This window comes from Magnolia sinica, chromosome 14, assembly GCF_029962835.1.
Source record: "Magnolia sinica isolate HGM2019 chromosome 14, MsV1, whole genome shotgun sequence".
Classification (NCBI taxonomy): Eukaryota; Viridiplantae; Streptophyta; class Magnoliopsida; order Magnoliales; family Magnoliaceae; genus Magnolia; species Magnolia sinica.
In genome coordinates this window covers 6672863-6744951 of record NC_080586.1, presented here as the reverse complement: position 1 = coordinate 6744951, position 72089 = coordinate 6672863, and the positions used below count along the sequence as shown (strand labels likewise).

The 72089-nt window shown below is 40.7% G+C and overlaps 4 protein-coding genes and 1 non-coding gene across 5 annotated transcripts; 3 read left to right on the top strand and 2 right to left on the bottom strand.

The window, feature by feature from the left end:
* The first annotated feature begins 1121 nt into the window (after nucleotides 1–1121).
* Nucleotides 1122–1228, top strand: LOC131226446 (small nucleolar RNA R71). The gene has a single exon (XR_009161831.1). It is a non-coding gene; the product is annotated as a small nucleolar RNA R71 (small nucleolar RNA).
* A 12160-nt stretch (nucleotides 1229–13388) lies between these two features.
* Nucleotides 13389–14831, top strand: LOC131225467 (UPF0481 protein At3g47200-like). The gene has a single exon (XM_058220995.1). It carries the CDS (start codon nucleotides 13391–13393, stop codon nucleotides 14747–14749), a length of 1359 nt encoding a protein of 452 aa, XP_058076978.1. The 5' UTR covers nucleotides 13389–13390; the 3' UTR covers nucleotides 14750–14831.
* A 9115-nt stretch (nucleotides 14832–23946) lies between these two features.
* LOC131226005 (UPF0481 protein At3g47200-like) lies at nucleotides 23947–25353 on the top strand. The gene has a single exon (XM_058221637.1). The coding sequence runs from the start codon at nucleotides 23947–23949 to the stop codon at nucleotides 25351–25353; it is 1407 nt and encodes a 468-aa protein (XP_058077620.1).
* An 11037-nt stretch (nucleotides 25354–36390) lies between these two features.
* Nucleotides 36391–41014, bottom strand: LOC131225428 (UPF0481 protein At3g47200-like). Its single transcript, XM_058220961.1, has 2 exons — nucleotides 40964–41014; nucleotides 36391–37876 (listed from the first exon to the last, which is right to left on the bottom strand). The coding sequence occupies exon 2, from the start codon at nucleotides 37852–37854 to the stop codon at nucleotides 36538–36540; it is 1317 nt and encodes a 438-aa protein (XP_058076944.1). The 5' UTR covers nucleotides 37855–37876; nucleotides 40964–41014; the 3' UTR covers nucleotides 36391–36537.
* A 7189-nt stretch (nucleotides 41015–48203) lies between these two features.
* On the bottom strand, nucleotides 48204–49499 carry LOC131226003 (UPF0481 protein At3g47200-like). Its single transcript, XM_058221636.1, has one exon. It carries the CDS (start codon nucleotides 49497–49499, stop codon nucleotides 48204–48206), a length of 1296 nt encoding a protein of 431 aa, XP_058077619.1.
* Nucleotides 49500–72089: the final 22590 nt, after the last annotated feature.

Sequence of the window (72089 nt, the reverse complement as noted above, 5' to 3'; positions counted from 1 at the left end):
TCTTGCTTCAGGATGGCACTCACTTTCTCGGTCAAGAAGATTTTCTTTTGAATAATTTTCCGTCGCTTGGTCGTGCATAAGTCTTTTAGGAATTTGGCATATGAAGGTATCTGTTTAACGACATCAAGCAGAGGAATGTTGACTTTCACCTGTTTCAACACCTCTAAGATATCCTGAGAGTTAGAGAGAGGTTTTGGTGAAACCAACCGTTGGGGGAATGGAGCAACTGGCTTCTCTAGAAGTTCCGGTTCCACTTTTTGTGGGGCATCACTGGATCCATCATTGTTGTCCTCTTTTGGTTCTTGAGGCTTCTCGGGCCTAACCGGAAGAGTTTTATCAATGATCTTCCCACTCCTAAGAGTGGTGATGGATTTAGCATGTCCCATCTGATTTGAAGAGCTGGGATCATTATTCTCGTATTGCGGTTTAGGATTAGGGAGAGGTTGTGCAGGAAGCATCCCCTTTTCTATAACCGTCATACGAGAATCTATCTTTTGCATAAAATCTGTGATTCCCCGCATTGCCTGAGCCAGCTCTTGTATGGGATTTTGAACCGGTTCCTCTTGAGGTTTCACTTGATTTGGATTTTGATTGAAGAAACCTGGAGGAGTCGCCGTTTGTCCATTCCTCCAACTAAAGTTTGGATGATTTTTCCAGCCAGGATTGTATGTGTTGGAGTTAGATCCAGTAAAAGGTCTTTGATAGTTATTTACGGCATTGGCTTGTTCATTCAACACTCCTCGAAAGGCAGGTATTGTAGGACAATTTTCAGTTGTGTGAATGTTGCAATCACAGATGCCGTAAACAGTTTCATTGACCTTATCCTTCTTTCCTTCCATGGCCTCAACTTTCCTTATGAGCGTAGTCACTTTACACTTGAGATCATCCTCTTCTTTCAAGAGATATAATCCACCTTTCTCCTTTAATTGAGTCGGCCTAGACGTGGTGTTCGACTTTGGGTAATAGTCCCAAGATTGTGTTTTTCAGCCAAACTATCGAGGTAGTCCCATACCTCGTCGATATCTTTATTTATGTACTCTCCATTACACATTGTCTCGACCATTTGGCGCATTGAAGATGTCAGTCCATCATAGAAAAAATTTGTAATGCGCCACGTTTCAAATCCGTGTTGTGGGCATGAACTGACCAAATCTTTGAACCTTTCCCAACATTGAAAGAATGTTTCATCTTCCTTTTGGGCAAAGTTCATGATCGCTTTTCTGAGGGTAATCGTTTTATGATGTGGGAAGAATTTTTTATGAATTCCCTCTGCATGTCGTTCCATGTGCCAATGGATCTAGGACGTAGTGAATGTAACCACATCTTAGCTTTCTCTTTTAAGGAAAAAGGAAAGAGTTTCAGCCTAATTGTATCCTCAGATACATTAGGAAAACATAATGTAGCTATAATTTCATCGAACTCTTTCAAATGCAGATATGGACTCTCGATTCAAGTCCATGGAATTTGGGAAGGAGTTGGATAACTCTGGCTTGATGTCCATTTGTCCTGTATTTTCGGAAAAATCATGCATGAGGGCGTACTCACTCCCGCGGTTGTAGAAAATCTCGTAAAGTACGAGGCGGGGTGCTGTTGCACCTCATTTTCATCTTGGGTATCCTCACCCGGGTGGAAGTAGAGGAGGTTGGTCTTCACCATAACCTCAGTTAACTCCGGGGATTTCGAGCGGTGTCTAATCCTGCGATGGATAGTCAACCCCTCAACCAATCCTCCTTCAGTTAAGAGACGTCGAGTGTTGTCACGGGCCCACTTGGGCATGAAAACACTCGCAACCCTCAATTAAAAACCTAATCCTAAGAAAGGAAAAGAAAATCTAGAAGGAAAGAGAGAGTTGGAAAGAAATTACCAAATTGAAGTCCTAAGTTAAAAACCTGCAAAATAAAATAAAAATAAGTTAGATTCTAAAAAGAAAAATAGCAGTAAATTAATTTCTAAAAGAATGAATTCTTAAAAGAAAGTGGAGATTTCTAAACTAAATTAGGAAGGATCTACCTAGAAAGTAGATTATTAAAAGAAAACTGAAAGATAGGAAGTAGGGAAAGAGCTTACCAAATTAGAGATTTCTATCTTAAAGGCCTACAAAATAAGAAGGTTAGTTTCTAAACAAAAATCCTAAAAATAAATGAGGAAACAAATTAGATTTTAAAAAGAGTTAAAAATAGAAAGTGAAAAACAAAAGAGAAAAGTTTCGAAAATTAGAGGATTTTTCTAGAAAGGGAAATAACTACCCTAGTTTCTAAAAATAAACTGCTTCCTAAAAATAGAAAAAAGAAGACTGGAATTAAAAATTTCAAAATTTAAACCCTAATTCTAAAAGGTAGAAAAAGTAGAGAGATTAGTAAGGAATTACCAATTTAGAACTTATGTAAGGATCCTACAAAATCAGGAAAATAGGTTAGGTTCTAAAAATAAAATAATAGTTCCTAAAAATAAAATGAAATAAAAACCTTTAACCTAAAGTTAGTAAAATCCTAATCCTAACCCAATTCTAAAACTAATTAATTTCAGAAAAACGTAACCGTCAGTTCCCCGGCAACGGCGCCAAAAACTTGTTCACACCCCAAGTGCAGGGTTGTGATGTAGTAATAAACTCGGTAAGATCGAGGTCGAATCCACAGGGACTGATACCTGTACGTTATCTGAAACCAAGTAGAACTAGAACTAGACTAAGATGTAATTTAAACCAAATATAATTTAAGGAATAATTGTGGAAGAATTATCTAAGACTTTCAGGAATTCAGAGAAAGGGAACTAGGGATTCAGAGGATCCACTTGTAGAGATCAGGGAGATCGTATGCCAGGATCACAAATTATGAGAATTTACTGTACTGCCATTGATATAGGTTTCAAAAGATGAAGAATGGATGAATTAGAATGGATTCCATCACCAAACCATGCCCATGAGACAAAGCAAACAACAGAATTAATCTAATTACCAATCAATCAACATGATTATGAAGGTAAGGAAGGGTATTGTCATCCTACCATGCCCATGGGACAATGATGAACAACAGGGGTTCCTGACTTCATAAACATAAAAAGGAAAGGAATATTCAAAGCCATTGCAAGCCCATTGTAATTTCAGTCACAACATGCCATTAAAGAAAACAAAAAAATATTCCCATAAAATCAACCCAATACCAAATCTATTCAGTTTAAAATAGAATTAAAGGCAAAAAAAATCTTCCCCTCACGCTACAAGCTTCTCCCCTTAGCCCTAGCTAAGGGGTTTAGCCGAGCATGATATGGATTAAATTCTAACTAAAAAGGAGAAGAAGAAAAAAATCATTAAAGGAAGGAAATAAAGGAAAAACAAAAAGGAAAACCTCTCTCTCCAGTCGTCCGTCCCGCAGGAAGCACAGCCGTTGCTGCTTCCGTTTTTCCCTCAAACCGAACACCTCTCTCTCATTCCCTCACGTCTTCTCTTTCTTCCTTTTTCCTGCTCCACGTTCGGCAGCCACCTCTCCCACTCCTCCAAACTCAAAAAAAACCTGCCCTTTCTCCTTTCTTCCTTCGTTTTTATATAGTACTCTCGTCCGAGCCCGCTTTCCATCCTCCATGCGGAAGCCTTCCGCACCAGAAGCCGTGTTGGAGTCGGAAATAAACACGTTTCGCAGTGACAGGCGGAGGACCCGCGTTTTGCTTGAGATTTTGGAGGACTGATTGTCCAAAACCAAAATCGGCCTTCTTGGTGGTGGTCACGGCTTCCTGTTGATGCGAATGAACGGTCTGGATTGCTGATTCAATCGCTGTCTTGATCAAGGAACGGCCCGGAAGTCCCGGCTGCGCGAACAGAGCTCGCGCTGGGATGTTGGTGGAGGCCCTGAATGATGCTGGGGAGGAAATCCACTCCGTCGGTTGGATTCGTCTCGGAATTCTGGTTGGAGATGGACGGTTTTGGTTGTCCGTTGATGCGGTCCACTGTATTTTTGAATTTCACCGCCCGTTCTGCGTTAAGCGGCTAGGAACGCGCGATAGGTTGCATGGTGGAGAAAAAACACCTAGGTGAGGGTCTTAGCCATCCTACGGATCCAATGGACGGTTTGGATCATCAAACTGGGGGTTGAGTGGGGCCCACAACGATCCGTAAAACGGACGTCGTCCGTTCGTACGTGGTGCGAAACGGCTGCTGCCATGTTTGGGAAGGAAACGCGGGTCAGCGCTGCTGACCCGCGTCTGTTGGCTCGGTGCGGCTCGGGTCTGTATGTTCTGTGCACACACACATCGCATACGGGCCCCACCTTGATGTGTCAGCAAAATCCAATCCATCCATCCGCTTTGCCATCTCATTTAGACCGTCTAGACCAACTTTGAAGCATATACAGATATCAGGCGGGTCCCACATAACAATTAAAGGGGCTGATCTGTGCATTGGACCACTTCCAGAGAGATCCAATGGATGAAATTTCACGTGTACGGTTCATTTATGGTCCTCAGGCCACGTATGGAGTTTCGAACCCATCAGATGACAGGAACCCCGTGATCTTGCGTTCTGGACACTTTTCAGGCCACTTGAGCTTCGATTCCTCGATTTCTGCGGACCCCTGGTGTATAATTTCGTCGCTCTTGGTCTTCTAGAGTCCGTCCCATGCTTTAGTGTCATCAGATCGGTAAATCCATGCTTTTTAGTGTCCTTTCTCAGTCCAAGCTCATGAAGACGCCCTGCATCACAAATTCAATTAAATTAGGCTATTAAACGGTGTCATGCTTGTAAATCTATGCAATAAATGGGTCTGATATGCAATATTTGACCCTCAACAAAGAGCATGAAGGGTGAGACACATGGACAGAGATACAGAGCAGATGGAGCAGCCACCTGTGAGGAGAATCTCACAGCATAATCGCAGGATATCAGAAAGGTACATGGACGACTCCAATATCGCATATGCTCTCATTACAGAGGGATCCGTCTACTATTTAAGTGACTCTTGGTAAGCCTAGTGCTGAGAAGTGGAAGGTGATTATGAACGATGTGATTGACTCATTGTACCAGATCGTCTCATAAGAGCTGGTGGAGCTTATAGTGGGCCGGAAAGCGGTTGAATGCAGGTAGATCTTCAAACTGATACAACATGGATATGAAGCGAGGTTGGTAGCGAAGGGATATGCTTAGAGGGAAGGGATCGACGTCTCAGAGATATTCAGGCCGACGGTATAGTAGGTGACTATTAGATCCGTATTGGCACTGGTTGCCCATTGTGATCTTGAGCTGAAAGGATGGCTGAGGAGACTACATTTTTGCATGAGAAGTTGGAAGAGCAGTTCTTCATGAAGCAACCAGAGCCGTTCAAAATTAAAGGGGTTGAAAAAAGAGTTTGCAGAAGGTCGTGGTACTACCTATCGCCTATGCAGTAGTATAAATTTTGATTCCTTCATAGTGAGTTAGGAATTGTATGTTGATGATATGTAGATCGCCAATCATGACTTGTCTGAAATCAATGTATTAAAGACTCGGTTAAATGGGACATTCAGGATGAAAGATCAGGGGGCAGCAAAGGAGGTTCTCGGCATTGATATTCATAGAGATTGAAAGAGGAGTAGGCTTTGGTTATCTCAGGCAGAATACCTTAGGTAAATATTGATCAAGTATGTGATGGACCAGGCAAAGCCGGTGAGCGTTCCCTACATGTCTCTCCTTAAGTTTTCCTCAGGACATGTCCCAAAACAGATAAGGAAAAGCAGGATATGTCTTATAAGCCTTATTCGAATGCAATTAGCAGTGTATGCCATAGTCTATGTTAGACTGGTGATTTCACAAGCAATCGGTGTTGTGAGCAAATACTCTGGCTAACAATATTGGGTAACGATGAGATGGTTACTTCGATATATTCGAGGTACGAAAGACTATGTCTTTACTTTTGAGAAGATAGAGACAAAGTTGGTACGGTATATGGATTCAGATTACGCAGGTAGTGTGGATTTCAGAAAGTCAACTTCAGGTTACTCGTTTGTACTAACGGGTGAAGTAATTAGTTGGATGTTCATGTTATCTGACAGGTGCTTGAGGAAGGAGGTGTAACACTGAAGAAGATTCATACCAGTGTGAATCCGAAAGACATGATCACCATGGTCGTTCCTGCAGAGAAGTTTAATTTCTGTGCAACTTCTCTGGACTTAGCGATGGCATAAAAGAAAGACGGAATGCGTATAAGATGTATTGATGAAGCTATGGTGAAAGACAAGGATAAGAGAATGGATCAAAAAGCTACATGTTTGAAGATTAAAGACGTAGTAGAGATTGTTGTTAAAAAGGATGTCTTAAATCTGAAAAGTTATAGAAAAATTTCAACTAGTCGAAGCAAGTTCAACTCGAAGTTCAGCAACAATATTTCTAAATTTTTCGAGGTCTTCGACCAGTCAAAGGGGTCCTTTGACCAGTCGAAGCCCAAGTTTGACCAGTCAAAGGTTACACAAATGGTGCGCGGATACTGCGTGGACTGCGTAAATTTGAGGCGGTTTCAGAGAGGTGCGTAAGTGGAGTTTCTGAAACTATAAATAAGAGTCCCTAAGGCCATTCTAAGGTATGATAAGGCTTTCTAAAGGTATTCTAAGGATTTCTAGAAGGGTTTCTAGGGTTTCAAAGGATGTAGTAAGGGTGAGATTTAAAGTTGTTCGAATCGGGTAAGCCATTTCTCTTTGTAATTTTTTTTTAAAAAGGAAAGTGGACGCATGCCACTAGACTTTCATTAATCAGAAAAATATACAGGCATTTGGGAGGGTCCCAACAAAAAGACTTCAGACCTCTTTGTAATTTATGTTTTCATAGTGAAGATCTGTCGCTTTATGCCGTGGTTTTTTCCCGAAAGGGTTTTCCACGTTAAATCTTTGCGTTCTTTTGTGTTTGCTTGGTGCTCTTGGATTGCTATCCTAGATCTATATGTGTGATTCTGCAGCACAAATCCCAACAAAGGATTAATCAGGGTTCCGGGAGAGGAGTGCATGTAGATGGTGGCATTTGTAGTCTTCCATGGCTTGCAGTCTATGCTTCATCTGGTGGTATGGGCCAATCAAGACAATATACGGCTAGTAGGTATTGGCATCGCCATGGTGAATGCTTCATGGGACGTAGTAGATGGTGCATGGATCGGTCTGTGATGGATGGCTTCCAATGCTTTGGACCCTCTTCATCATGGAGTTAAGACATACATCATGGTCTTCTTCGTCTTCTATCTTCTCCCGTTAGCCATCTGATAGTGAAAAGTTCTACGGCAGAAAGTGTACGCAAGATGGTGAGAGAGAAGCCAAGGATTTTGACCGTTCAGTGCAACCGGTTAGTGATTGCATATGCACACCTTCCTTCAGTTGTTAGAACAGAGGTTTCATCATCTATCCCTTGGGATCGTGTACTCACTAACTTAATTAGTATGCTAAGCGTATTGAGTAGACTCTGATGTCTACCGGGGTTTATATATTTTATTTATGCTGTAACCGTTGTTAATGACTCATTACACCCATAAACGTTGTAACAACCTTATGATAGGGATAGATACAAGTTTTTTCTTTTGTGTTTTTTTCCTTTAATATAAAAAGATATCCTAATGACTGTTATGGAGGCTTAACTCGTATCTTAATTATAACAGTGATAGCTGTTACAGCAACTGTTACCATTATGAAATACCTTATTTTTATTATTTTTATTCACTCCGTCTATCCATTTTACTTAATTATTTTAGGTCTTGACCCCAAAAATAAAGCATATCCAAATCTCAAGTAAACCATACTACATGAAACAGTGTGAGTTAAACGTCTACTGTTGAAAATTCTTGAGGGCCACTAAAGTTTTTGATCAACTTGTTACTCGTGTTTTTCCCTTTATCTATGTATGTGTGACATTAGAAACAGGTTGGATGACAAATGAACATTACTATGGCCCTAACAAGGTTTCAACAGTGGAAATCATTATTCCCAATGTTTCCTGTTTCCTGTGATGTGTCCAACTTGGGACGCATATTGCGTCCTACCCCACCGGTCTCTAGCTTCGACCGGGTAGTTCTATTGGTGGGCCCACTGTAATGTATCTGTTTATCCATGCCGTCCATCCTTTATATCATATCATTTTAAGACACGTGCACAAAAATGAAATGGATCCAACACTCAAGTGGACCACACTAAATAATAAACTTGGGTTGCATTAAATGCAAGATTCATCTGTGGTGTGGTCCTCTTAATCGTTGAATCTGCCTCATTTTTATACTCATACCTTAAAATGATACGAGAGAAGCGATGAACGGCATGGATAAGCAAATCATACATCACCTGCCCGTTCCTGGCCAGAGACGGGCGGGGTAGGACGCAATCCGCGTCCATCCAACTTGAGCTCTGGATATGCTTCAATTTAGGCTCAAGCCCTTATATGAGCTTGAAAAACTATGGACAACATGGATGGTTCACCCAAAGGTTTTTACCCAGTATTATAAAAGCATAGTATATAACTCACTACGCAATCTGTTTTCCTGCGCGAGATCCAGGAATGTTGTATGGGAAAGTCCCACTGGGCACGCAGGTTGGCTGCATTGGAATTGGAGTGTTGTATGGAAAGTCTGGTTGGTTGCATGGGAATTCCCACGCAACCTGTCTTCCACCGTACTTGGCGGATGCCGGGAGCAGATTGGGACCACCCCGGATTCACCCAAGACAGTGCAGCCGTTACTGTGGTGCCTACTCCATTTGTTTTCCCATATCATTTTAGAGCATTATCCCAAAAATGAAGCAAATAAAATGATTAGGTGAACCATATCATAGGAAATAGCGGTGATTGAATGACCTACCATTAAAAACTTCTTAGGGCAAGCCTTAATGTTTTGGTAGTGTTTGTTTGATATATAATCTGTTGACAAGGTCACATCAGCTTGGATGAAGGGAAAAAACAAATATCAGCTTGATTCATAACTTCTGTGGCCCTTAATGGTCAATCAACTATGCTTCCTATGGTATATATGGTCCACCTTATAATTGGATCAGCTTCATTTTTTGAATAATAACCTAAAATGATTTGGAAAACGGATGAACGGCGTGGATACAGACTACATATGTTTAAGGTAGGGCTCATGGTAATGGCCGCACAGTCTTGGGTGAATCCGGGGTCTCACCTAATCTGTGTCAGAGGATTCCGTATCAGGAGGATTAGGTCTTACTAGAGTTGTACATGAACCGAGCTAGCTCGGTCAACTCGCTCGACTCAGCTCAAAAAAGCTCAATTCAACTCGGTTCGAAACTGACTTCGAGCCGAGTTGAGCTTTTTTTTTAGCTCGAAATTTTTTTTAACAGAGTTCGAGCTAGCCCGAGCTCGACTCGACTCGATTCGATATATAACTCGAACTCGGCTCAACTCGGTCAGGTGGTATAAAAAAAAAAAAAAAATTAACCCTAAGGTTTACCTCTCTTTCAAGTTCCAACCCAGCTGCTCTCTCTCTCTCTCTCTCTCTCTCTCTCTCTCTCAGCCAACCAGTCCAATCACTGGTGCTTGCCCATAGTCGCTAACCTGTCTGGTTGTCCGTCCCTCACTGGTTCGGTGGTCCCTGCCCTGCTCGGACTGGCCGTCTCTAGCTCTCTGTTGTTCACCTATTCGCCTTGGCCCTGATTGCTGCTCGCCCTACCCTTACTATCCGGTGGTCCCTACCCTGCCCAGTAACCCAACCCCTATCGCACTCGCCAGTCTAGCCATCGCCCTGTCCTGCCTTGCCCACCGGTAAGCACGAACTCGAACTCAACTCGAAAGTTTGAGCTCGAACCCAGCTCGAACTCTTTCGAGCTACTGACCGAGCTGAGTCGAGCTGGACAAAGTGGCTTGGTGACCGAGCCAAGCTGAACGTGAGCCAGGGGTAGCTGCTGACCAAGCCGAGCCGAGCTGAGGCTAGTTCGACTCGGTTCAACTCAGTGTACACCTCTGTCTCACCGAGAGTTCTCCTACGTGGATGTAGTTACATACGTGTTGGATATAAAGGCTGCATTGCTGGTCAACGATACAATACCCAATGGACCAATTTAAAACATTTCCCCTTCCTGTGTGTTCTAGGATCTCGCCTAATCAGCTCCCCTGCACGATACAGCAAGCAAAGAATTTCCTGAGGTGTGAAATTTGCGTGGCCATAGGATGATGTATTTCTTAGATCCACACCGTTCATTCATTCTTTCAGATCATTTTAGGATACAAAGTAAGAAAACAATGCATATCCAAAGCTAAAGTGGACCACACCACCGTAAATGGTAGGAATTGATGCTACTGTCCAAAATTTTTTGAGACCTTTTAGGTTCTGATCAAGTTGATATGTGTTATCTTATGAATAGTCCAAATGGAAAATAAGCCTCATGGTTGGCTTTAGGAAAGTTTCAATGGTAGTTTGTTTAATCCATATTGCTTTCTGTGGTGTGATCTACTTAAGCTATGGATGTAAAGCATTTTTGGGCTGATGCTTTAGAATTATTTGCAAAAATTGATAGACAGTGTAGATCTAACATAAAAATCATGGTGGGGCTCAAAAAAGTTCCATACCTTAAAAGTTATGTAGTGTAGTTAGCAATCTATTTGGGAGAGAGAAATCCGGCGTATCTTGTTCGCAGGAGTCATCAGAAATGATGTGGACCAAATCAAAGCAACGGCACTGGAATTTCCTGGGATGCGGATTTCTTACGAAAGCCTTTCGGAGGAAGTTCTTGCGCCGGGATTAGACGTGGGTATCGAGTCGAGTCAGGCCGAGTTGGGGCTGATCTGACTCGATTCGGTTTTGAAATAGGACTGACCCAAACTCGACTCGGCTTGGTACCAAGTCCAACATGCCCGACCCGATCTGAGTCCGGGTCTGGCCTGGACTGATCCGGACCGAGTCCAACCTAGTCACAAGTACTGAGTTGATTGGAGTCGGCACCGAGTCAGGTCAGGTGCAGCAGGTATTCACAGGCTGAAATAACAACTCAAAACCAATATTCACTTATCAGAATTGCAACCTTTCCATCATCTACATGGCATCTCATATTTAAAATGTCATATTGAGTTTTTTTGTTTTAATATATATGTACGAGTCGAGTTTCACATCGAGTTGAATCAACACCGAGTTGGATTTCAGGAAGAGCCGAGTCGAGTTACTAGGTGACTCGAATTCGAATCGGTTTGAGCTCGGACTGGACAAAGTCAACTCGATTAAGATTGAGTCGGATCTAAACGAGTGGACAAGTGGAGTTTGTCGGGTCGAGTCGTCCCGTGCAGCTGGGATGCTCATAAATGCAGATCCGCAGTACACAACTCTCTCGCAGAAAGCCTTTGATAAAATGAGCTGGAAATATTCTGTTTTTATGCCAGGGCCTAATAAATATGCCTGATTGATAGGGATCTATGAGATGGAGATTGGTGGCTTTCCGAATAAGTTGTTAGTCCGTTCCGGCTGATTGGTAGGGATTGGCTGGTAGCATGGGCTATTTGCAGGGGATGTTTGAAAGGATTGGCTGATGGGGAAAAGTAACTCAACAGTAGATGGCTTGGCTGGAATAGAGAGTAATGGTGGCGGAGATAAGATTTATAGGATAGGATGGGATCTTCCAAGAGAAGTAAGAGGGAAGATGGCTATGGGCAATGCTAGAATTAGGTTCATTGGTTGGTGCTAATCGGTTTCTTTGAGTAGTCATGGGATTTGATGTGTTTCGTTGTTTCGTTTGATTTTGGTTATCTGAGGTTGGTTGCTGTAGGATAAATAATAATAATAAATAAATAAACCTTGACAATGTTGGGATCAGGACCATTAGGAGACGCCGATTGTAGGGCTTCCTTCTTGTAAAATTTGGACTGGGTATTGTATTTGAGTGCAAATGATAGGTAGGGCCTTGCCTTTTGTGAGGCCCTGCCGGAATGTCTGCAACTTCCTCCTTTTTAAATATAATTCTTCCTTCAAGTTCAAACAAAAGAAAAAAAAAAAAAAAGAAGAAGAGCTGGAAAAACTGATGGATCTTTTTTTCAACCTTCTAAGAAGCTCAGATGTCACACGCGTGCTTCATATTTGCAAACATGCGCGTTTCATTTTTGCACGTGCGCTGTATGGATGTAATCAGCTCTAGACGTGAACGTCTACGGCTCGACAGTCAACACGCCTGTTAAATTATCAAACCTCAACAAAGGGAAGAAGTTATACACGTCATTCAGTTGTGATTCAGCTGTCGCACGTGCCCAAATCACACAAATGTGAGAATTCTAAGCCATACCATCACGTATGGGGTGCACAATGAACATGTATATGCACTGGCTGAAATTCGGGCCGGTCACTCATCAGGTGGGCCTCACGAGATTGAGAAAAATAAAATAAAATTGGACGGTTGTCGAAGAAATGCAAACATGCCAACAAAGGCACGTCATTGTAATTAAGTTCTGTGAGCCCCACCATGATGTCCCTGTAGTTTGGATCAACAACTTTCGTGGTGGGGCTCACCATCTACTGTTGAACTTTCCAAAAAGAAAATTTCTATTTTTAAATACAGCTCAACCATATTTACATGTTAGTGACAGAAGGCCGTGGATTTACTTTTCCTTCAATGACTTGCGTGGAATTAGCAAACGTAGTGTATTCTTACGTCTTTCATGGTGGGTCCCGAAGAGCTATAGATCAGCTGCCAAAACATAGGTTTTTTTCTTTTTATACTTATTTTTTCATGCACTGGTGCTATCTTTCTTCACGAAAGTGCGACAAAAGTGCGCCGAAATTGTTATAATAACTAAGGCTGGCAATGAGCTGGGCTCAGGTCTCCTTCTAGGAAAATGAAAATTAGGAAAGGTTGGCCTGAACGGTTCAAAATTGAGCTGAAGAGACCTGGCGCGTTGACATCACTGCTTATAACAGCTGTTTTATGTAATTGGGCCCACCATCTGTATACGTAAATTCTACACCATCCATCAAGTGAGCTCCTCGATTCTAGGCCTTGAGGTCAAAATTCAGCCAGATCCACTACTTAGGTGCGTCAAAATTCATCCATATCCACTAGCTTGGGTGGACCACACTTGTATTTTATTATTTATCAATGGTTATACATTGTTTTCTATGGTGTGGCCCACCGATGAGTTGATGGGATTTTTGGACAAGGACATCATACATCCTGGTCGGGCCAACTTATTGAGAGGGTTGGATGTTGCATGCACTTAATTTTTTAGACCCCACCTGAATGGACGGACAAGCTTTTACTGTCATCAACAGAGTCATGGGTGGTGTGCTCCGACCTTTCGGGAAATAAAATAAAAATAAAAATAAAAATGAAAAGTCGTCCGTGGACTTTAACATGTAGTCCAAGGATTGAACTTTCTACCGGGTTATTTTCTAGTTTTTATTTTATAAAAGGATACTTGAGTTCTCATTCAATAACCAACATAAACAAATCCCATCTGGATGTGCCTCAAATGGAGAACGATAGAAAAGCCATTGAGAAGGCAGAAAACCTCAGCAAACATGTAGCAGTAGATATCAATAGTGCATGGCTCAATTCCATGAATGCGAAGCTGGCAGCCTCTAATCCAAATCCATCTACTAAAGATCCAACCACCATCTTTAGAGTCCCCCCAATCATCCGGCAGGCCGATGCAAGCAACGCTTATGATCCCCAGATCATCTCCATCGGCCCATTTCACATGTCCAACAAGCAGCTACAATCCATGGAAGAACACAAATGGCGGTACCTAAACAACCTCCTCTCTCGAAGCCCGTATAGTAAGCTGAAAGTCTGCCTCATGGAGATAAAGGCCATGGAAGCCCAAGCACGGAGCTGTTATTCTGAGAGTATCAATGTTGGTAGCGATGAGTTCGTGCAGATGATGGTAATCGACGGTTGCTTCATCATCGAGCTCTTCCTCAAGCAGGAGGAAGCCATTGGGGTGGACCCCATTCATCGGACGGCTTGGATGCTGCCGATTATAGCCCGAGACATGCTTCTCTTAGAAAACCAACTTCCTTTATTCATACTACAGCGATTGTTCGAACTTACAGTTGAATCCAGCCAATCATCTCTCATTGATCTCGCGTTTGATTTTTATAGACATTTGTTTCAGATTTACGATGGAATGCAACAATCAATGGGATCCATCCATCATCTGCTCCATTTATTTCACTTACATCTCCTCCCATCACCTCCACCAGATGACTTACACCCCAACGGTTACTCTCGCCTCTATAGCATGCCTTCAGCGGGCCCACCGCCACCGAGATTGATACCTTCAGCAACAGACCTCCAGCGAGCTGGAGTTAGATTCAAGAGGAACTCGAAAGTGTCCAGCTTCTTGGATGTAAAATTCAGTAAGGGAGTGATGGAAATCCCACTTCTATCCATCTACGAATACACAGACCATCTCTTCCGAAACTTCATGGCCTTCGAGCAATGTCATCCCATCGCCGGAGACCACTTCACCACCTACACAATCCTCATGAATTGCCTCATCAACACGTCCGCTGACGTGGACTTACTGAACCAAAACAAGATTATAGAGCATCGGTTGGGAAGTAACGACGAGGTGGCTCGTCTCATCAATGAGATGACCAATGGCGTGGCTTTCGATCATGAAAACGGTTACCTTCCGGGTCTCTTCAAGGAGGTTAGGGGCTATAGTGAGGAGGCTTGGCATGCATGGCGGGCTAGCATGGTTCGTAACTATTTCAGTAGTCCATGGGCGTTTATTTCACTCATAGCCGGCCTCTTCGCTTTCATTCTCACCACTACGATGTCCATATTCGGTATCTATTCACATTTCCACCCGCATCAGTTGTAATTCTGGTTTGATTGATCGTTTTGTAAATGGCTACTCCATGTAATTTGATTGTGATTTCTGTTTTAATTAAGATGGTTTAATAGGAAAGTATGGCAAAATTCTTTATTAATGGATGTGTACGTCAATTTCTTCATTTTCATTTTTCATTTCAAGCATGGCTCATGAGCCGGACATGGATCCAAGAACAACTGTTGTAGGGTTACCGTGCAACAAAAAAGTTATGTGATACAATCAATTCATGGTTTGTGCCAAATTATATTAGAAGGTGAAAGCAAAAATCAGGCCAGTCCAATAATCAAGGGGGCCAGCCATTGAAACCTTCTGGGGGCCGCTGTGATGTTTACATCCATCCAACGTTTTCTTAAATTGAGCCTTATTCGAATGAAGGGGAAAAAATGAATATCAGACTGATCTAAAACTTTAATGGCCTGTAACAAGGTTTCAATGGTAGATGTGTTTATTTCCACTTTTACTTGTGTTGCGGCTTATTTGAGTTTTCACTAACTTTATTTCTTATACATAATTTTTAGCTTGTGCTAGCAAATACGATAGATGGAATGGATTTCACAAACATAAGGGCTTCTATAAAAATTATAAGAAATTCTAGTCCACATGAAACAATGGCGAGGACATGACATTGCGGAGCATCTGGAAAATATGTTGGTCGATTCTAATCAAGGGTGTGGATCCTATGTGTTGAAGGCACAAGAAAATTCGGTGCTGTCACTTCTCATTGGTCCATCTCATCACCAATGACATCGGTTTACAAAATTGACCAATTTTCTCTCCTGAATAGGTTGTTTACTACATAACACAACTTTTAACATATGGAATTTCTATGACCCCACGATAATTTATGTGTTAGATCCACACTATCTATAATTTTTTTCAAATCATTCTAGAGCATGAACCCATAAATGAGGCACACTACACTACAGAAAGCAGTATGGATTGAACAATTATCATTAAAACCTTCTTAGGGTCCACCGTGAGGTTTATTTACAATATAACCTCTTCATAAGGTCGCATGGACTTGGATAAAAGAAAAAACCAAATATCAACTTCCTCAGAGCTTTCTGTAAGCCCAAAAAATCTCTACAGTAGGCATTCAATTCCACCTATTTCTATAGGGTGGCCCACTTAAGCCTTAAATCTGTCTCATTTTTTGTCTTATGCTGGAAAATTTGATGGATGATGTGGATATGAAACATACATCATAATGTGCCCACGGTAGAAGTTACACATGCCAAAACTTCCAGTTTTCTTCTCTCCTGAGGGCTATGGAATTTCTGGAGTGAAATTTACATGTGATCGGCAATGTGCACCAATGAGAAGCTACGGAACATGAATTACATGTGCTTTCAACACAGATTATATATCCACACTCTCTAATGACAGAGACGCCCTAGAGGCCCATCAGTGTCAATCTAAAGTCAACAGCCATCTAAAAGATTTGTTCAAACTACGACCCACCTTCCTCCACCACATTTTTAGGCGTGGACGGCTCAAACATCCAGCATGCAGACCCACGCCATCTGATTGCTCTGGCCCAAGCACGTCTAAACAGAGCCCAGTTTGGCTGCCGCCTAAGAACCAGCAATGTGTAAGACCCAAACTGTGGGAGCCCAACTCGATGTATGCATTATATATCTATGCCGTTCATCTATTTTGAGAGCTTATTTTAGCTCATCTTGCCAAAACTGAAGCATATTCAAATTTCGGGTGGACCACACCACAGGAAACAATAGTTATTAAAGATCAAGCTGATATTTGATTTTTCTCCTTTCATCCATGTCTGTGTGACCTTATCAGCAGAGTGGATGCTCAATAAGCATGATGTTGGACTCTGGGAAGTTTTTAATGGTGAACATTCAATGATCACTATTTTTGGTAGTGTGGTCCACCTGAAATTTGTATCTATTTCTTTTTTTAGACTGTAAACTAAAATAAGCTGTGAAAATAGATGAATGGTGTGGATATATGATGAACACATCGAGGCAGGTCCGATGGTCAAGATTTCACCCACATAGCTGGTCCGTGGGTCGCAGCCAAGTCACGCTAGGTTCAATAAGCTTGAGGCGTGAAAATAGTTTCGCTGCATTCCAGCACGCAAAATCGTGGAATGGTGGATAGAAAAACAGTATTTCCACCATGTATACGAAGCCCAACCACGTACGCCATCTGAATTTCCTCTCCTCGCATTGGAACCAACTCATGTACGGCCTTGGCGACTTTTACTCCACACGTTTTTATTGATCGTTTCAACTAGTTCTTATTTTCTTTCTCATTGGTAGAAGAAACGTAATTTATTTGATTGTTAATGATTAGTCTTTAGATTTTTCGAAACTATTCATTAAGGACTATGTGTAGCCCACTATGATGTATTTGTTTAATCTATGTTGCCCATCTATTTTGCTGCTCATTTATGGCATGTGCCAAAATTAAAGCATATCCAAAACTCAAGTGAACCACATGATCACAAAAACAGAATGGGTATTAAATGCTTATCATTAAAAACAAAGGATATGATGGGAAACATGGTGGGAATGTTCAAGGTTGTGGAAGGATATCTCCTTGCAAATCCAAATGCATGCGTTTGACCATGTTCTTATATCAGCGATATTGCAAGCCTTTCAACTTGGGTTGGGATGGTTGTTGAATAAGTTCTATTTCCTTAGGTTTGTATTTGCATGGGAACAAGAATGTTTGGGTTTGTCTTTCATTTGCACTTCATGTTAATGTTCTCCAATTATAATAATCTTTGTTTCTTCAAGGAAAAAAAAACTTTCTTATGAGTCATAGAAGTTTTGGTCGTAGGCTCGAAGCTGATATTTGTGTTTTCTCTTGTTTAATTTTATGTGATTTTATTAACAAGTTGGAAAACAAATAAACATAACTGTGGACTTAGAAAGGTTCCGACAGTGGATATCAATGTTCCCACTATTCCTTGTCGCATGGTCCACTTGAGCTTTGAGTGCTTCAATTGTGGGTTCATGCCTTAATTGAGTGGGCAAAACAGATCCGGTATAAATAAAACACACATACCATGGAGGGCCCTTCAGAGTCCATACGCTACGTAGCTACGTGGTATTGGGTTCACCAAAGGACCATAAACCTAACACGACGCGGATTGCGTCCCACCCCCGCCCGGAAGGTAATCCGTCTGGGCAGAGCTATGTGGGGCCCAACATGATGTAAGCATTTTATCCACGCCGTTAATCGTTTTTCTCATATCATTTTAAGTTATGAACCAAAACATGAGCAGGTAACGTCATTAAATGAACCACAAAGTAGGGATTTAACTTCTACCATTAAAAACTTCTTAGGAGCTGGAGAAGTTTCGGATCAAGCTGATATTTGTTTTTTCACTTCATCCACGTCTACGTGACCTTATTAATAGGTTGGATAGTAAAAAACCATCACGGTGGCCTTTAGAAAGGTTTCAACGGTGGGTGTCATTATCAGTGCAGCTTCCATTGGTGTGGTCCACTGGAGCTGTGGACCTGCCTCGTTTTTTTTGGTTATTATTTTAAAATGATTTTAGAAAAACCATGAACGCGGAGTGGATAAAACACTGACATCACGGTGGGCCCCACATAGCCCTAATCCGTCCGGGCGGGGGTAGGACGCAATCCGCGTCCAAACCTAACAGGAAAGCGCCACTTCTGCTGCCTCTCTTTTTTCCCATGTATTTTTTGTTCTTTTTTGTTTTGTTCCCAAAGTCCATGCATGGGCGGTTTAAGAGTGTGAGTCTTTCACGGGAATTTAGGACGGGCCGGATCCACGACAACGCTTTGTAGGTTAGGCCTAATCTGCAACACTGTGTGGGGCCCATCTTGATGCTTGTACAACATTCAATCCATCTGTTTTGTGATCCTCTATCCTTTTCCTGGATAAAACACCCAGTCCAATTCAAAACTCAGGCGCCCTCTACCATGTACAGTCATTTGTCAAACATCTAAAGTCATGTGGCGTGGTCTACCTGAGTTTAATTATTACTTGATATTTTCTAAGAAATTAAAAAAGGAATGATATTTTCTAAGAAATTAAAAAAGGAATTTCCATTCCTCCTTGAAGGTTTAGAAAAAGTTATCTCATCAATCCAAGAAACTGGCTTTGGATTAGTAAGTCCGGTGGGCCTCACCTTAATGTTTAAGTGAAATCCCAGAAATTGTCATTAGATTAGCAAGTCCAAACGGTATGGATAAAAAACATGTGTGTCTATTAATGGATTTTGAGAAATATGGTTTTTCCAACTGTTATAATATATATATATATATATATATATATATATATATATATATATATATATATATATGTGTGTGTGTGTGTGTGTGTGTGTGGGGGGGGGGTTCTATTATGTACCATGCATTTGATGGGTCCTCTTTAAATTATGGGATATCCCAAAAATCAGCCGTATACAGAACTCAGGTGGGCCATAGCATCTAAACTCATGTGAAAACATGCCTAAAACATATAAAAGCACTTGGCAGGGCCCACCTGAAATTTGGATGCGTCTGAAACTTGGTATGGCCCCTCATCCAAGTGGGACACACATAATGGATGGGCTGGATATGTAAACCACATCTAAGTGGACTCAAAAAACAATTATGAATGTTTTAATGGAGAGTAACCCCTCTCAACTTTGTATGTGGTGTGGTCCACATAAGTCACTGATTGACTTGATTTTTAAGCCCTGGGCCCACTATGGAATGGTGCATCTGACTGATGGGGTAGATGTTCAACATACATCATGGTGGGGCCCACACAGCTCAACTTCATGGGGAGTTCCCATGAGCTCGACCGTATAGAACCTTTTCGATATATATATAAAGACATCTGGCAATCTGTGGTAATTAACTAGCGATTAAGCGAATGCATGTAGAAAATAGAAAAAAGTCCCAACAAATGAATGTTTTGTGAGCTAGACCATCAACTCCATCCAGAGGAGTGTTAGAGAATAACTATCAAATTGGTGGTGTACAAATCGATGGCTAAATTAAGGAAATGTCAGCAGTCCCACTGACCGACTGATCAGTGTAATTTTCATTCATGCTCCGTCCATTGTGGGGCCGATGATTTGGATGTCCTAGATTGCTGCACATGTTCGCCATGTTTAGTAGATGGGTTATGGTATATGCAACTCATAGTGCACGACTCCGGACAATTTCCGTGGAACATGTAAGTATGTTTGAACAATTCGTTTCCGTAATTATTGAATTTATCGATGCCTGTAGACATGAGTGACAGTTTGAAAACCAGATTTCATGATTCCGTGCGTAGTCGAGAACATTTCCCATGTTAGAATTTTTCTCCAAGCAATTAGATTTCTCCCAAATAGGTTTTGGGTTATGTAAAACTCAATAATGTTTCTTGACTAACTTTTAATATATTATGTTCTTTTTAGTTCATTATTTGAATTTGAAAGTCAATACAGGGGACTATCGGTTGATCGAACCAGCTCGAAGGCTCTGGATCGATCCCTTCAATCAATCGAATAGAGATCGAAAATTTTCAAATTTTATATCATAAGTCTGTAAACACTTTAGGTCACCTTTGATTGATTGAACCCCACTCTTCAATCAGTCAACAAAAATTAGATTTAATTCAATTTGGGTCACTGGATAATTTTCACCATCTTCAGTTGATATACACCTCAATTGATCGAGGCCGCTCGAGGATCTCTTCAATCAATCAAACCTAGACTTTGATCAATCGAGTGAACTTCGAAATTAAACTTTTTTGTTGCTAGACAAAAATTACCTTATTCAATTGATCAATGGGCTATCTTCGATTGATCTTTCGAAGTCAATTGGGTCTGTTACATAATTCAAAATTTTAAAAAATTTAGAATTGTTCCTCTTTCTCCATAATTTTTGTAGATTCATCACATTCGTGGATTAAGTCTAAACCACCCAATAACTTTCACATCACCATGTTTGGAAAACAAGAGGATCGATCGAATCCAAGTTATCGAAGATATACAATCGTTACTTAAAATTGTTCTACAGCGGTTGTTTATAATTGATACTCTAGTTATATCGTTGTGGCCAATCCAATAATTAGATCACTCTATAATTTGAGGCACTGATATGAGTTAGCCCTTTAGAAACCTCTAACTTGAATTGATCTAGCCTGACATTGCTAGATTGCTCAAAATTGATTTTTACAACCTCCCATATATTGAAACAATGGACATAAGGCCAATGCATCCGCCTTGTTCTAGATCTAGGGTTTTTAAATTAAAATACATAATTTTTTTTAAGAAAATGGGAAGAACTTGAAAAACTCTTCTTTCAGGGGCCTCCTCTCTCTCCCCCATTTTTCCTTAGGGTTTTCATGGGAGAATTCGTCAATCCTCTAACTTTACCCTCCACCAAGAAAACCTATACCGAATGAGCTAAGTGTTTTGTTATATTATTAATTTAGAAATAAAAATTTTAATCCTAACTAAACCAATTTGATGAGGCCCAAAAATCAGGGTCATCACATCTATGCCTTCACCAAAGATGATCCACACCCCTGTGAGAAAGGTTCTCACCTATTTTTGTGTGAAATCCTTTTATTATTAGTGATCGATCGCTGAATAGTTGTGCAATCAAATCATTCTTTCACACTCGTCAAGATACCTACTAAGATTTTCTGGCAAAAATTAGGCTAGTTCCTGCCTTCGCGACGCACTGGGGACGGTCACTGCCAGTCCCGTGTCTCTGTGCAACTCTGCTTTTCTCCCAGGAGGTCCTTCCAGCTCTGCTTGATGGCCTTGTTATCTGCTGCCATTTCCAGCTGTCGTTTCCATTTTCTGCATCCTTACTCTGTAAATTTTGCTCTCAGATCTCTTCCCATATGATAGGTTTGGCCGGCCCTTGTGGGGCCAACCTGAATCTCCAATTGTACATCTTGCTCACATCAATACATAACCTTAAATTAAAAAAATAATAATAATAAATATATTTTTTTTAAAAAAAACCTCACCTGGGCCACAATGTATCAAAATAGACGGGTGGTTAGAAAAAAATTTATATTTTAATTATTATTTCAGTTTGTTTCTTTTGGCCCACCTTAACGTTGAACTTATTTGATTTTATAGGCAGGATGATCTAAGCATTGTTTTTCAACCTTATAGAAAGCTAGATGCCACGTGCCTGATTCATATTTGCACGTGTGCCCATATGTATGTAATCGGCTCTACTCGTAGACGTATATGGTTCTACCGGCTACACGCCTGTGAAATTAGCCAACCTCAACGAAAGGAATAAGCTATACACGTGATTCAACGGTGATTCGGGGTGCCCACATTACAGATGTGAGAATTCTGGGCCATTCCATCATGTATGGGCACGCAATGAACGTGCAATGGCCATAATTCGGGCCAGTTTGCTCATCAGGTGGGCCACACGGGATAAAGAAAAGAATGAACGGTTGTCAAAGAAATTGACACAAGTATGAACATGATAAGGTCGAGCACTGTCTTTCGATAACTGCTTCGAATTCACGAAATTTCTCTGAACTCCTTACAGAGACTTCTTAAATCCACAAGAAAGAAAGTAACTAAAATGGAAAATAAATTCTATAAATTTCAAAATTTATTAATGAATGAAATAAACGACTTCACAACCCTTTCAATAGGGATACGAAGCAATGAGAGAGAAATTAGATGGAAACTAAAGCTAAAACTCCTAAAATTCGCAACTTACTATAAATAATAAACTTACTATTTATAGGCAGTTGAGATGTTTATTAGTGTGCAAGGTTTTCGGCCAAAAATGGTAAGCGTCCTATTTAGCTTCACCAAACCATTCTCCTAATTATTCTAAGCTTTGGGCGCAACTCCTAAACGCACACAGTACATGAAGAGTTATATTGAAACTAAAACTTACTATTTATAGATGGAATTAAAATGGGAAATTGACCATCAATCTGGAGGTATTTTGCAAATCCGGCTTGCGCAACCCAGCGTAGTAGGGTTGGGTGGCTAAAGTAGCTTGTTCTACCCTAAAATCATATATTTTACACCCGATAACTCATTCTAGATTGGGAGATACGCCCGATATAAGCTCCGACGGTCTAGATCACTTTTATCATCAACCGGTCCTTTTCTAATCCATCTTGGCCATGAAACTGTCCGCGACATGCTCTAAACCAGAAATGCAAATGTGCCCCACTGAGGCACACCATTGTGAAGCTCTATGGAGCCCACCGTGACGTCCTTAAGGGTTGGATGCACAACTTGCGTGGTGGGGCCCATATCTACCGGTGAACCCCTCTCTCTCGGTGAGTACATAAACCAAGTTATTACAGTCAAAGTCCAATGGATTTAGCTGGACCATTTTGCAATGTTAGACAGGGAAGGCCGTGGAGCTACGTTTCCTTCCGTGACTAATCTGGAATCACCAAACCTTCTGTATTCTTAAGATTTAAGAACACGTTTTTCATGGTGTGCCCCGAAAGGCTATAGATCAGCGGTCCAAACACGGTTTTTAATTTTTTTTCATTTTAAGTGATGGTTATTCACTAAAAAAAAAAAAAAAAAATTCCTTACAAGAACGGAGAAAGAGAGGAAAACCATAGAGGTGTATTTTGTCAGAAGATCGCAACCTAATTCTCGATACATGTTTGGCTCACTTGAGAAGTGAATCAGATGGGTGATTATGACGGGCTATCTCGATGAAAGATTTATAAAAAATAAATAATAAATAATAAAAACAAAACACATACACACGTGCTTAATTTAGAAAGCTTACTGTGGCCTGGTGGATTCTTTCTAACATTCATTCGTGTGTGAAATCCCATCCTTCCAATAAGTTTTTCCCATCATGTTGATAACCTCGTACAAAAATCATCCATATCTATTCATTGAGTAAACAACATTTGTATTTTACTATTTATCAATGGTTATACATTGTTTTCTATGGTGTGTGGTCTACCTGAAGATTTAATGGATCTGATGTTTGTACTGAGATATCATCGATGTGGGCCCACCATATTGGAAGGGTTGGATGTTAGGTACACTTAGTTGGTTGCAAGTCATCCGCAGACTGTAACGTGAGGTCCAAGGATTGGAATGGAGACCTCCTCATTAAACAAAGCTCATTTATGACCTTTCAAGCCGGTTATTTTCTAGTTCTTACCCTATAAAGACTTATGAGATCTCATTCAATCACCAAATAGAAAGAAATTAATCCCATCTCCCTCAAATGGAGAAAGAGAGAATAGCCGTAGAGGAGGCAGAAAACCTCAGCAAACATGTAGCAGTAGATATCAACAGTGCATGGTTGAATTCCATGAATGAGAAGCTGGCAGCCTCTAATCCAAATCCATCTCCCAAAGATTCAACCACCATCTTCAGAGTCCCCCAAATCATCCGGCAGACCGATGCAGGCAACTCTTATGATCCCCAGATCATCTCCATCGGCCCATTTCACCGGTCCAACCAACAGCTACAATCCATGGAAGAGCACAAATGGCGGTACCTAAACAACCTCCTCTCTCGAAGCCCATATAGTAGGCTGGAAGACTGCCTCATGGAGATCAAGGCCATGGAAGCCCAAGCACGCAGCTGTTATTCAGACAGCATCGACGTCAGTAGCGACGAGTTCGTGGAGACGATGGTAATCGACGGTTGCTTCATCATCGAGCTCTTTCTCAAGCAGAAGGAGGCCACTGCGGTGGACCCCATTTATCAGACGGCTTGGATGATACCACTTATAGCCCGAGACATGCTTCTCTTAGAAAACCAACTTCCTTTCTTCATCCTACAGCGCTTGTTCGAACTTACAGTTAAATCCAGCCATTCATCTCTCATCGATCTCACGTTTGATTTTTACAGGCATCTCTTTATTAAGGATGACGGATTGCACATTACAACAAGATCCATCCATCATCTCCTCCATTTATTTCACTCACATCTCCTCCCATCTCCTCCACCAGATGAATTACACCCCAACGGTTACGCTCCCCTCCCTAGCATGCCCTCAGCAGCCCCACCGCCACCGAGAATGATACCTTCAGCAACAGAACTCCAGCTGGCTGGAGTTAGGTTCAAGAAAAACGACAAGGTGTCCAGCTTCTTGGATGTAAAATTCAGTAAGGGGGTGATGGAAATCCCACTTCTATCTATCTACGAATACACAGGCAATCTCCTCCGAAACTTCATCGCCTTCGAGCAATGCCTTCCCATCGTCGGTAACCACTTCACCAGCTATGCCATCCTCATGAATTGCCTCGTCGACACATCCACCGACGTGGACATACTCTACCAAAGCAAGATCATTGAGCACAGATTGGGCAGCGACGATGAGGTGGCCCGTCTCATCAATCAGATGACCGACGGAATTACCATCGATATTGAAAATTGTTACCTTTCGAGTCTCTTCAAGGAGGTTAAGGCGTATAGTGAGGATGTTTGGCATGCATGGCGGGCTAGCATGGTTCGCAACTATTTCAGCAGTCCATGGGCGATTATTTCACTCATAGCTGGCATTCTCGCTTTCATTCTCACTATTACGATGTCTTTTTTCAGTATCTATTCATTTTTCCACCCACCTCGCCTTCGTTCTAACTCTGTTTTGATTAATCGTATGATCGATGGCTACCCTATGTAATCTTATTGTGATTTCTGTTTTAATTAAGATGGTTGAATACTAAAGTATGACAATTTGTTTTGTCAATGGATGTGTACGTCAATTTCTTTATTTTCAATTTTCATTTCAAGCATGGGCGTTTATTTTACTCATAGCTAACATTTTCGCTTTCATTCTCACTATTACGATGTCCTTCTTCAGAATTTATTCATTTTTCCACCCACCTCGCCTTCGTTCTATTTCTGTTTTGATTAATCATATGGTCAATAGCTACCCCATGTAATCTGATTGTGATTTCTGTTTTAATTAAGATGGTTTAATACAATAAAAAAAAAAAAAAAAAAAATTGTTTTGTCAATGGATGTGTACGTCAATTTCATTTTTCATTTCAAGCATGGCTCGTGACCTGGATGCATATCTTACTGATGCATCGATTTTCAGAGCTTATTTTAGAGCATGATCCCAAAAATGAAGCGGATCCAAATTTTAGGTAGACCAGGAAATGGTTATAATTGAATACCCACCATTAAAATTTTCATGGGGCTACCTAGACGTTTATTTGCCATCGAACCATTGGTAAGGTCACAAAGACCCATATGAAGAGACCTACCTCGAGAAGTTTTTAATGGTCGATATATATATATATATATATATATATATATATATATATATATATATATATATATATATCAAGTTAACCTTAAAAATTTGTTGCCCCAAGAAGTTTTTAATGGTTGATTATCAGTTTCCTTATTATGGTCCACCTGAGATTTAGATCTGCTTCATTTTTTTAGATTATGTTCTAAAATAAGTTTTCAAAATAGATGAATGGTGTGGATGTAAGAGAAATACATCAGTATAGGCCCCACGGTCGGCGATCCCACCCACATCGGTAAACCCGTAGATCCACCGAAGCCGCCCCCTCATGGATGGCTGTGGTGTTTTTTCTCCTTTACACGTCTTCGTTGTCCTTTGGAGCTTGTTCTTATCCTCTTCTTTTCTAATTTTTTCTAATGCGGATTTCCTGCGGAAGCCTCTCGCAGGAAGTTCCTGCGCTGGAAACCTGGGTGGGGGCCAACTTGATGTTTTTGAGAAATCTATCCCGGTCATCCGTTTTCTGAGCTCATTTTAGGACTTGAGACCAAAAGTGAGAAGGATCAAAACTCAAGTGAGCCGAACTAGAGTAAAAGGTGAGTAAGAAAATTCCTACCGTTGAAATATTTCTGGTAGAAAGTGATGTTTACATGACATCCATACCGTTAGTAAAGCCATTCCTACTTGAAAACACAAATATTATCCTAATTCAAAACTTCTATGGCCCACAAATATTTTAACTATGTACGTTCAATACTCACATATTAGGCCCACTTGAGTATTGAACACGGGTCATTTTTGGCCTATTAACCTAGAAGTATCTCAGAAAATGGATGAACCGGGTGGATTTCTAAAAAAATCAAGTTGTACCCCATCCAGGCTTCCAGCGCCGGAACTTCCTGCGAAAGTCTCTCGCAGGAAATCCGCGTCATGTTTTTCCCACTCAAGAGGGTTTTGACTGGGCGAAGATGCATAACCTTTCCTAACCCGATATGTCCTGTCGGACGCGTATTTTCTGCCAAAGCCTATCGCAGGGAGTTGCTGCATAAGGATTTTGAGTGGGGCCATTGTGATGTTTGTTAGAAATCCAACCCGTTCATCCGTTTTCTAAGATCATCTTAGAACATGAGATGTAAAATGATGAGGATCTAAAACTCAAGTGGGCCATGTGAGATGAAACAGTGGAAAAGAAATATTTCCTACGGTTGGAACCTTCCCAGGATCCACCTTGATGTTTATATTCCATCCAATCCATTTATAAGGTCATCTTCACTGAGATTAAGTGAAAAAACCAAAAAATTAAACTGATACAAAACCTTTATGGCCATATAAATGGCCACTAAATTCCCATTGTTTCCTCTTAGTGTGGCCCACTTGAGATTTTGATCTTCCTCATTTTTCATCCCATGTCCTAAAATTAACTGTAAAACAGATGGACAGAATGGCTTTCTCACATACATCATAGTGGCCCCACACAGAATCTTGCACAGGAGGCTTTCGCAGGAAATCCTCTCCGTGTCCAGAGGTGTATGTGAGGATACGTTGAAGAAACGCGATTTACTTGATTGTTAATTAATAAGTTCCATGGATTTTTGTCGCCTACATTAAGGAGTATGAGTGGCCCACCATGATGAATTTGTTTTATTCATGCTGTCCATCCATTTTGCCGGCTCATTTAGGGCATGAATACAAAATTAAATCACGTCCAAAATTCAAGTGGACCACACCACATAAATGCCTACCATTAAAGACTTCATGGAAAATTTGGATCTGATATTTATGTACTTTTCCCTCGTCCAGGCGTGTGTGACTTTATTAACAGTTTGGATGACAAATAAACATCATTGTTGGACCTAAGATAGTTTCAACGGTGGATGTAATTGTCCTTACTATTTTCAATGGCGTGGTCCAGTTAAGATTTGAAATTGCTTTAATTTTACATTCATGCCTTCAAAAGAGCTTGCAAAACAGATGGACGGTATGGATAAAACACATATAGGATGGTGGCTCCACGAAGTTCATACACCACGTTGGAGTTGAGTTCACCATGCATTCCGCGTTTTTTCCTACCCGAAGTCCATGGTCTAAAATTGGGCGCCGGCAACCATAAACCTAACCAGAAAGCGCCACTTATGACTTTTTGTTTTGTTTCATTGCCCAAGGTTCATGCATGAAGCAGTATTTTATTTATTTATTATTTTTAACATGCCCAATTACGAGCGCGGATTCGGTACTACCCCCGCCTGTTGCAAGCTCGGGACAGGCAGAGGCTCCGAGCGGCCATCAAGGGGCCACCGTTATATATGAATTTTATCCGCACCGTACATCCATTTTACTATATAATTTAAGATCATTATACCAAAAATAAGACAGATCCAATCTCAAATGGACCACACTAAAGGAAGCAGTGGTGATAAGCACGCCAACCACTGAAACCTTCGTATGGCCCGCCGTGGATTTTATTTGCCATCCAACCTGTTGATATGGTCATATACACCTGGACGAAGTGACAATACAAATATCATTTTGATCCAAAACTTCCGTGGTCCCCAAGAAAATTTCAACAGTAGAAATATAATCCCCACTGTGGTCCGCTTAAGCTTGAATCCTCCTTACTTTTCGCTTTTTAATCTAAAATAATAAGGAAAAAATTGATGGACAGTGTGGATGAAATACATATATCACGGTGGTCCCTCGGAGCCGAGCCTGTCCCGAGCTCGGAACAGTTGGAGGCAGTACCTAATCCACGCCACCCACTTACACCCCCACACACCCACGCACTCATACCACCACCGTACGTGGACAAAGCTTATGCTAAGCCCAATCTTCAACGCTTTGTGTGTGGGGCCCATCTGATGCTTGTATATGACATCCCATCCATCCATTTGTGATCCCCTTTGTCCTTTCCTTGGATCCGAAAACCGAGTCCTGTCCAAAACTCAGGTGGGCCCTACCATTTGAAGTCATGGCCTCAATCTTTAAAATCAGTTGATTTTGGAATGACGTGACTTTGTTTCAGGAAAGTTTACAAAAGGTTTTCAAATAAGTTACTACAATTATCATCAGAATACTTTCCTTGGTGAGTGCAGTTCAGTTGGGCCATGCGAGAAAGGTTCGGTAGCTCTGACGGCCTCCTCTTATTGTTTACGTGAAATTCAACCCAACCACTAGGTCCTAATCTCATGTCATGTATGCCCAATGCCCAAAAACCAGCCCCATTCATGATTCAAGTACACCACGGAATTCAAAATAGTATACAGGGTAACCCTCCCCGATCAAACCGTTTCCTTGAAGTGGCCAAGCTAAATTATGGATAGGCCAGATTTTTGGGCCCCAGGCTTAAATGCTGGTGTGGCATCTAATGGTTGGAGTGGTCTTGTGTAATCACCCCAATGAGCCCATAAAAATTCAGGCATGAGCGTCTCTCTCCCAAATGTTTTCCTTAATGTGGCCAACCTAAATCACAAGTGGGCCGGCCAGATTATTTGACCTTAGGACAAATGTGTTATTATACATCTAATGGCCAAAGTGGATCCCACGTACACATCTTCGGGGGCCTCTTAAAAAGTCAAGACAGGTACCATAAAATTCATTTGTTGAGCCTAAACCTTTAATTTTTAAACAATTGGGAGAGGGATAGAGGTGGGCATTGAGTCAAATCAGACCAAGTTAGGGCTGACCCGACTCGATCCGGTTTTCAAAGAAACCTAACCCGAACTCGACTCAACTCAATCTCGAGTCCAGCATGCCTGACCCGATCTGAGTCCAAGGATGGCCTGGACTAATCAGGACCAAGTCAAGTCGAGTGCAGCGGGTATCCACAAGTTGAAATCACAACTCAAAACCTAGGTGCACTTGTTAGAATTATGGCCTCTCCATGAAACATTAAATCTAAATTTCATATATATGTACGGGTCGAGCCGAGTCAAGTCAGTACCAAGTTGGATTTCAAGTTGAGTCTAGTCGAGTTACTAGGTAACCCGAACTCAACTCGGTTTGAGTTCAGATTGGATGAAGTCTACTCAGTTCAAATCAATTCACCCACTTGGTTTGGATCGAGTCGGGTCTGAATGAGTCGGACGAGTCGAGTTTGCCGAGTCGATGTCCCGTGCCCAGCTCTAGAGAGGAATGCCCACCCTCAATTTTTTATAGGGGCAACTATGACTTGTACACCAAATCCACTCCAACCGTTAAGTCTTAGGCCTAAAAAACAGGCTAATATATGATTTGGTTGGATCACACCAAAGGAAACAATTCAGATAGAGATGTCCAACCTTATTTTTTTAGGGCCCACCATGATGATTATAAGAAATCCTCTCCCACTATTAGATGCCACACTAAAATTAGGCCGAGGGCCCAAAGTTCGGGCCTATCTATGTCTCAAGTGTGCCACACAAAGAAAAACAATTTGGACAGTCAGATTGTCCTGTACAATGTTTCCAATTATGTGGTTCACTTGACTCACAAATCGAGTTGAGTTTTGGGCCCTAGGCTGAACAAAGGGTGACAGGCCCCACATGATTGCCCACATCAAAGATGGGGCCCATGTGATGGATGGTCCATATCAAATGTGAGCCCCACATGATGGACCACTCATATTAATGTGGGCGTACATGATGGATGGTTCACATCAAAGGTTGATCTCTAATAATAAATAGCCCACATCCAAAATAGGCGGGTATAATGGACAGACTCACTTCAAAGGTGGGGCCCACACAATGAACGGTTAACATCAAATTAAGGTGAGTTTCACATGATGGGCGATGGATATTAAAGCTAGGCCCTGCATGATGGATGACCCACATCAAGTTAGCCACACATGATGAACGATCCACATCAAAGGTCGACCCTAATGATGAATGGCCCATATCCTCTCAAAGAATTCCAATCCAAAGTGGTCCATGAGTTACTGTATGCGAGGGTTAGATCGTTGTCCAAGATTTTGGACATCTCCTTCACCTATGTTCGAGGGAAGCAAATGCAATAGCTGATGATCTAGCTAAAAGAGGGAGCACTTTACAAGTTACCTCTTTCTTTGCTTCTCAGGCTGAGCTCCCCCCAAATCACTAGGGGCCTTCTATTTTTGAATAGGATGGGTCTAGGTTACTTGAGGGAAGGCTAGTTTCTTCCCCCCGTTCATATGATAGGCGAGGCTTCATCCTTTTTGTGATGCCCGCACAAAGAGATTGTAAATCTCCCTTATATATATATATATATATATATTACCTGTGAACCATTTCGCATGGACTACCTACAAACTTTTTTGAGAACTCATCATATCTGATGATTCTCGAAAATCGGAACGGTCCACATGAAGCAGAACCTCATGAAACCTCCTGATACCAATTTTTACTTTGAACCAAAACTTTGGTAGGCCATAAAAATGCAAACCATTTCTTCCTTTGATTTGAATTTCTCTTTACTATGGCCCACCAGAATCTTAGATCAGGGTGAAAATTCACCCCCTAAGGTTTCATGGGATTCTGCATCTTATGGATCGTTCGGATTCGACACCCATGACACATGTGGAAAGGTGCTCACGTGCATCGGTGCGTAGGAGAGCATCTGTGTGTGTGTGTGTGTATATATATATATATATTTCTTTAAATATATATATATATATATATATATATATATATAAAACTTCTTTAAATAAATAATTTTTTAAAAAAAAGCAAGCTCCGCATGATGAATAGCCCATGTTGAAGGTAGGGCCCACATGATGAGCAATTCACATCAAAAGTGGGTTGTACATGATGGAAAATTAACAATGGTGGGGCCCACATGATGGATGATCCACATCAAGGTGGACCCACAAAATGGACGATTCACATCAAAGGTTAGCCCCAATGATGAGTGGTCCATATCCAAGTTAGGCCCCGCATGATAGATGACCACATCAGAGGTGGGGCCCACATGATGAATTGTCCACATCAAAGGTGGGCTCCACGAGATAGGTGGTGGATATTGAAGGTGGGCTCCACATGCTGGATGACCAACATCAAATGTGGGTCCTAAATAATGGACATTGCACATTAAAGGTCCACCACTAATGATGAATGACTCACATACAAAGTGAGCTTGGCATGATGGATGACCCACATCAAATATGGGGCCCACACAATGAATCGTCCACATTAAAGGTTGGCCCCCACATGATGGACAGTGAATGTGAGGGGGACCAAACCATCTTGAGGGATAAATACTTATGATGTAAAAAAATAATAATAATAATAAATTTAAAAAAAATAAAAATCGAACATGCGTCAAATGTACTTATTTTCTGAATAGGTAGAAATTAAGATAAGCTGCTTGTGATATAACTTATCTAAAGTAACTTACAATCCAAATGCCCCTTAGATTAGTAAGGTAACTTGTTGAAAACCATTTCAAAATAGGTATGAGAATGTAAATTCTATTTTAAGTAGGTAGTTTTCCATAAAATTTTCTTTTTCTTTTAAATGTATGTTCAGCCCGATGAGGCGCATCATCCGAACGGTTTCAATAAAATATTAAACAACATGATAAGCCTCCACAGACACTCTAAAAGGTTTTTAATAGTGGACGTCACCATTCCAACTGCTTTTTTATGGTCTGGCCCACTTGAAATTTAGATAAGCCTGATTTAACCGCCATCCATCAAAGAACATGAGGCGGCCCACATGATAGGTGGGTTGGATGTCACGTCTACATCACTCTAGGCCCACACATCCTGCTATAGGTTACAACCTAGAAAGTCTTTTTTTATGGTGGGCATCGCCATCCCAACAACTCCTTATGGTGGGGCCACATGAAATTTAGATTTATTTATTTATTTGCGCCCAAAGAAAACAAATCGGATAGATTGGATTTCACATCACCCTGGGCTCCACACATCACATGGTGGGTTAAAAGCTTCACCACTAAATAAAAAATAAAAGACTTTGCAGTGGATACGGCCTCATTTAGACATGGTCTACCTGAGAGAACGTGTACTGTACAAAGGTTTGATAGCTGTAGTTATATCAGCCTAGTTTTTGTTAGAGATCTATGCGGCAGGACATTGAGGGTAAGGACCTGAGGTCGAGCACCAACTTCCGGGGATAACGGTTCTAAATCCATGCAACTTCTCTATACTCCTCACGTAGAAAATCTAGAATCCACGAGAAAAAAATAAAACAGAATAATTCTTAAAAAATCATAATAAATTGATTGATGATGAAAAAAGAGCTTACAACCTCTTAAATAATAACATAAACCTTAGAAAGAAGTTTCAGAATCAAATTACGACTAAACTCCTAGAAATTGTGACTTATTATAAATAGTAAACTTACTATTTATAGACAATCGTAACGTGTGCATGGTTTTTGTTAAAAATAGTGTCCTATTTAGCTGAACCATGATGTTCTCCTAATTATTCTAAGCACTTTCATGTTGGGCATAACTCTTAAAGCCCAACGGATAAAGAGTTATACTCAAACTAAAACTTACAATAAATAGTGAAAACAAAATTAAAACAAGATTTCAATCATCAATCTGAAGGTATTTCGCAAATTCGGCATGAGCAACTTGGCATAGCGGGGTTGGGTGGCTAAAGTAGCTCGTCCTACCGCAAATTCATATATGGTACGTGCAATAGCTCATTCCAGTTTGCGGTCCACTTTAAGTTCTGACGGTCCTGATCACTTCTGTCATTAACCGGGCCTTTTCGATCCATCTTGGCCATGAAAGTGCCCGCAACCTGCTCTACATCAGAAATGATATGGCAGAGGAGCTAGAAGCTGAATATAGTATAGGGCCGACAGTATGCGTGATTGGTGATTAAGTTCCTACTATTGTTTATGGAAAATGGTCCAAATTGCACATTTATTGGAAGACCATAGCCATCCGATTAACGGTCAAGATTTAGTCTGGAAATGTAAAAGAAAGTCATATGCTAGGATATGTGGTTGCATCCTTCATCTACAGATGGTGTATGCAACTGCCAGATAGTAGTTTGCCGCTCATGTTTTAAAACCTAAAATGTTGACTCAACTCAAAACCCAGCTGAGTCGAGTTACTTGAAAACTCGGTAGAGTTTCTCAAAAACTTATATGAGTTTTTCTGACTTTTTTTAGTAATATTTAATATTTAAAATAGAAATACCACATAAAAGAAAAGGTAAAGGAAAACAGGACGGATGGGATTGTTACATCGTGTGATTTTGGGAGCATGTACCATCGACAATACGCCCATGGATTAATTCAGATGGAAGGTATCAATGAATACACGAATATGGTTCTCTTCTCTCATTACTGGTGGAGCCCTCACCTGTGACTCAGTCACTGCCACTCGTGGAAGTGGTTTCATGGGCTATGAATCTGGACCATTCATTGGTAGATCTTACAATGGCAAGATGAGCGCTCTCCTACCCAGACTTCATCAGAGCTGAGAGAGCGACGGGTTTGGGTATAGGTTTACTTTGTGGGCTGGGGTTGGACAGGCCTTGGCCCGGACCAATTGGTAAATGTTTAAAAAGTCTGAGCTATCCATCACATGGACCCTTTTGTGGTGGGTTCATCGCTGTAAAAATAAAAATCATCAAGGTCCACTCATGATGTAGAGCACTATGTAGAGCTTGTAGCGGACACTTTATTGTACAAGATGGACCAGAGAAGGTCTGATCAGAGGCAGAAGTGATCATGACCATCAGAACCTTAAAACAGGCATATCTTGCAAACCGGGAGAAGCTACTTTAGCTACTCAACCCTGTTACGCAGGGTTGCCCATGCCGAATTTGTGAGATTCCATTAAATCAACGGTCGAAAATGCTTTTTGATTTTTTTTACTATTTATAGTAAGTTTTAGTTCAATCATAATTCTTGATCGGCTGAGCTGTGATTAGGCCAAATTGGACACTTACTATTTTTGACCGAAAACCATGAAGTCGAGTAGAAATCATGACCATCTATAAATAGTATTAAGTTATGAATTTTAGAGAGTTTGAGTTGGAGTTTGATTAATTATGAGACTTCTTCCAATGTTTGATATTACTATTTAAAGGATTATAAATTTGTTTTTTATCATCAATCAATTTATTTCAAATTATTAGAAATTATTTTCCATCTCTTCCCTCTTGGACTCGAGGAATCTCTATAAAGAGTCCAGAGAAACTCTATGCATTCGGAGTATTTATCCTTGAGGAAGACTGTGATCAACCTCATCACGTCCATCCCTACGTCAACTCATCAAGTCTGCCAGTGAACAAATGGTCAAATATAGGGTTGTCAATATAGGTAGGCTGGAGACAAGTGAGGTCTGTCCAAGCCCGACTGCAATGAAAAACGTAGGCCTGAGCCTGGCCGGGCCCTATGGCAGGCCGAAAGAAACAGGACCAAGCCCTACAGCCTGAGTCTAAGCTTGGCCACCCACGTTTGTGCAAGATCTGAGCTGCTCAAAATGCATGATATATGATACAAATGCCCTCGAATCGGGAGGGCTGACATGCTCTTATACACAGGCCAAACCCAGCCCAAGGAACATATTTTCATTCTGAGTTCGGCCCGAAATGTGCAGGGCCAAAGCCCGTCCGGCCCATTGAGTAGCCCATATCAGTAACAGTAGGAAGCTCCCCCATATTACAAGAGGTTAAAATCAAACAGCAAATATTGAATTTTGAGATATTCTCTGTTTTTAACCGTCCATCTAGTACATGGTGACCTATCCTTGGGAGGGCCTATAATGCAGAGACATTTTCACAGAGTGGGGTGGTCTATGGGATACAGAGGCACACTCAGGGTGAGCGGCCTGCGTGAGGCGGGTGGCTCGTGTGAGAGGAGTAACTTGTGTTAGGCGGAACCCACCTTATTCAACCAAGAACCTAACCCATGGAATGTGGGACTTGGGCCATGAGGTAAATGGATTGATCACTACGAGCTTTTAGACCAAGAAGTTAATTGTCTGACCTCTTTAGATGGCGGGATCGTCGTGCTCCTCGATAGAATGTGATAAAAAAAAAATAAAAAATAAAAAATAAAAAATAAAAATAAAAAATTAATGGGCAGATCATCCAACAAAGAAGAGCTTTACATGTTATAGGTTGAAAAAAGGAAGCCGGTTCTCTAGAAGGAGCATGTCCTAGCCAATAAGAGGCACCATCTGTTCAGTACGATAAATGTGGCCCATCTCAATGGACCACTTTCTGTCGATGTTGAGAAATAGCTCGGCAATGAAGCAACCATCCAACACCATCATCTTCATGAACTGATCGATGGAGGGAAGGACATGATGAGGTTCATCACCGTCTTATAAGCGAATAACTGCTCTGAATCCACGGAGCTCTTTGTACGCCTCATAGAGTTTTCTCATATTAAGGAGGGATAAAAATAGAAATAATTTCTAATATATAAATAATTCAGCACGTAATTCAGTGTTCAAATAAAAATATAATAAGAAACAAGTAAAGGAATTTGCAATTATTATAAAGTACCGGTTCAAAAATAGAAATTTTGAAACAAATACACATTAACCATGAGATAGGTACTGTACTTGACAAAACATTTTACAAGTCATTACCATGCAATATGTCTATCCAAACGAGCCATAGTTACAACTGATCATAAAACTAGCATTGATTTAAAACATAAACCCTGATTAAGGCCGCGGGCGGTAGTAGGCGAAGAGGGCGAGTGAGGCCTGCACCAGGGTGAACACCAGGGCGAGAGTCGTCGCTTCGATTTGGAGTATGGACCATGGGCTACGGAAATAATCACGCATCATCCTAGCCTGCCATGTGTGCCAATTTCTCTCGCAAACTTCGGCCACATGATTAATCAGGCCCAAGAGGTAATTATCCTTAAAATCAACGGTTAATCCCTTGCAAATCTGATTGAAGAGATGGACCACCTCTTCATCACTGCCCAACCAGTGTTCAATGATCCTGCATTGCTTAAACACCATTACATCCTTCGTCGTTTGGAGCATGCAATGCATGAAGATGGCATAGCTTGTGAAGTACGTTCCAGATTTCGGATAGCATTGCTCGAAGGCAATCATGTTTCGGAATAAAGTGTTTGTAGTTGAATCATAGATAGACAATGCTGGGATTTTGATAACAAGGTCCGAAAACGTTATGTCCAAGAAGCTTCCCGCCTTCTTCTTCTTGAACAAGATCCCAGCCTGCAGGATCTCCGCCATGGACGGTATTGATCTTGGTGGCAAAATCAGTCTACGGTCAAAAGCTGTGGTGGGGCCCACTTCTTGTGATCTCTCAAATGGGGCTGGTATGATATGTGAATGAAACAAGTGTAGCAAATGATGGACTACTTTGGACGGCTGGATTGCCTCGTTCCTTGGTAAGTTGTGATCGAAGAAATTAAGGGCTAGATCGACTAGAGAATAAGAGCTTGACCTGTTGACTAGTTCGAACAAACGTTGGAGAATGAAGAAAGGAAGCTGGTTCTCTAAAAGGAGCATGTCATGGCTTATAAGAGGCACCATCCGTTCATTACGATAAGTGGGGCCCACCTCAACGGCTCGCTTTCCGTCGATGTTGAGAAAGAGCTCGATGATGAAGCAACCATCCAACACCATCATCTCTACGAACCGATGGCTCCTGAGATTGATTTTCTCCGAGTAGCAGCTCCTTGCCCGGTCCTCCAACGGCTGGATTTCCTTGATGTAATGGGCCAAGGAATGATCAGGGTTCCGGGTGAGGAGTGCATGTAGATAGTGCCATTTGCGCTCTTCCATGGCTTGTAAGCTTTGCTTCCCCCGGTGGTATGGGCCGATCGAAATGATATGCGGTTCATAGGCATTGACGTCGCCCTGGCGAATGTTGCTTGGGAGGCGGTAGATGGTGCAGGGATCGGTCTGTGATGGACGGCTCCCAATGCTTTGAGCCCTTTTCATCATGGAGTCGACCCATGCATCATGTTCTACTTCTTCTATCTCGTCCGATTCGTTAGCCATCTGATAGTGAAAAATCCTACGGCTGAAAGAGTGTATGTAAGATGGTGAGAGAGGAGCAAAAGATTTTAACGGTTTAGAAGAGAGGTTTCATCATCCATCCCTGAGTAACCTTTCAAAGTGCCACCCATTTGTTTTTGTTTTTGTTTTTGTTTTTTTCATTAGGTGAATCCTGAACGTCCATTTTCTGGGGCCCACTGTGGATGGCTTATGGTACAAAGCTTAGTAGTGATAAGAAAGTTGCAGGGATAAAAGTCCACAATAATATTGATTTTATGAAAAAGGGCCTTGACCAGTAAAGGTGGCAATGGGCTGGCCGTGCCAGCCCTGTAGGGCTAGTGTTCGGAAACCTCAGCTAGGTCTGAGGGCTGGGCCCAAAGCCCAGGCCAAGCCTGGATAAGGTGATGATTAAAGGGCCAGACCGGCCCATTGGTCCGTCCGATAAAATATATGAGTAGGATTTCTACAATCATCTGATCGGCTTTGGCTTTATAATTTTCGTTCACCAATGGTAAGTCTCTCTAGACGAACGGTCTCGATCCAACCTCACCTCTGCCAAGTGTAAGCTGGGAGGTAGTTGCACTGGAATTACCATGAAACTAGGGGTGCATACGGAACAGGTGGAACCGGTAAACCGGATCAGAACCGACCAGATCGCACAGTTTGGTCTGGTTCTGAAGCTCACCGGTTCCAGTTCCGAAAATTTAAAAAAATTAAAAAATTAAAAAATAGGTTAATTTGGTTCGGCTTTCGGTCTGGAGTTCTGTAAAGCCGAACTAGACAGAAGAACCGAACCTTGGATCCGAACCTTGATCCAAACTTGGAATGGACCCTATGCTAATAAATATTTATTTTTTGATTTTTTTAAACAAAAAAAGTAAAAGAAAAAAAAATCCTAATCTTTCTTTATTCTCCCCTCTTTGGTGGCCTCTCTCTGTCTCTCAAAACCAAGTAGTTGAACTAGATATTAAATTCTCCCTTCTTTGGTGGCCTCTCTCTATCTCTCAAAACCATGCAGTTGAACTACTTATTAAATTTTCTCCCTTCTTTGGTGGCCTCTCTCTATCTCTCAAAACCATGCAGTTGAACTAGATATTAAAAAAAATTAAAAATTAAAAATAAAATTATGTTATTAGGCTGAATTATAAAAACAAACCATGCAATTGGAATGAATTATAAAAAGTCTCTAAGTATAAAACTGAACCAGACCGAACTGGTTTTTATGGTCGATTGGGTTCCAGGTTGCAAACGGTCCGGTTCCAATTCTGGTTTTCCTGGAACAGTTGGGAATGGCTCGCTTCTAGTTTCACCCCAGAATTTGGACCGAATGAAATCGTGTGCATCCCTACCCCTGGGTTCGTTTTCAGGAAACGGGATTCCACGTGTGTCACGGCCCACTATATGCTCAGTCTTCCAATGATCTGAGCCGTCCATGTCATGGGATCTATGCTTAGCGTTTATATGGTACTAACTGAAACATGGACTATTCAAATCACTTAACCATCTTAGCATATTGGCCCCACTGAATGGCCAGACACACTGAATTATGTGTCCCGACAGATGGAAAATGAACTGGTTACTCTGGGATTGTATGATCATTCACTAGCACTTAATACTAAAAATTTAGACGTTGCATAAACCCACTGCAATCCAAACCATCAAAATGTCAGAACCCATAATAGATGGTGGAAAAATCTACAATATCATATTGATTGTTTGATCCTAACTACTGTTTAATGGACATTCAATTCTTAAACATGGGTGGTCCACAATTCTTTTCCGTCTACGATCCTTATAAATTCGCATTTTATACTTATTGGTTTAATACACATCCATCCCGAGATGAACTATTTGGACCGTTTATTTAATCTAAATATATGCCATGTGCAAAGCGTCTATGTTCACCTGTATGACTCGTCATGCTCTACTAGAATATCAATGTTTTTCTACCTTGAAAAAGAGAACTATACAAAAGAATACCTGACTAATATTGAATTTGCAATTCAGTTCCCTTTTTCGAAAGTTTTCAAAAAACTGCCTTTTCGATTAAAGTATTATATTCCACTGCATTCCCTAATGTTTAGGCTTATATAATCCTCAGGTCAGTGGCCTGAGCAAATGGGCGGCAGCTCGATTAGGCCCCACTGTGAGGCTTATATGAAATCCAACCTGAGCAACAGGTCGGTCATCCCATGTTAGGTTTATATCAGAAATATCAGCCCCATTCATGATTCATGTGGACCACATGATTGGAAACATTATGTAAGGCAATGCTTACCCTACAAACAGTTTCTCAGGTATGGTCCCCCTGAATAAAAAATGAGCCTAATTTTAAGATTATATGTTAAATTACGGTTTGGCATGTAATGGTTGGAGTGGATTTTATATAATCATCATGACAGATCCTTTTAAAAAATAATAAATAAATAAATAAATAACTAAAGTGGCGGCATCCGTACAGAAAAATTTAGAAAAATAAGGGCCCACTGGTTGGAGCAAAGGTTACATTCCACTGGCTAAACATCCAATGCATTCGATAAATTAGACCCAAGATGAGGAATACTATTTTCAAAGAGTCAGCCCTATCTACTAATTAAGTGGACTGCATTTAGTATTTTGATATTTATCAATGGTTGTACAAAATTTTCTATAGTGTGGCTCGGTTGATGAGTGAATGGGAATGATTTTTATCCCAGATGATCCTTCATTGTGGGGCTAAATTATTAGAAGGATTGGATTTCACAAGAACTTAATAGGCTGGAAGATATCCAGTAGGTGGACCTTAAACTACGGTCCAAACGTTCGACCTGAGATCTTGAGAAAAAGTAGTGCATTCTTGATTTTTATGGGTCATTGTGATATGCATGTAAGATTCAGTCTGACTATTAAATATGTAATCTCACATTAGGCTTAGAAATGAAAATTTAAGCTAACCCGTGATTAATGTGGACCACACCAGAGGAAAGAGTTGGGAGAGAAACGTCTACCCTTAGATTTTTACCGTTTGTAACACGTCCATTTAGAAACTTTCACCACACAAGCTAGACGGACAGTTAAAAATAAAAAATAAGGCATGAAATGTAACGAGAGAACAAAATGAACAGTCGCTTACCAGGCCTCAAGATGTCTCAGTTGCGTTTTACAAATGTGACTTTCTACTCGTGCTCTCTTTTGATATACGTGCCCTTGAGATTTTCTTTGCTGGCCTTAAATAACCAGAAAAAAGTAATCGGCATCCAACGATGACTTGATGCTCAGGCAAGATAAGGTATGAATGTAAAGTACGACGCCTTTGCGTGAGTGGGTCATGTCCATCCAATGTGTTGCGTGTATGAGGGACAACATGTGGTGTTGATTCGGTGATCGAAACCGTCCATCATTCTGGAGCTGTCGTAGATATTCGATGGTCGAAAATTAATACGAAATGGATGACTTAACGTTGATATCTTAGTTTAGATTGCGGATAGTCTGTGTTGAAGGCACAGTCGCACAGACGATTCCAATGCCATGCGTCATTATTGGTATATGTCACAGTTACTTACGTCAGCTGAAAAAAATAAAAACAAAAAGAGAAATACGGAAATATGCGTATTTGTATACCGAATTTCTCTCTGCCAAATCGGATTCCCGGAAATCTTGTAAGTTTGGATGTCCTGTAGGCCCTTTATGATGCATGTGTCGGATCCACACCGTCCGTCCATTTTATCAGATTAGTCTGAGGCATGAACCTGAAATGGAGGCAGATACAGAACTGATATGGACTACACTACAGAAAGCAGTGAGGATTGAACACCTACCGTTGAAACCGTCCTAGCCTGTACAACGGTTATTTGCCATCCAACCTTTTCATTTGGTGGGGATGAAGTGAAAACACAAATATCATATTGATCAGAGCCTTCCATGGCCCCAGGAAGTTTTCCCCGATGTGGTTCACCTGACCTTTGGATCTCTCTCGTTTCCGAGATCATAAACGATCTCAAAACATGGATAGAAAGTCGGTGTTTTATTCCGTACGACGCAATCGAGTCGAACCTTCTGGGCGCGGATGCCTGGACGAAGTTCTGAAGGTAGGTGAGTCCATTGTGATGTTTTTGAAAAATTAAGCTAGATGCAAAACTTAAATGGGCCACACGGCAGGAAAAACTGAGTAAAGAAAACCTTCCTAGTCCTCGTTGAAGCGTACATGTTTCTCGTGAGATCAATAAACTAAAAAATAAAAAATATAAGCCTAATCCAAAACTTATATGTGTTGAAGCCTTGCACAAAATTTTAGGATCTAGCCTCCCAAAATAAATCAGAATTATGGGATAATAAAGTAATGAAATAAATCAAAGCATAAATCACACCACACAAGAGATTTTTATATGAAAAACCCCCAAAGAAGTAAAAACCACAGGACTTCATCCAGATCAACAATCCACTGTGAAGTAGAACGTTACAACCTTCTTCATCACGCAGAAGTGGATAATCAATAAAAGAATAAAAGAAAAACAGAGAGATTTCACCAATCACGAGAACGTAGAAGCGCTGAGATGTCGAGTGCACAGTAGATCACCTCTATGAGCATAACCTCCCTTCTGCAAGCTTCTTTCCTCTCTTTCTCTCCCTCTCACACCTTTGATAGCTCTAAACCCTTTAGCAAACCCTTGCAAAGTTTTAGGAAACCCTCTTGCATTACCTCTTGCAAACCCTAGAAAAGTCATAAGGACCCTTATTTATAGTTTAGGAAACTCCCTTTCGCATCCCTTGCGAAAGGGCCTCAGATTTTCGCAGTCCGCACAAGATCCAGACTCAAATCTTCGTAAGCTCGACTGGTCGTGCAGAGTCCTCGATTAATTGAGCGGCACCCTCAACCGGTCGAGCACTTCGGAAATCTAAAACCACAATTCGCTGGAAAACGAGTCAAGTCAGTCCACGACTGGTCGTACACCAGTCCTCGACCGATCGTGTGAAGCTCACGACTGGTTGAACCTAGGAAAAAACCCCATCAAGATGACCCTTAATATATTCGAACGGTAAAAATTTAATCATCACAATCAACACTTATTTTGGATCTGTCTTATTCTTGGGGCCATGCACTGGAATGATTTGCGACATGACCCTGATTGCATGGGTCAGCAATCTCTTTGGAGAGCCCGCCCTTATATGTGTTATATCTGCAATAACCATTTATATTTTGAGATTTTTATTAAATTTATTAAATATGCCTAAATACTAACAAATCTAAGGTTTAGAGAGCAGGAAATATGGATAACTGCATGTGTGATATTGAAAAGTTCCTAGGCAACAAAAAGCTTGGACAAACTGATGTTTGTGTTTTTTTTAACTATGCATGACCAAAATGAATAGGTTGGATGGAAAATAGGGCGTTTGGCACAGGGTATTAGACATGATTAAGTAGGATAGAATTGCATTTGGTCTCACGCCAGCATTTGGAGAAGATGAGAAAAGTTGGGATTGGGTGGGATGGAATTGCATTTAGTCCTATGGAAATTCATTTAGTCTCATGCAAGATTTCCATAGATTTTGAAATCTACTACACATGTGAGGCCCACATTGATGCAAGCATTTGTCCATGCCACCCATCCATATACACCATTTACATGTGACATTCTACTTATATATGTATACAAGTGAACGACATCCGTTGTGGATTTAATTTGTTAAATACATTTCCATGGTCTACCAAACATGATTTTGCTTAATCTTAGCAAAAATTTTATCCCAAACATGGGATGGGATTGGATGGCTACAATACCGTGGTATTTTTAGACATGCACTCATTATACAATTGTAATGTTAATCTCATTTAATACAATTCAATACCATTCAATTTCACTGACCAAACGCTCAATCCCCGTTGCTTCTTGTAGCGTGATCCACTTTAGATCTGGCTGCCTAGCTAGCATTTCGGCTCATGTTGGAAAAATGGGTGAACAGTGTGGATCCAATACATATATTGTAATGGGGCCCACAGAATATCCAAGCCTCAAAAACTTTCCTTAATGTGTAATCCAATCAGGTAGCTGTGAAATTCAGGGTAGAAGATGAGGAAATAGCATATTTTGGTACATACGTATTTCTCTTTTTATTTATTTATTTTTATTTTTTTTTTACTTACGTAAGTGCCTCTGACGTGGACCAATAATAACGCATGGCACTGGAATCTTCTTCTTCTATGCCTTCAACACAGACGATCCACACTCGGTTTAATGCAAGTCATTCAGACGGTTACTTTGCACTTGAGTATTAATTATCAGGATCATTCTTTTGTAATGATTTTTTTTTCCGTGCGTGGCCCATCCAAAATCGTGCCAAGACTTTGGATGGTTGTGATTGACTAACCATCTATCCTGTAGGGCCACAATGGGTGAAACTTATTGTGAGCCTGAGTCGAGACTAATTGCACTTCTAAAAAGTACCAATAAAGATAAAGAAGAGGGAGCAAAGGATGCAAGTGAAGGGAGACATTTGCTGATACGTATGTGTTATAGTGTGACACGTGTGGGATCTGAGCTTTCCATTAGGAGAGCTATATTATTTAGATCTTCTTGAATAAAAATCAGGCTATTTCACGCCTCATATATATGGCCCACTCCACCAACGGCTGGATTTCGTTGATGTCCATTTGAAGCTGCAAATCAGACAGCTACATTTGTCTTTCAGTGTGGTTTATATTGTTGTCTGTGCTCTCATTTAGAAAAGGAGGCTCTAATTTGTCTACGGCCAAAGTTTCTAATACTTGCTCTGAAAAATCAGCTTTTTTTGAATAATCCTAACCTTCCAATGAATCAATGACTCCTGAAATGAATGGCCCATAATGATTATAACAAACATAGTTCAATCATTGATCTTGATCATCCATCATGTGGGCCTTGCCTTAGGCAAATGGTTTGATCCTTACATCTCAAAGTGGGTTGGCCGGGTTCAAACTGGGGTCATGCAAAATCATCACGGCCCGGGCTAGGCCCATTTCCTTTGGCCCATCATGGTCCGGGCCGGGCTTGGGTATAGTTGTTATTTTGTGGGCCAGGTTTGACAGACTTTAGCGTGGCCCAATTGGAAGATATCCTAATTGTTTGAGCTGTCCATTAGGTGGACCCTGCTGTGGTGGGTTCATCACCGTAAAAGAAAAAGTCAGCCATGCCCACTCATCAAGACTGCCAGTGTCCAGAACAAATGGTCAAACAAGGTCTGTCAACAAGCGGGCTTGGGCCAGGTGAGGTCTGTCCAAGCCCGACTGCGATGTAAAATGCAGGCCTGAACCTGGTCAAGGCCTGTGACGGGCCTAAGGGAATAGCCAAGCCCTGACCATAATAACTATATATAACCTGAGCCCGAGTCCCCCACGCTTTTTGCAAGATCTGGGCCGTTCATTACCAGTTGCCCACCATACATGATATATGACACAAATGCCCTCGAAACCCTGAATGGGCTCAGGTAAGTCTGACGTGCTCCTAGACACAGGCCAAGACCAGCCCATTGACCGTTATTTCAGTCTGAGACGGCCAGAAATGGGTCAGGCTTGAAGCCCATCCCCCAGTTCAGCCCATTGAACAAGCCCAACGATCACAACTCTCATCGATATCAGTAACCATAGAAGCTTCCAACACTGTAAAGAGATTAAAATCAATCAGCACAAGGAATTTTCAGATATTTTTTTGTTTTAACCGTCCACTTGCGTACCACAAAATCACGTGTTCATAATGCCCTGTCTTTATGAGGGTCCACTGGTTCAATTGGGGCCTGAAGGACGATGGTTAAATGCATCAGCCACCTTGTTATGCTGCCTTGACTTACGAACGTGAATTTCAGCAAACACACAAACCATCATATACCATTGCATACAATTCGAGCTCATAGGTCGATCACTTTTTGTATGTATCACTAAGCTTTTCACTATAGAAGGCTACCAGCCTGTCTTCTTGAGATAAAACTCCCCAAATTCTGATATATGAAACATCACATTCGACCTCAAATAGTTTGTCAAAGCTGGGAAGTAGAAGAACCGGAGTTATGAACAATCTATGCTTGATTTCAACAAAGCTCTTGTCAACTTCGTTAGTCCAATAAAATGGTCTTTTCTTTATGCAATATGTAATTGATGACACAATGGTACTGAAAATTTTCACAAACAAATAATAGAATGTCGCCAATATATGAAAACTTCGTACTTCATCGATGTTTTTTGGAACGGGTCATTCCCTGATGGCTTTCACCTTTTTGTCGTCCACTTAGATGCTCATAGATGTCACGACAAATCCCAAAAATAACAAGCTATTAGTCAAAACTACATTTTTTAAAAAAATTGAGATACAACTTAATTTCAGTGAGCATTTAAAGGACTTATTTGAGGTGTTCCATATAGCTTGTTTCGTCTTGATTGTATATCCAAATGTCATCGAAGTAGAAAACACCCAATGAATGTCTTTAGAACTTGGTTCATCAACTAGTCAAATATAGAATTGGCAATAGGCGGGCTTGGGCCACTTGAGGTCTGTCCAAGCCAGACTGTAATGTAAAACACAAGCTTGAACCCCGTCAAGGTCTGTGATGGGCTAAAAGAAACAGACTTAAGCCCTACCCATAATAATTATGTAGGAATTTTTGGATTTGTAAATCCGTAATTATAGAAATTTAAATTAAATTTAAAAAAAAAAAATTGAATAAGGAAGAATTTAGGAAATTTATTTGATTTGAGACTTAAAGAAAGTCACTCGGCTTGAAATTGATTTATCTTTATTTATACGATGTCTACAGTGTAACAGGAAAACTAGACAATCAATCTACAGGATATCCTCAAATATTGTCTCATCACACAGATGCAATCAATGTACAAAGACCTAAACCGTCACTGTATGTCTAACCTAAAGATTGAACTAAATCAAATCATTGTAAAGATTCAGAGTGAGAGAGAGAGAGAGAGAGAGAGAGAGAGAGAGAGAGATTGAACTTGATTTAAAAATTCTAAATTAGAGAAGTCCATTATATAGATTTCAAAGGTTGCCTCGAATGAGTATGTATGCACCCTTGCTAACAGTCAAAGCTGTTAGTTTTTTTTAAGAAGAAAAATTTTCATTTTTCGACTTTATTCGAAAATATAAAACCAAAAATCGTTGCAAATCGAAATTTGAAAAGGCAACAAAAAAAACTTCTAAGCTTGGAAGTATAATCGTGCGCACACCGCACCACACCGCACCACGTAGCCTGGCCACGGCGAGAGCATGTATGTGGTTCATGGCATAGATTGGGAATGATGGCATAGCCTCATAGGAGGGCCCATTATTCCAATTAGGGTGTATAAATGAATAAGCTTATAGAGTGCAACTCACCAACAGTATAGTCTAAGCAATCACCGATGGGGTTTTTTCCCCAGGCTCGACCGGTCGTGAGCTTCACTCGATCAGTCGAGGGCTGGTGCATGACCAGTCGTGGACTGGTTCGACTCGTTTTCCAGCGAGTTGTGATTTTAGATTTCTGAGGTACTCAACCAATCATGAGATGTGCTCGACTGGTCGAGGACTCTGCACGACCTGTCGGGCTTACATAGATTCGAGTCCAAATCTTGTGCGGACTGCGGAAACCGAGGCCTCTCGCGACAGGGTGCGGAAGAGAGTTTCCTAAACTATAAATAGGGATGCCTAGGGCTTTTCTAAGTAATGCAAGAGGGTCTCTTAAAGCTTTGCAAGGGTTTGCTAAAGGGTTTAGGGTTATCAAAGGTGAGAGAGTGAGAAAAAAGAGTGAGGGGAAGCTTGTGGAAGGGAGTCGACGTCTTAGTGCTTCGACGTCCTCGTGATCGATAAGATTTCTTCATTTTTCTTTTTATTCTCTTATTGTTTATCCACTCCTGCATGAGTGAAGAAGGTTGTAATATTCTACTTCATAGTGGATTGTTGATCTGGACGAGGTCCCGTGTTTTTTACCTCTTTGAGGGTTTTTCAAGTAAAAATCTCTTGTGTAGTGTGGTTTGTGCATTGATTTATTTCATTGCTTTATTATCCCATAATTTTAGTTTGTTTTGGGAGGCTAGATTCTAAGGTTTTGTGCAAAGCCCCCCACAATCACCAATACTAATGTATATCAAGATTAAAAGTATTATAACAAAAAAGAAAGGTACACAATTCACCACATAATTCAACGCATAATTCAATAATCAAATGGAGAAGTAATAATAAACAAGTAAAGAAATTTGCAATCATTATAAATTTATTGAAACCAAATTCACGTTAAGGAGATACGTACCGTAATTGATAAAACATTTTACAATTCATTACCATGCAATATGGCTATCCAAACAAGCCATAGTTACAACTGATCGTAAAACTAGCATTGATTCAAAACATGAACTGTGATTAAGCCCGTGGGCGGTAGTAGGTCATGATGGCAAGGAAGGCCTGCACCATGGTGAACACCAGGGTGAAAATCGTTACTTCGACTTGGAATACAGACCATGGGTTACCGAAGTAAACACGCTTCAACGTGGCCCACCACGCGTTCCATTTGCTGTTGCAAAACTCAGACACATGATTAATCATTCCCAAGAGGTAATTGTCGTTGAAATCAACGGTCAGTCCCTGGCACATCCGTTTGAAGAGATGGACCACCTCTTGATCATCGCCCAGCCAATGTTCAATGATCCTGTTTTGCTTGAGCACCGTTACATCCTTTGTCGTTTCAAGAATACAATACATGAAGATAGCGTAGCTTGTGAAGTATGATCCGGACTTCGGATGACATTGCTCGAAGGCAATCATGTTTCGAAATAGAGTTTTTGTAATTGAATCATAGATGGACAGTGTTGGGATTTGGATCTCACCTTTCTGATACGTTACATCCAAGAAATTGCCCGCCTTCTTCTTGAGCCTGATCCCGGCCTGTTGGATTTCCGTAATGGATGGGATTGATCTAGTCAGTGATGGAGATCCATGGTCAAATGTTGTGGTGGGGCCCACTCGTGGAGTTGGTATGACATGCGAGTGAAACAAATGAAGCAAATGATCATGATGGACCACTTTGGACGGTCGGATTTCCTGATTCCTTGGTAGGACGTAAGCGAAGAAATTAAGGGCCAGATCGACAAGGGAAGAAGAGTTTGACCTGTTGAGTAGGTCAAACAAATGTTGGAGAATGAAGAAAGGAAGCTGGTTCTCTAAAAGGAGCATGTCCTGGCCTATAAGAGCCACCATCCATTTAGTACTATAAATGGGGCCCATCTCATCAACGGCTCGCTTTCCGTCGATGTTGAGAAAGAGCTCGATGATGAAGCAACCATCCAAGACCATCATCTCTACGAACTCCTCGTTGCTGAATTTGATGTTCTCCGAGTAGCAGCACCGGGCCCAGTCCACCAACTGCTGGATTTCATTGATGTAATCACGCAAGGAATGATCATGGTCCCGAGAGAGGAGTGCATTTAGATGCTGCCATTTGTACTCTTCCATGGCTAGTAGGCTTTGGTTGGCCCGGTGGTACGGGCCGATCGAGACGATTTGTGGCTCATAGGCATCAGGGTCGCCCTGGCGAATGCTTCTGGGGACGCGGCAGATGGTACATGGATCAATCTGTGATGGACGGCTACCAATGCTTTGGGTCCTCTCGATGAAGGAGTTCACCCATGCTTCTTCTGTCTTCTCCTTTCCTTTATCCATCTGATAGTGAAAAGTTCTACAGCTGAAAGAGTGTACATAAGAAGGTGAGAGAAAAGGCAAGGACTTTGAAAGTTTGGTGCAACCGGTCAGGGATTGCATGTACACATTCCCTTGCAGTTGTTGGAAGAAAGGTTACATCAACCATCCCTTGGGACCTTTACATACTACCTCCCACTTGGTTGTATGATTTGGTGAATCCTGACCGTCCATTTTTTTTTTTTTTAATCCCTCCAACTTTCTTATCAATACAAGGGTGGGAATGGTCCCTTGTAGGATTGGCCTGATGGATGGGCCCGGGTCTGCAATCTGGGCCCATTGGCCTGGTCCAATCACTAGGTGGGGCACATTAATAATGGTTTAAAGAAAGTTGTTAATGGTCCTAATGTTTCAAACCATCTGTAAGTAGGATTTTTATTTTATTTTTTTGGACGTAGATATTTAAAAATAAAGAGGAAAAAAAAAAAAAAAAAAAACTAAATTAGGATTTGGGTTGCCATAGCCCATCCATTACCACTCCTTTCGACTAGTTTGAATTTTCAAAACAATCGTTTAACATGGCCAAATGTTCTCCATCCATTCATTTCAAGTGGTGCAAAACAGTGTTGTAAGCCCCGTGAGGTGTGTGTGTGTGTGAAATCAAACCCATTTCACAAGTGAAGTTGGAGATTTTTAAGGGTGTATATTATTTTTTAGGTTATTGCCCACCTATAATTAGATTAGCCTCATTTTTGGGACCGAGAACACTTGTTAAACGGGTTGATCGAAATCTCAGGTGGGCCACACCAAAGGAAACTGTGGGGATTGAATATTGAAAACTTTTTTAGGGCCACGGAAGTTTTGAATCGAGCTGATATTTGTGGTTGGGTGACCTTATCAATAGGTTGGATGTGGATGGCAAATAGTCATTACAGTAGGCCCTAGGAAGTTTTTAATGGTGGACATTTAGTCAATATTGTTTTCCTGTAGTGTTGTCCACCTAAGATTTGGGTCTGCCTCATTTTTTTGCTCATGCCCTAAAATAAGCTAGCACAATGGATGGACAGTTTGTTGTTCACCACCCCAAGTATAGGAGCGCGATGTAGTAATAATCTCAGTAAGACCGAGGTCGAATCCACGGAGATTGAACCTTGTACGTAATCTGAAAATAATCAGAACTAGAACTAGAAGAATATGTAATCTAAATCAGGAAAATTTAAGAAAATAATGATGAATAACTTTAACTAAAACTTGTGAAATTCAAAGGTAGGAAACTAGAGTTTCCAAGGATCCACTTGTAGAGATCAAGGAGATCTATGCTTGATTCACGAACTCAACTGGATTTAGAGTCCTATCTCCATCCAGTTAGAAGATATTTCATTAAAACTCAAATATGAACTTCCTTTGATCTAGTTTTCAATGAAAGAGAGGGATGAAACTGGAATTGATTCCATCACAAAATCATGCCCATGAGACAAAGCAAACAACAGAATTTAATCAATCCACATCCAATCTGAGAGAGTTATGAACGTTAGGAAGGATTCCATCATCCCACCATGTCCATAAGACGATGGTGAACAACAAGACTTCCTAACTTCACAATCATAATAATGAAAAGGACATGTTCAGAGCTATCGCAGATCCATTGTAATTTAAGTTATAATAAACCATTAAAAACTAAAAACATTCCTTATAATCAAAGAGAGTTCATTAAACATGAATCAAAGCCGTAGAAAACACCCCATCACGCTACAAGTTTCACCTCTTAGCCCTATCTAAGAGGTTTAGCTCATCATAGACATGATGAACCAGAATCTTTTAAAGGAAAAATACAAACAAAGAAAAACGAGGAAGAAGGAAAGGAAGAAGAACTCGGCCGTCGTCCACGATCAATCTGTCTCTTTCTTCCGTGTCCCTCCTTGGATGCCTTTCCCACGTCCTTCTCTTCTCTTTTTATAACATAAGGGAGTCGGTGGCTGGAGAAGTCGGTGGAGTGGAGTTTACGCAGCAGACACTGCGTGCGCAGCGAAATGCGGAAGAGACTTGCACATGGCTCGCTTTTGGCGCGGATAGCTGATCCGTTGCCAGGATCTGACCCATTCAGCCTTCTTGGTGGTGGTCGGTCGCCCCATGGGAGTGTTTTGGACGGTTCAAATTGAAGTTCGGACTGTGATCTGGGTCACACAACGATCGTCAAAACCGGACAACGCCCGGACGCGCATAGTGCACAAGGAGTGCGAAATTTGGATTTTTCGGCGTCAATGGGGCCCATAATCATTGTTATCAGAGAAATTCACCCCGTTCATTGAATTCTCCTTGAAAAACTAGTCGAAAATGGACATTTTTGCTCGGATTTGGTGCATCCCACTGTATCAAATCTTCCCACCATTCATCCTGCATTTGATAGTGATCTGCGTGTGCACACGTGCATGGGACCAAAAGGACTCCATGGCTAGGGTCGTAGTCACCCCCTGGATCGAATGGACGGTACGAATTGACGAGATGGTCCACGGTGGTGGGCCATTACACACCACAGCGTCTAGCCTTGCAGACGCTGTGCAGAAGTCGGGCAGGGGTCGGGTCAACATTGTTTAAGCGGACTCTCCGATCCGGCGCACGTGTGTTATACACACGCACACCACGTAAAGTGGGTCCACCATGATGTTTATGAGAAATCTACTCCATTCATCCTCTCCTCCATCCAATTTAAGGGGTTGAGACCAAAATTGAAGTATATCTAGATATCAAGTAGGCCTCAAATCAGTGATTTAGTGGCTGATCTGTCTGTTGGGCCACTTCCACAAAGATTCAAGGGCTGAATTTCGACGTGTATGGTTAATTTAGGGTCCTCAGGCTAGATATAAAGTTTCGAGCCAAACGGAAGTGGGAACCCTGTGATCTTGCATTTAGGACAATTTTCATGCCTCTTTTTCTTTAATTACTTGATTTTCTTAGATCTTTGGCATGTGAATTTTTCAATCTCGGATCCCTAAAATCCGTCCATTTCCTTGGTGATTTTTTAGCATCAAACCTATGCTTTTAGTACCTTTTTTCAATCCAAGCTCTTAAACTCACCTTGTAACAAAAACATGATTAAAATATAACGTTAAACATTATCATGTACGTAAAACCAAGTAATAATTGGGGTCTAATATGCAATATTTGACCCTTAACATGTGTTGTATTTGATGTCTTAAATATAATCAGATTCTGTGTAGATTTTTTTTGCAAAACTGTTAAAGTGTGGGATTTATTTCCGATTTCATTTATGATTCTTTCCAATTTTGTTTGAGATTCTTTCTAAAGCTATATATATGGGTGTAAACGGGATTGGGATGTATTCTAAGGGATTCTAAAGCTTTCTAAAAAGGTGGAGCAATGGAAAGATTTGAGGATTGCTCAAGTCTAGTAAGTCCTTCCTCTTTGTAATTTCTGCTTTCATAGTTAAGTTTTGTTGCTTTGTGCCGTGATTTTTTCTCGAAAGGATTTTTCATGTTAAATCTTTATGTTCTTTTATGTTTGCTTGGTGCTATTGGATTGCTATCCTAGATTCATATCTGTGTGATTCCGTAGTCTAAAACCCAACAAGTGGTATCAAAGCAATCGTTGAGGCACAGATCTGAATCTGTATGATTATCATCAATGGGAAATGTCAAGTTTGATATTGAGAAATACTCAGGCAAAAATAATTTTGATTTATAGAAGATCAAGATGATTAGTTTATTAACCAAGCAAGGCGAAGTTAAGGCTCTTGAGGAGCAAAAATTAATTATGAATAATGAAAACCAGAATACTCTTGACATAAATGTTTTAACTTCTATTCGTTTATGTCTCACGGATGAGGTTCTCTACAATGTTTTGAGGGAGAAAACTTCGGCTAGTTTATCGGCAAAGTTAGAGGATATTTATGCAAAAAAATCCTCTGAAAATCGCCTATACTTGAAGATACAGCGGGACACCTTCAAGATGGCAGAGGGTGGAGATCTGGAGGCCCACATCAACAACTTTAATAAATTGATTTACAAACTACTGGATATGGAGGAAGTGATTAAAGATGAGAAACAAGTATATATATTATTGAATTCTCTTCCAGCATTGTATGAGTTATTCAGGGACATAATGTGTACCGCGAATAAAACTCTGACTGTCGACACCGTTATCTCAGCCCTTCCAGGGAAGGCCATGAGAAAGCTAAATGGCGGCATGGGGACATCTTCCGATGTATTGATTACGAGGGGCGAGAATGCCGATCGAGGTACAGGATCCTAAAGACATAGAATTCAAATCCAATGGTAGTGGTAAAGGAAAACTAAAGTGCTAAAACTATGGGATGCCGGGACACATGAAAAAGGATTGTACCAATCCTAAAGCGAAGAAAGAAAACTCACAAGCTTCTTTCAAGGAGGCCAATGTGGTCACATCTGATGAAGAGACAAGTTGTGGTGATGTTCTGTCTATGTCCATGATTGGTCACTTGCACGACAATCATAAAGATGAATGGATCCTTAACACAGGACCATCATATCACATGACTCCTCATCGAAGTTGGTTAGCCACTTACAAGGAATGCGATAGTGGACAGGTCTTTATGGGCGATGACAATGCCTGAAATGTTGTGGTTATTGAGCATCAAGATGTTTGATGGGCTAAAGCATATCTTGACTGATGTCAACCACGTTCCTGATATGAAGAAAATTCTGATTTCTCTCAGTGCACTCGAGGCTATAGGGTGCAAGTTCACTGGTATTAATGGTGTCCTTAAAGTTTTAAAAGGGGCACTCGTGGTTATCAGAGTGCAAAGGCATGCCTTTACAGGTTGATCGGGAACACTTCAGCGGGTGGAGCGGCAGCAGCGGTTACAGATTTCACGTCTATATGTATGTGGCATGCTTGTCTAGGCAACGTGAGTGAGCGGGGCATGAAAGTACTATTTGATTGTAGTTTGATTCCACCTTTTAAGAATTTTGATCTAGATATATGCGAACATTGTATATATGGTAAATAAATTAGATTATCTTTTAAATCTGGAAAACATGCATGCAAAGGAGTGCTTGATTATGTGCATTCTGACGTATGAGGACCATCGCTAGAAGTTTTCATTGGGGGGTCGTCATGGTTTGTTTCATTGATTGACAACTACTCTCGAAAAGTTTGGGTTTATTTTATGAAACATAAATCTTAAGTTTTCACCATATTCAAACAATGGAAAGCAATGGTGGAAAAGCGATCAGGGCGAAAAATAAAGATTTCGAGGACTGACAATGGTGGAGAATTTACTTCCATTGATTTTAATAAATATTGCAAAGATGAAGGGATCATTATGCATAACACAGTGCGCGACATGTCCGAACAAAACGGTGTGGCTGAGCGGATGAATCAGACTCTCTTGGAAAAGGCCCGATGCATGTTAAGTAATGTTGCGTTGGGCAAGGACTTATGCACTAATGCCATTAACATGGCTTACTATTTGTTGAACCGGTCTCCTTCTACGGCAATCAAATGTAAAATCCCAGAGAAAGTATAGAGTAATCATAAGATGGACTACTCGGATTTGCACATATTTGGTTATGAGGCTTAATGTCATGTAAAATTTCAGAGATAAGCTAGATCATAGAGCCAAAAAGTACATCTTTATTAGCTATGGTATTGGTGCGAAAGGTTAGAAGTTATTCAATAAGGTCACACGCAAGGTTATCACTAGCCGCAACGTCAGATTTGATGAAAGCTCTTTATTCCACAAGAATGATCAATAGGAGCAAGAGGAACCAGAAAGGTTGATTGTAGACGTTCATATTGACACAGATGATACTTAAGCAGAGACAGATGTGCAGACAGAAATATAGGAGAAGGTGGAGCAACCACCTGTGAGAAAAAACCCACCGCGTGATCGCAAGTTACCGGCAAGATATAGGAACGACTCTAATATTTCATATGCCCTCATTACATATGAGGGGGACCTGTCTACTATTCAGGAGGCTCTTAATGAGCCTGATACAGAAAAGTGAAAGGTAACTATGGATGATGAGATAGACTCGTTACATAAAAATAAGACATAGGAGCTAGTGGAGCTTCTAGTGGGTCGAAAAGCTATCGGATGCAAGTGGTTATTCAAAAGGAAACAAGACAGATACAAAGCGAGGTTGGTAGCAAAGAGGTATGCTCAGAGAGAAGGAATCGACTTCATAGAGATATTCGCGATGGTGGTTAAGCAAGTATCCATCATATTCGTGTTGGCACTGGTTGCCCAATACGAATTCGAGCTGGAATAGATGGATGTCAAGACTGCATTCCTACACGGGGAGTTGGAAGAACAAATCTTTATGAAACAACCAGAGAGCTACAAAGTTAAAGGGGCAGATAAAAATATTTGCAGGTTAATGACGTCGTTATACGACCTGAAACAGTGCCTAAGTAGTAGTATAAAAAATTTGATTCTTTCATGTTGAGTCAGAAATTTACTCGGAGTAAATATGATTATTGTGTCTATGACAAGACACTGAGTGATAAAAAAATCATCATCTTAGCATTATATGTTGATGATATGTTAATCGCCAGTCATGATATGTCTGAAATCGAAGTACTGAAGACTCAGTTATCAAAGACATTTGAATGAAAGATTTGAGAGCTGTAAAGAAGGTTCTCGGCATAGATATTCATAAGATGGGAAGAGGAGTAGGCTTTAGTTATCACAAGAAGAATATCTTAAAAAGGTGCTAATTGAGTATGGAATGGACTAGGCAAAGCTGGTGAGCGTTCCCCACACGGCTCACTTCAAGCTTTCCTTAGAACAATGTCCTAAATCAAATGAGAAAAAATAGTTTATGTCTCATATGCCTTATTTGAATGAAGTTGGTAATTTAATGCATGTCATGGTCTGTACGAGACCAGATATTTCATAGGCAGTCAATGTTATGAGTAGAGATATGTCAAACCCCGGCAAGCAACATTGGGAAGCGCTGAAATGGCTACTTTAATACATTCGAGGTACAAAAGGCTACGTCTTAACTTTTGAGAAGAAGGAGAAAAGTTGGTAGAGTATGTGGATTCAGACTACGCAGGCAATGTGGATTCTAAAAATTCAACTTCAGGTTACTCGTTTGTATTAACTGGTGGAGCAATTAGTTGGATGTCGAAACTTCAATCTGTAATGGCTCTTTCCACGACCGAAGCAGAATATATGGCCGTGACAGAAGCGTTTAAGGAAGGTGTCTAGTTAAGAGGCATGATAAATCAGTTGGGGCTTCAGCAGTAGGTCGTGCCAGTTAATTGTGATAGCGAGAGCGCTATTAATTTAGCTAAAAATTTTGTTTATCACTCTTGTACTAAATACATTGATGTTCGTCACCACTTTATCCGACAGGTGCTTGAAGAATGAGGCATGACTCTGGGAAAGATTCACACCATCGTGAATCCAGCGGACATGGTCACCAAGGCTATTCCTTCAGAGAAGTTCAAGTTCTATGCAACTTTTTCGGGCTTGGCGATGGTGTAAAAGGAAGACGGAGTGTGCACGAGAAACATTGATGAAGATATGATGCGAGACAGAGATAAAAGAAGAGGACAAGGAGCTACACATTTGAAGATTGAAGACATGGTGGAGATTATTGTATTTGATGTCTTAAATCTAATCAAATTCTGCGCAGATTTTTTTTCACAAAAATGCTAAAGTGCGGGATTTGTTTCCGATTTTGTTTGATTCTTTCTGATTTTATTTGGGATTCATTCTAAAACTATATATATGGGTGTAAACGGAATTGAGAGGTATTCTAAGGGATTCTAAGGTTTTCTAAAAGGGTTCTAGGGTTTCTAAAAGGGTGAAGAAAGTGAGAGATTTGAGGATTACTCAAGTCTGGTAAGTCATTCCTCTTTGTAATTTCTACTTTCGTAGTGAAGATCTGTCACTTTGTGCTGTGGTTTTTTCCTGAAAGGGTTTTCCACGTTAAATCTTTATGTTCTCTTGTATTTGCTTGGTGCTCTTGGATTGCTATCCTAGATCCATCTCTGTGTGATTCCACAGTTCAAAACCCTAACACAGTATAGATAAAACAGATACATCACGATGGGGCCATGGAGGTTTGACATTAACTAGTTTGCTGGTGTTGGGGTCACTAACCAAACTGCATCTGTGCCAAAAGTATCGGGTATGTGTGGTAATCAGACAGCCAATGCCTACAAGTTGAACACGATATGTTTGTCAAGTTTTCAACTTTTTATTCATGCAAATGTGAGCCCCTAATGACTAACCTGGTTTTTACCAATGGTCCACCAGATTAATAGCCCTAATCTTACACGAGTGATGAGGCCTTAGAAGAGGAATCAAATTTCCTACCTAGCCCTACTCTGATCGTGGTCGTGGTCGTGGTCGGTGTTGGGAAAGATCTACGAGCCCTATGATATAGGTATTTTATCCATGTCGCCCATTCATTTTTCTCAACACTTTTAGGTCATGATCTAAAAAATGACATAGATCTAAATTGTAAGACTACACAACGAGAATAATGATGATTGAACGCTCACCATTAAAAACTCCTTGGGGGCTCCAAAGGTTTTGGATCAAGCTAATAATTGTGTTTTTCTTTTCATCCAAGAGCCTATGAGACGTAATCAACAAGTTGGATGGCAAATAAATTAACATAATGATGGGCCCTAAGAAATTTTTAATGGTGGCGTTCAATCACTACTATTTCATGTGGTGTGGTCCACTTGAGACTTACATCTACTTGTTTTTGAGCTCATGCCCTAAAATAAGCACGTGAAATGGATGAACAGAGTGAATAAAACACATACATCATGGTAGAGCTCTGGTACACAAATCTCAATATCAAGTCTCATTAGAAATACACTTGTCCATCAAACACATGAGTTTGGTGAGCTCATATCAAGACACAAGTCCAAAAGTGAAGCAAATTGGAATCTCAAGTGTGCCATATGATTGGAAATGATGCGGATGGAAATAAGCAGTTTTGAAACTTTCCTACGCCCATCCTAATATTTATATACCATCCATGTCGTTCACGACTTTGGTTCAGATGAAGTGAAAACATAAAATTTAGCTTAATCTAAAACTTATATAACCCATGAAGGTATCAACAGTGTACATTCACTCCTACTGTTTCTATGGCATGCTCGAGCCACCTCATTTTTAAAGTAATGTTTTAAAAGGAGCTGGAGAAAGCTGTTGGAGCTTTGTCACATTTTCCTTATTGTTGTCGAGATGATTGTATTATTGGTGTATAATGTCGGATGATGTATGTAGTATGTTAGGCAATCCTTCCTCGGATCCACCTCTTGGTTACTCTTTAATATTATATGTAGTGATGATCTGTGTAGATTCTTAGTTTTAATATTTATATCTCGTCTAAATAGATTAACCCTTTAAAAAAATCTTATATTATGAATCAAATTTGGTGTTTGGAAAGTTTGTTAATTCATTTTTCGAGTTTAATAAGTAATAAAGAAGCTATTGCGACCCGAGTTCGGAACTTGAGAAGTAATGGCCCAACTTCCCTTAGAATAGTAGGATATCGAGCACAACCACTACTCTCACTTAGGACTGTACATCGAGTTGAGATGCGCCAAGCTCAGCTTGACTTGTAGGTGCTCTACTCGAGCTCAACATTAGAGCTTGGCTTGTTTGCCAAAGCTTTCGAGTCGAGCTAGTGGATCGAGTCGAGTCGAGTCGAGCTTGTTCCCACGTCAGTTTATTATATTTTTTGCTAAAAAATATAAATTAAAAGTCAACAATATTATGTCTAAAATGCCTCACATGCCACATTACTAAGACAAAAAAAAAAGTGTCATATATACCTCTGGATACCACATGTTGGTAGAGCTGGGCATCGGTCCAAATCGGACCGGATTGGGTATAACTCGATCTGATCCGAATTCTCAGTATCCTTACCCGAATTCAATCTGATCCGGGATCGAGTCTGGGTCATCTAACTCGGACTGACCCGATGGATGGTTGGGCTGACCCGAACTGAGTCCGACTCGGTCAAGGAAACCGAGTCGGATCGGGTTGGATACGATTCGGATCGTTTGAATCTAATCTAACTGTTTCATGTGGTGTGGTCCACTTCAGCCTTTAGTATACCACATTTTTATGCTCAAGGCCTAAAATGATATGTCAAAATGGATGAACGGCTTAGATAAAACATATATATCAAGGTGGGCCCCACATGGCTCTTAAAGAACTGTATACACCCTTTCACCGGACGTATTAACGTGTTGACGTGCATTGCACATAACCGCAGCGACATCCTTTTCACGCAAGTCTGGTGACTTGCTGTATTGACGTTAGCAAGTTTTGTGGGTCTTATCATGGGGTATATGCTATATCCAAACCGTCCATTCATTTGGCGAGCTCGTCTTAAGGCTTGAGATGAAAAATAAGACAGATCTAGCTATCGTATAGACCACACAATTTGAAAATCATACTCTCCTGCTATTTGTGGTGTGGTCCAGATGATCTTTGGATATTATTCATTTTTTGGATAATGCTCTATAATGATCTCTAAAAATATATGAACGGTATAGATATAATAAATACATCACTGTGGGGCCGATGTAACTTTGATATCCTTTGAACCGTTCATACAACTCGGAGCTCGAGGAGCATCAGTGCTCGTCTTCTCACGACACGTACCTACAGCAGCTGGCTGGATGTCAGGCAAACATCATGGTGGCGCACAGAGAGGGAAATAGATTGGCTACTCTCCTTGACATGGTCGGTGCTATGTGGGCCCCACCATGACGTATGTGTTTCATCCATGCCGTCCATCTATTTTAACAGATCATTTTACAGTATGAGTCCAAAAATGAGGTATATCCAAATCTCAAGTGGACCACGTTACAGGAAACAATGTTGAATGAGAGTCAACCATTAAAAACATTTTGAGGGCCATAAAAGTTTTGGATCAAGTTGATCTTTGTTTTTTTTCTTCATTTGAGACTATATGACCTAATCAACAGATTGGATGTCAAATAAATAGCATAGTAGGCCCTAGGAGGATTTTAATGGTGGATATCCAACCGCTATCGTTTTCATGTGGTATGGTCCACCTGAGATTTATATTCCTCTCATTTTTTGTATCAAATAATAACATGATCTTTAAAAATGGATGAACGGAATGGACGAAACACATACATCATGGTGGGTCCCACAGAGCACCGCCCACTAGTTACGGAGCCTATGGCAAGGGGAGTAGTTGTCCAGTTGCTTTCCCTATGCACCTGATCAAATTCAAAACTCCATTGCAGTATCCTGTGCTTGCTCTCGGGCGTTTAAAAGCGAGCCAAGCTGATCCATAATTGGTTGTGAAGCCACCTCCATACCGGCGGTAATGCGATAATCATCATGTTCAGCAAATCCTTCTCTCCTTTTCCCACGCAATACGTATAGAAGCTACGTCCCACAAACAGTGCCAACAAATGCATGTGGTTTATTCACTTCGGATTGGGTCGGGTTGGATCAAATTGGTCCAGGTAGGCATGGATCCGAACTCGACCCAGAAAGCTTTAGGATCTAGCCTGCCCTACTCAATCCGCACCGATCCAAGCCGTCGAATCGGTTTGGAACGGGTTGGATCTGATCGGATCGGGTCAGGATTGCCCACCTCTACATGTTGGTCCTCTTCAAATCCAAAAGGAGAAAACACATCACAAAATATAAAAGCTTAAACAAAATTTTAAAAGCTTACATTCCTTCAAGCAATTTTAGTTGCATTATAGACCTCGTCTTCACTTTCATTATCGTCCGCATACTCTTTAACATCGAAACTGTTACCACCCCAAACTAGATGCAACCAATCTTGCGTACATATCAATGCTTCAATTGTTTTCGAGGTAAGTAAGCTTCGATACTTGTTAACAATCCTACTCCCCGTACTAAACGTTGATTTTAATGCCATGATCGAAATTGGAATTGATAATATGTCTTGCGTCATTACCAAAATTCTAGGATATTCAAGAGCTTTCGACTTCCACCACTACAAAACATCAAAGCCATCTTCTTGTAACCTTATGACCGACTCCTTTAGATACTTTTCTACTTTTGATTCAGTTTTATGCGTATCTGTTTCTTCTACATCTAAAAAATACATAAAGTCATGAAGTCACTTTCCTTCATTAGAAGTACTACCCGACTTCATAGATTGAGGAGTAACTATTGTACTGGATGTTGCGGCCAAAGTACAAACATATGAAGTAAACAACTCTTCAACTGCAACATGAATAATAGCGGTCTCCGCTGAAACTCTTTCAAAACTGGAATAAAGTAATGTGAAAACATATTTAACCATTGCCATCTTATACCGTGGATCCATAACAACTGTAATAGCCATTAACAAATGACAATCAGCAAAATACTTATCGAATTTCATTTACCTTCCCAAAGCTATCATTTGTAAAAAAATCTGGACCCCCATCAACATACTATTTTATAGCATCCATAATGAAAATAATTTTTAGAAGAAACTGATTTGTCATAAGATATTTATTCCCTGAAAATATCTTCGTGCAGTCGTAAAAAACTTTGAGAAACTGATGAACATGTTCAGTTTTCGTCTAGTCTTCATCACTAAGCACGTATGTGTATATTTTATCGCGCGGCGCAAGTTCAAGGAATGCAACTTTAAATTTCAAAGTTGTACCAAATATTTCATAAGTTGAATTCTAACGTGTGCAGACATCCAATTTCAACTGCTTTTTAGATTTCAAATCCAAACGCTGGATTATATCAGTCCACGTACTCAGTCTTGAACGTGACCCTCTTATATATTTAACGATATCTCGTATGTTAGCGATTATGGAGTCAATTGCTTTCAGTCATTCTTGCATAATTAAGTTTAATATGTGAGCACAACATCTAACTTGAAATATTTTACCCTCAAAGAATAAATTTTTTGCTATCTTAAATTGACCACATAAAAAAGAAATAATAGAAGAGACATTGTCTAAAGTTATTGAAGAGATTTTCTTTTTGATTCCCCACTCAACAAGACAATTGTAAATGCAGTCGGACATTACCACACCAATATGAGGAGGAGGAACGTAGCGAAAGTTTATAAGCTTCTTTTATAGTTTCCAATCTGCATCAATGAAGTGTACGGTTAATGATATATATCATTTTCTTTGATTCAATGTCGTCCACATATCTGAAGTCAAACTTATTCCTGATGCGGATGTTAGAAGAGCTTTCAAATTTGTTTTCTCAATCACATACATCTTCATGCACTCTTTTTTCACAGTAAGACGAGAGGCCTTCTTACATTTGGAATTAAAGAATTTACAAAATTCCATTAAAACTTTACTTTCAAACATGCTAAATGGCTTCTCATTAACTATCACTAATATTGCATACCACTCTTTCAACTTTTCCGGATCATACTTATAAGTGGAGAGTGTAGCTTGAGAGTTATCATTTTCAGAAGCGGTAAATAAAAGCAGCTATTAGACTCCACTCGTCGACGTTCTTAGTTTCTTCACACATTTATTAAGATGCCTTTGATAATAAGTAGTAGAAGAAACAAAATGTTTGCCATAAAGAATTATACAATACTTGCATTTAACTTTAATTGAACCATCTGATAGCGTAATCTCATTAAAAAACTCTCATATCGCTGATATTTTATTTTTTTTTCCTTTTCATTGAACCTGAAATCGTTTCAACTTTGTTTTCCAATATGTCTCCCTCCATGAAAGTAGGAGATGTAACCGATGCACCGGCACCAGGGATACTTAAGTTTTCCTCACTATTCATCGATAAATCAAAAGATAACAAGGGCAATGTAAGATCAAAGCTTTTATAGGTTGAAGTAATCAATCAATCACATTTATATGTATATATATAAATATATAGTACAAAAAATATCGTGGCCCCTCCATAAATTGCAAGACACAAGTGTCTCAAATAGTCCCCAAATACATAAATCCGTTATATATATATATATATATATATATATATATATATATTTCAAATTTTGTTTACTAATTATCTCTAAATATATCATCTATTCCTACTTTTCTCTATCTAGATGTGTTAATTATCTCTATCTCATTCGGCAATATACCATGTACTGTTCTCACACAGTTTACATGCGAGCCGAAATTTCGACAGCATCTTCTCATATTCTCAGATATATATAAAATTCAATACTAATTAGTTGTCACATGTAATCCATTACATATGAATAGAGGAAACCAATTAGTAAAGAACCACATATCCAGAGAAAATATAGGGAAACGCTATCAAAATTTGAACTATATGTAAACTGAAAATAAGGACCACCTAAGTACATTGTATGATACCAAACTGTCCAAAATGGGACAATTTAGGAATTCATAAAGAACAAGTATTTTCAGTCGAATGATTGTACTCGTTCAATATAAATTCCTAAACGGGAGATACATTATTAAACCATTAGGTGGTTTAAATACTAATTAACAACATCAGTTAACAAAGAATCATAAGCAAAAACATTTAACGAACAAATATCGAAATATATAAGAAAATGAATGAGGTAATGATTTAAAGTACAGATAAAGAAATATGAAAATATAAAATATGCTTAAAATTTTATTTTTTTAAAAAATAATAATAATAATGGAATTTCAATATTAAAATTTTAAAATATATATTAACTTTCTATGGATTGAAGAATAGAATAGCCCACTTGATGATTTGGTTCTTATCTTCGGGTCTTTGTATTGCTTTGGATACACTAGTTAAAAGTTTGAACCACTTCCAGAAAGAGGAAATAGATCCGATCTGTGGATTGAAATCAACCGACAAGACTTGTTTTAGACAGTGGTTAACCCATAATTTGGTGATCCAGAAGGAATATCTGATGGGGCCCAGTGTTGATGGACCATGTCCCAAAAATCTCTCAGATTGAAAAATATTAGTCGCCTGATATAGTGCCTTGGACTCCACTCAACAGAAAACCAAAAAAAAAAATTAAATTAAATTAAAAACAAATTAAAAAAAGGAAAAGAAAAAGAAAAAAAAAGAAAAACAAACATGTCAGTGCATAGGCACTGCTGTCCAAAGACTGAGCGGCGGAAGCCCCCTTGGGGCGTGAACTGGGCCCCACTCGTGGGACCCACCATGATGTAAGTGTTTAATCCACGTCATTCATCAGTTTTTTTTCCATATCATTTAAGACCCGGGTTCCAAAAATGAAGAAGATCCAAATCTTAGGTTACCCACATCATAGGGATTAGTGGGCCAGGGGCGCTGCCCCCTTTCTGCAGCCAACTGGTGGGCTACTCATGGGCCCACCCTGGTGCATTTGTTTAATCCACACAGCCTATCTGTTTCTCCAGCTTAATTTTGGGCCTGGTGCCAAAAATGTGGCAGATCCCGATCTCATGTGGGATCACCACAGAAAATAGTGTGGAAAATGATATCCAGTACCACTGAAAACTTTCTCATGGCCACGATGTGTACCTTCCATCTATCCTATTCAGAGGTTACACGGACCTGGAGTGTAATGCAAATATCATCTTGACCCAACTTAGTGTGGGCCCACCATGATACTCTATATAGTGCATCCGTCTTACCCCCCGATTGTTTTAGGACACATTTACACAAGTCGAATGTGTAGTATTTTCCAATGTTCTGTACTTATGTTAGCCATGCTGTTCATATATTTTTCCAGCTTATTTCAGAGTGTGGCCACTGGTCATTGGGGCCCACACTAGAGTGTATGATAGCCAGCCGTTCCCCATGTTGCCGGCCCATGAAAGTGAGCTAGATTCAAAGCTCAGATGGGCCGCATGAAAGGAAACAGTGAGTATTGACATACACTGTTGGAACATTCTCAAGTGGATCCCACCTATCGGTCTGGATCACTGAACATGGCCCCCACTTTGACGCACTAGACTCCCAGAAACGGATTGGCTACTCCCCCTGCGGTCTGCCACAGTGCCACTAGCCAATGGCTAGTGGTCAGTGCTCCTTGGTCCCACCATGATGTATGTGTTTCATCCATGCCGTCCATCTATTTTTCTAGATCATTTTATTGCATGATCCCAAAAATGAGATATATCTCAATCTCAAGGACCACATCACAGGAAACAGTGTTGATTGAGCGTCCACCGTTAAAAAAATTTTGGAAGCTATAAAAGTTTTGGATCAAGCTGATCTTTGTTTTTTGCCTTCATCCAGGTCTGTTTCACCTAATCAACAGATTAGATGTCAAATAAACTGTAAACAGCACATTGGGCCTTAGGAGGATTTTAATGGTGGATATCCAATCACTATTGTTTTCCCGTGGTGTGGTCTACCTGAGATTTATATATCATCATACATCTCTGCACGTGGGCCCATGGGACCCACAGCCACAGGTGAAGGTGTTTGCCAGCCCGGCCGCAGCCCGCAAGGGCCGCCGCAACGGTTGCAAGCCTGCACTTCGCATGAGCTGCAACATCAACGTAGGAAAAGGAAAAAGAGAGAGAGGGTACCAACCTCTTCCGGCTTCAGCTTCAAGCTCCAACGAATGGTAAGAATCTTCCGATATTTGAATCAGATTTATAGGAAAGAGAAACGGAGAATGTGAAGAAGAATAAAAAGAAGAACTAACAAGGGTTCCCAGTCCTTTCACCCCTCACTGTCAACTTAAGGCTAGAAGGTCCTAGTCATGTTTGGGGAAAAGTGAGGAAACGGATTGGCTGGTGTACCTCACAGCAGCTATGTTCCGGGTGGATTGGCTGGTGTACCTCACACCAGCTCTGTTCCTAGTAATGTTTGAGGAAAAAAGTAAGAAACGGATTGGCTGATATACCTCACACCAGCCATGTAACCTACTGACGCTACTCCAGCTCCGAGTTGTACGAACGGTTCAAAGGAGATCAAAGTTACATGCCCCGTAGTTGATGCATTTATTATATCTATACCGTTCATCTATTTTTAAAGTTCAATTTAGAGAGTTATTCAAAAAATGAATCATATCCAAAGATCATGTGGACCACACTATAAATAGCAGCAGAGATAAAGATTTTCCCAGTTAAACAATTTGTAGGGCCCACCATAACGATTATTTTACATCCAATCTCTTCATAAGGTCAAAAATACATGAATAAAGAGGAAAAACAAATTTCATATTGATCCAAAACTTCTATGACCCCAAAAAGGGATTCAACGGTATACGTTGAATCCACTACTGGATTTTGTAGTGTGGTCCACTTGACAGTTAGATTTGTCTTATTTTTCGTCTCAAGCCTTAAGATGAGCTCGCTAAATGGATGGACAGTTTGGATATAACACATATCTCATGATGAGACCCACAAAACTTACTGACGCCAATACAGTGGCTATCTAACTGGTGTGATGTACAACAGCCGATCGGCTTCCAAAAGTTAAAACCAAAAAGGGAATCCTAGCTGCTATATTGATCGGCCTAGCTGCTATAGTGATCGGTGTACCTTACACCAGCTATATAGCTAGCTGCTGTATTCACGTCAGTAAGTTAGGTTGGTCTGATCACGAGGTATGTGTTAATCCAATCAGTTAATCCATTTGGCGAGCTTGTATTAAGGTTTGAGACTAAAAATAAGACAAGTCTAACTATCAAGTAGACTACATTGCAAAAAGCAGTGGGTGATTGAACGTCTACCATTGAAACCCTTTTTGGGGTCACAGAAGTTTTGGATCAATATGAAATTTGATTTTCCTCTTCATTCAAGTCTTTATGACCTTATGAACAGATTGGATGTAAAATAAACGTTATGGTGGGCCCTACAAATTGTTTAATGGTAAAAATCATTATCTTCGCTGCTACTTGTGGTGTGGTCCAGATGATCTTTGGATATGATTCATTTTTTGGATAATGTTCTAAAATGATCTTTAAAAATAGATGAACGGTGTAGATATAATAAATACATCACTGCGGGGCGCATGTGACTTTGATCTCCTTTGAACCGTTCGTACAACTCGAAGCTTAAGGAGCGTCAATGCTCGTCTTCGACACATACCTATAGCAGCTATATAGCTGGTGTGTGGTACACCAGCCAATCCGCTTCCAATTATCACCACTAAGGTTGACAGTTGGGAGGGTTTTGACCCAACCAACCTGTGATCGACCTGACATTGGGTTGGGATCGGGCAGGATGTATCGGGTCCGATCTTAAGCTTGGGCTATACAAACACCAACCCAATAAAACTTGGGTCGGGCTCAAGTTGCCCAACCCAACCCAACCCGAACCCGATCAATATATAAGTTACTTATAAATTATAATTAAGTGTGGAGCATTTGTGTTGAAGGCACACTAGTGATGTCAGGTCTCATTTGTCCATGTCATTTCTAATGACTCAAGCTAACAAGATATGCTGGATTTCTCTATCCCAAATAGATTACGTGCTATGCTACATGACTTTTAAAGGAGTAGTTATCCTATATTTTAGCTTGTTTTTTAAAAGAAAAAAATGAAGTTCTTTACTATGAATAATCACATATATAATTAATAAAATCATATATTGTAACATCCCGAATATTTCAATACCCGTGTATTGAAAGTTCTTAAACATTACCAAGAAGTTAACGTAATATATACATATGTACGATACCAATCAAACTATTCTAGCCTTACATCCTTGCCCTGACATTAACCTAACCGTTGGGAATGATCTCTAGTCATAGATCAAGCCATATGACCGTTGAATTTCAAGACAAGACCATCCATCACATGATTTGACATAAGTACTTTCTCTTGAATATAAACTCCATATCCATAATGATTTAGATATACATTCTTGCCGGTAAATCCTCAGGTCAAACTTCTTTGAATTCATTTAGCAACAGTTTTAAACTTGGAGGGATGTTTGAGGGTTCCTCTTCCTCGCCCTTCACCACTACGGCGTATACCTTGCCGATTTCCTTGGATTCCTTCGTGAAATCCCAAATGGTCAAGAGGGAACTCCCCTCCACTTTATAAGCTTCAGGGTGGTTCTCTAGTGCCAAAGGGGCAAAGATTATTTTTCGACTATCCTTGACGAATACGTAGACATTATTTCATCCCCGATGGGTCACATCACGGTCTGACTGTCAGGGTCGACCGAGTAACACATGACAAGCTTCCATATCGACCACGTCACAAAGTATTTGATCCTTATAATTTTTGTCAATTGAAAACGAGATAGTGCATTGTTCAGTTACCTTGGTCTCATTCACCTTTTTTATCCAGCCAATTGAGTACGGGGAAGTATGTTTCATCGTTAGTAGTCGCAACTTGTCCACCATCACTCTCGAGATGATGTTCTCGCTACTACCACTGTCTATGATCACATCACAGACCTTTCTGTTAACGGTGCACCGAGTATGAAATATATTGTGTCACTATGGATGTAATTCCTTTCGTGGGGTATACAGTAATCGCCTCACAACTAGAAATTCGCCACGATCATCGCCCGTCATTTCATCGTCACCTGTTATTTTTTCAGTGGTTTGTTCATATTCATCAAAGCGATGGTCTTCTTCTGCGGCCTCATCTTCAGTACCTCCTTCGTTTATAGTCAAGTGTGCTGCTAGACGTTGAGGACAAGTGTTTGGTAAGTGGCCTGGTTGGCCACAGCGGTAACAATTGTTCGACCTTGGCCGAGCATAAGAATTTGGAATCCTACTCGGACCCGCTGTTGTGGGTGCTGCACGTTGAGGTCTAGATGAGCCGCTCCCCATATCATGGTTTGCGGTTGTAGGAAGTTGATATATTGGGTCTTTTCCTCGTGGCAACACTGGATCTTACGTGGGACCCGTCATGGGGGGTCGAGTTGAAGGATATGGACGAGCAGGAGCTCTTGCAAGCTGTGTTTCTGCCCTACCTGCCAATTGAACTGCTTCATCCACGGTCCCGACTGGGTACATCTGAACTCGGTCCTGAATTGTCGATCGCAACCCACCTATAAATCGTGCCACCTTCTGTGACTCAGATTCTGACAGATTGTTTCGTGTAGCCAACCATTAAAATTCTTCAGTGTAATCTGTGACGGTTCGATTTTCTTGTTTGCAATTTTGATATTACTGGAATAATATCTGCTCATAATCACTGGGGAGAAATCGTGATCGAAGAAAACGTCTCATCCGTGGCCATGACGAGATGGGCGCCTTATTCTGGCGGGCTCGTGAGAGTTGTAATTGTTCCCACCATGCAGAAGCACCAGATTTTAATTTAAACGCTACCAATTTTACCCTTTTATGATCTGACACGTTCATGTAATTAAAATATCTCTCCACTTCGGCTAGCCAATCGAGAAAATCTTCTATACGTAATAAACCGTTAAAACTAGGAAGTTCAGCCTTACCTCGATAGTCTCTCTCAGCACGATCTAAATGATCACCTCCATGGATTGGTCGTCGGGCAAAACCCTCATTAAGGTCCTCGTCGCTAGAACTTGAATCATCTGGTGTAGCCCTACGGTTTGCCAATGGTAGTGCTCTACGAAAATTGGGGTTGCGTCGTACAGCAACCATGGGTGGTGGAGCCACCATGGGTGGGGGAGCAACCAAAGGTGGTGGAGCAACACCTAGGGTTCGGGGCGGAAGTAGCGCATCCGCAAGACGGTCGAGAGTTGCCTGCATCCCTTGCATGGTCAACTGACTCTCCCGGTGGAAAGCTTTCATTCTTTCCGAAAGATAACGAATCCTTGTATCACCGTCCATAGGATTTTGATTCATACCTTCATTGTTTACCATCGGCCCGAGAGAAAATCCTCGCTTTGATACTAATTGACGTAGGGATGAACGTGATAAGGTCGAGCACCGTCTTCCTTAAGGATAACTACTCCGAATCCATGAAGCTTCTCTGGACTCCTCACAGAGACTTCTCGAATCCACGAGGAAAGAAAGCAAGAAAATAGAAATAAATTTTAACAAAATTCGAAATAGATTAATTGATTAATAAAAACGAGTTCACAACCCTTCAAATAGGGGTACCAAGCAATGAGAAAGAAATCAGAATCAAACTATAACTCAAACTCCTAGAATCCGCGACTTACTATAAATAGTAAACTTACTATTTATAGACGGTCATGATGTCTACTAGTGCGCAAGGTTTTCGGCCAAAAATAGTAAGTGTTCTATCTGGCTTCACCAAACCGTTCTCCTACTTATTCTAAGCTCTTTTCACGTTAGGCGCAACTCCTAAAGCCCGACGGATGAAGAGTTATAATCAAACTAAAACTTATTATTTATAGTAAAAATGAAATTAAAACAGGGAAACAACCGTCGATCCAGGGATTTTTCACAATTCCTGGCTGCACAACCTAGCGTAGCAGGGTTGGCTGGCTAAATTAGCTCGTTCTATCCCAAAATCATATATTTTACGTCAGATAACTCATTCCGGATTGCGAGATACGTCCGATCTAAAGTTTGACGGTCCGGATCACTTCTGTCATCGACCGGACCTTTTCTGATCCATTTTGATTATGAAACTGTCTGCGACCCGCTCTACATCATTAAATAATTGGGAAAAAAAAAAGTAATCGGCATCCAACGATGACTCGATGCTCAGGCATAATAAAGTGAGATATGTTATGAATGTAAAGTATGACGCCTTTGCATGAGTGGGTGATGTCCATCCAGTATGTGTTGCGGGTGTGACTGCCCACATGTGATGTTGGTTCGGTGATCGAAACCGTCCATCATTCTAGAGCTGTGGTAGATATTCCATGGTCGAAAATTAATGCTAAATGGATTATTTAACATTGATATCTCAGTTTAGAGTGCGGATAGTCTGTTGTTGAAGGCACCGACGATTTCAGTGTCGTGCGTCATTATTGGTATACGTCGCAGTCACTTACGTCAGCTGAAAAAATAAATAAATAAATAAAGAAATACGGAAATATGTGTATTTGTACACTGAATTTCTCTCTGCCAAATCGGATTATTGGAAATCTTGCGAAGCTGGGATGTTCTATAGGCCCCACCATGATGTACGTGTCAGATCGACACACGTCCACCCATTTTTTCAGATCTGTCTGAGGCTTGAACCTGAAAACGAGGCAGATCCACAGCTTAAATGGACCACACTATAGAAAGTAGTGAGGATTGAACACCTACCGTTGAAACCATCCTAAGCTACCTAGGAAGGTTATTTGCCGTGCAACTTATTCATTGTCCACCGACGTGGATGAAGGGAAAACACAAACATCATGTTGATCCGAGCCATATATGGCTCCGAGAAGTTTTGGACTATAGTTACCACTTTTTCCGGTGCTGTGATCCACTTCCTTGGGGTCTGCCTTGTTTCTTAGCTCGTGTAATAAAATGATCTCAAAACATGAATGGACAGTGTGTATCTAACACGTACATCATGGCGGGCCCACATAAGATCCATGTCCGAAAACGGTAGATGCTTTGTTCCGTATGACGAAATCCGGTCTGGCAGGACGGATGCGGATTGCGTCCTACCCCCGCCCATCTCTAGCCCTGAACAGGCATTTCTGTGGTCAGGCCCACCGTGATTTATCTATACATTCAAAATGTCCTTCCCTTTTCTCCGATCAATTTAAGGCATGGGTACAAAAGTACGCAGAGCCAACGCTCACGTGGACCATGCTAAATAATAAGTTCGGTTGCCTTAAAACATGAAGCATTAAATGTCGGTTGCAAAGTCATACGT

What these genes read in the sequence shown, in the direction of transcription:
- LOC131225467 (XM_058220995.1), top strand. Translation starts at nt 13,391, where the DNA reads ATGGAGAACGATAGAAAAGCCATTGAGAAGGCAGAAAACCTCAGCAAA.
- LOC131226005 (XM_058221637.1), top strand. Translation starts at nt 23,947, where the DNA reads ATGGAGAAAGAGAGAATAGCCGTAGAGGAGGCAGAAAACCTCAGCAAA.
- LOC131225428 (XM_058220961.1), bottom strand. Translation starts at nt 37,854, where the DNA reads ATGGCTAACGAATCGGACGAGATAGAAGAAGTAGAACATGATGCATGG.
- LOC131226003 (XM_058221636.1), bottom strand. Translation starts at nt 49,499, where the DNA reads ATGGATAAAGGAAAGGAGAAGACAGAAGAAGCATGGGTGAACTCCTTC.